General features: G+C 40.4%; 1 long non-coding RNA gene across 1 annotated transcript; it reads right to left on the bottom strand.

Moving 5' to 3' along the window:
• Positions 1–22,860: 22,860 nt before the first annotated feature.
• On the bottom strand, positions 22,861–25,468 carry LOC146551492 (uncharacterized). The gene is made up of 4 exons (XR_014890033.1): positions 25,189–25,468; positions 24,660–24,812; positions 24,209–24,298; positions 22,861–23,635 (listed from the first exon to the last, which is right to left on the bottom strand). It is a non-coding gene; the product is annotated as an uncharacterized LOC146551492 (long non-coding RNA).
• Between the last annotated feature and the right edge of the window lie 30,194 nt (positions 25,469–55,662).

Genomic DNA, 55,662 nt, shown 5'->3' with positions numbered 1-55,662 from the left:
TCAGTTGGCACTCAAAATACTTCAACTGCTCATCTGTGTGAAGAATAGCAAAGCTATTGGAATTTAGTCCAAGAGCTTGCTTCTAAAATCTTGAGTTCTTTTGAAAGAAATCAATTTCATTTTGTTCTTATGGAGCTTTTGGATCAGTTATTTTCTTTCAGCCTCACCACCGCAGTCCCATTTATGGTCTGTTCCTATTATAAATCATGCATTCTTTAACCCAATGTGTCCAAGTCTGAGCTGTGAAATGACCATCTCATCTCTCATGTTCCTTGCCAACAAAGAACTGAGGGAAGACAAAAACTATAAATACACATAAGGTAATTACGGAAATGGGAAACCTCGAGGTACACGGCTGAAACTAATTGGGAAAACAAGACAAGGGAAACAAAACTAAATACAATGCACATGAGACAAGAAACTATTGAAATAAAACAGGAAATAAGTAAACATAATGAGATCTCCCACAGAAATCGAGACTTAATGGAGACTGAGAAAACAGGAGATGGTCATGGGTCATGAAAAATGTTGAATACCCACGACCATGACATTCCCACCAGCTCTCTTCTTCCTCTTGGCTTAACCCAGTAGTGTTTTCCTTACTGCAGTTAAACCATGAAAGCCATTTTTTTCACAATCTATGCAAAAACTGATACTAAGATGTATTTGCTGCTTGAACTCTGGGTTCATATCAAATGTGATAACTAATAGTTTTTGAGACTGATAACTTTAATAAACTTCTCTGCACCAGAGGGAACCCTTTGTTTTGAGGTTTATTATTCATCAAAATCACATTCATCATAGCATTTCAAACTTTCTTGTAATGTTCTGGACTGACTGACCTCAGTGTCATTATCGAGTGGTTCTTGCCCTAACATGGATTACTGCTGCAGCCTAACAGGGCTATTTGCTGTTGATGAAAACCAGCTCAACGCAGGTTGTTCTAAAGAAGAATTTCCCATGGTTAACCTTTCACAAGGCTCACCTGTTATCTGGAAGCCTTTGCAGGTAAATACTTGAAGCTGGTTAACATATTGACAACATCATGCAAAGCTGTCATCAAGGCAAACAGTGTCTACTACAATGAATGTACAACATGTATCAATTTCTTTTTTCCTACTTCCACATGTGTAATAAATCCATGTGTGTTATTTCATACTTTTAGAGTTGTCAGTATAAAGGGGAAAAACTCTTGGGTGAGGAGGTGTGTGTCCACTTCTGTCCACTTCTATATCAATATCAAAAAGTGTAAATCATGTTTTATACAAGCACCTCAAAAGTTCTTGAGAAAATGTGTATAGCTGCTTACCAGCTGTTCCCATGTGTGTATGTTACGTTTTGAGTGTGTGTTTATTCTGAAGAACAGATTTCATCATACGCACACACACACACACACACACACACACACACACACACACACACACACACACACACACACAGGTCATGTGGATGTTCATCCAAATCTTCCTTCAGCTCAGATCACTGACAAAATAAACTCTGGAAGTGTTTATTTTTCCTGACCCACCAGCTGGGAGACTGTGTGCGTTCGTGTTCATCTATCTTTGTGAGGGCAATTTTCAGTTCTAAGATGGTTTGAGGATTCAGGCTTGGTTTTGGGGTCCAGGTTTAGGTTCTGGGGCCTCAGAATATATTATGTCAACAACTGTCCTCATAAAAATGGAACTATAAATGTGTGTGGGTATGAAAGTGCTCTAATCTCTTTGATGAACTTGGCCGACCTTTAAGAATCACTTTGTCTTCATCTCCATTAGTTTATTTTTCTTTACTGTAACTTTTCTTTCATTCTTTCCATCTCTTTGTTCTCTCATTTGTTGCCATCATTTTTTTTCATCTTCTGCTCTTATTCTTATCTTCAGCTTCTCTTCTCTTATGTCTGTTTTTAGAATATTACCAAGATATTACAAAGTATTTTGCATAAGGAGCTAAAATCCGAATGCTGAAATAAACATCATTTACATAAGTACGTTTACTAAACACGCCACTTAAAGCTCTCTGCTTTGACTTTTCTCCAACATATATTTGTAAAGTGTTTTTTTTTACTATAAATCATGCGTGTTTGTCATAATTTGCTTCCATATTGTAATTTCTTTGCTTATTATTGCCAAGCAAAAGAAAATTAAGAACCTAACTTTTATTCCAATTAAGGGATAGTGAGAGAGAGAAAATACATTCCCACAGAGCAAGACCCATTTAATGTACATTTAAAAGAGTGGTACAAGACACAATCCTTTATGACTACTAAACATGTAAACACCTTTAAACTTGACACATTTAAAAGCACATGCACAACAAATTTAAGAATAAGCAACAGGCTACTTTAAACCACAGTTATGAACCACTTCTCATTTTTATAATTCAAAGTTCATACAGATAAGCAGCAACAGTTATAAAAATGCAAAAACAGATCCAGCAGATAAAATTACTGTTTCCATGCTTTTCAAGCTCTAGCTGGATATTTTCTAAATCTTATATCAGCCAACTGGTATCACTACCCTTTGCAGCAGAAAGTTTTATCCTTATTAGTAGCATAGCAGTGAACTCAAAAACATCAAAATTTATACATTTTTGATGTTTTAGATATTCCTAAATGATGCTTTGAGTTCTTTCAGGATGCTGTGTTGTCATAAAGGTTATCTTTTACTGCTTGTGCCTCTTCCTCCAATTCCAATCAATACGGCTGACCATCAAACTGAAATTAACTGAACACATCCTGCAACTGATTGACTATTTTTTGATTATTTTTGTATTCCTAGGCTATTTAATAGTAGAATGGGAGGCAAAGCCTTCAGCTTTCAGGCCCTTTTCTGTGGAACCAGCTCTCAGTTTGGATTTAGGAGAGAGACACTATCTCTGCTTTCAAGATTAGGGTTAAAACTTTACTTTTTGATAAAACATAATTCAGTAGGAAAAAACACCAGATGAACAGAATCGACTTTTTTGTAGGATACCTGTAGGATGGTGTATGCATCAAGACATGCCTTGGTTATGCTGCAATAAGCGTAGGCTGTTGGGGGCTTTCCATGATGCACTGCGTGTTTCTTCTTCACTTACATTTTATTCACTCACCATGTGTTTATACAACACTCACAGTGTGTTTTTTGTCCACATTACTGATCCTCCCTGAGCCTGGTTGTCCCAGAGATTTCTTACTGATAAAAGGAAATGTTTTCTTCCCACTATGACCAAGTGCTGGCTCATAGAGGGTTGTCTGATTGTTGGGCTTTTCTCTGTATTATTTTAGGATATTTACCTCACTATATAAAGCCCCTTGAGGGAAGTAGTGTTGTGATTTGGTGCTACACAAATAAATGGTAATTAAATTGAATTGAATTTGACTTGTTGATTTTTTATGTATTAGGTCTGCCTTCCTGATGTCATCCTGTTTTTTGTCAAGTGATGTATGATGTAGATGAATGCCTGTGATTTGGAGCTATATAAATAAAACTGAGTTGAACTGAACTGAGACTAAAACTACTGTGGTTGCTGCTTATTTAGTCCAGTTTGTTCATGAAATAAAGATTTTCAACAAACATTTTTCATCAGTATGTAGCATATACTAGTTGACAAACACTAAACACGTGTGCACGTACACACACGCGGATACACACACACTCAAACTCACACCATTAACTACAACTCTGGGGTAAATGACGCCAAATCCAAAGTTCTCACTTCTCATGCAGGACAAGCTGGGATCACAGTGTGTGTGTGTGACTATGTATGCTCTTATCACCTCTGCCTCATACACACTGCACCTCAGGGCTGACACACACACACACAAACACACACATATATACACTGTGAGAGCACAGATGGCCTCACATTCATGTCTCCTGCCAAACAGATGGACCTGGCTGGATTCATTCAACGACGGATACGCACAAACACACACGAGCATGTACACACTGATTTATTTCTGTTGGCGCACACACAGGGAGAAAACTCCTTATTATCCATAGTGTGTGGAGGATTTCACAGACACACACATACACGCATTTGCGCTTACGTACAACACAGTGCTTCACACACACAGTGGCTGATGTCCAATGCTCGTTGCCCTCAGTCTGTCCTAAAACACACACACACACACATACTGATGGTGGCTGGTGTCCAATCACAGTGCCCTCAGTGTGTCTCTGTGAGTCGGAGATGTGAAGTCTAATTAACAGAACAGCATCAATATTGATGAGGGCCATTTTATTCCATCTATTCCCAGTCCTGCTATTAAATTCACTTAAGTTTCACTTCCTGTTCATAAACACCATGCAGCACATCAACAGGGTCAAAGGTCAACATTGTGGCGGCCACTGTACAAGTCTTCTATGATTTCAGACAGCTTTACTCAGGCAGAAATATGGGGGCAGAGTTCTGATGAACGGGCTGGGTTTAAATTATAATGTGGAGTGTGCTCGTGGTGTACTGTAAAGTGATTTAGGGACTTCCAGTTTGGTGGATGGAGGTGGATGTGAACATCTCACAAGTCAGAGCAAGGAATGGCTTGCTCAGCATCTCATCTAAGGTGACAGTGCATGGAGTCACAACCATAGTTCATACACTGATTGTGTTTCAATTGTTTTCAACAACGTTTTTGCAATTTCTTTATTTCCACTTTCTTGTGCATTTTTTTGCTGTACAAGGTGACAGAATTTACTTTTACGAAAGATGCTTTTTATTTTGTATATGTTCATTTGTGTTTTCTTTTTTCTTTTGAAACATACGTTATGAAAGTTATAGCACGGTAAAAAAAAACTGTTAAGGGCATGACAGATGTTTAATTTTATAACATAAACACTGTTATGACTATTTGTTAAATAGCTGAATATGAAAAAACTGAGCCTATTATATAATGCTACACTTTTCTTTCTAACTGACGAGGCACCTCTTTCTCTTTCTCTTGACAAACTATATTGCAATATTTAGAAACCCATATTCCTGACCAGTTTAAAATGTTCTATTCCAGTCTTTACACTTCAGATCTGGTTGATGAAAAAAAGTTGCTGAAATGCTTGATAGATTACCGATTCCACAAATATCTGTAAATGACAGAATAGAAATTGATAGAGAGATAACCATTAGTGAAATTGTTGAAGCAATTAAATCAATGCAAAGTAACAAGGCACTTGGACCTGATGGTTTCCCTATTGAATTATATAAAATATTTATAGGCAAACTAGCACCAATACTCAAAGTTGTATACCAGGAAATATTCTTTCAAGAGAAATTACCAGATACTATGAAACAAGCCATAATTTCTGTGCTGTACAAAAAGGGTAAGGATCCCTCACAATGCAGCTCCTACAGACCGGTGAGCCTCTTAAATTGTGATTACAAAATTCTCACAAAAATCTTAGCTAATAGAATCGATCTTATACTGCCAAAAATTATTAATCCTGATCAAAACCGGCTTTATACCAGGGCGACAGTCATTTTATAATATGCGCCGCCTATTTAATATTTTATATGTATCAGAACCAAAAGAAAAGTCAGAAATAATAATTTCTCTTCATGCAGAAAAGGCCTTCGACCGTATAGAATGGCCATGTCTTCATGCACTCCTAAATAAATTTGAATTTGGCCCATTGTTTCGAAAATGGATTAAAATACTGTATTCCTCTCCAGTTGCGGCAGTGAGGACAAATAATGTAGCCTCTGACATTTTTCAGCTTAGTAGAGGCTGCAGGCAAGGCTGTAGTTTATCTCCCTATCTTTTCAACTTAGTAATCAAACCTTTAGCTATCGCTCTTAGGGAGGACAGTCAGGTTGCCGGAATCTCTAGGGACAGGACAGTGCACAAAGTATCATTGTATGCAGATGATTTATTGCTGTATATATCTAATCCAACGGCATCAATCCCTAAATTGCTCAAGGTATTAGACCACTTTGGACGCATATCTGGATACAAATTGAACTATTCAAAAAGCCTACTGTTCCCTATTAATAACATAGAGCAAGATTTATCTAACTTCCCTTTTAAATTAGAAAAAGAAACATTTAAATATTTGGGAATAAATATAACCCGCACAATGAACAAGTTGCGGATTCATAATTTTGACACTTTGTTAGAACAAACATCACAAGATTTTAAAAAATGGGCAACACTTCCAATCTCATTAGCAGGCAGAATAAATATAGTTAAAATGGCAGTCTTACCAAAATTTTTCTATGTTTTCCAAATGGTTCCTGTTTTTATAACCAAATCAAGTTTCAAAGAGTTAGACAGATTAATAGCAACATTTATTTGGAAAAATCCAAATCCCAGAATAGAAAAAACATATTTGGAAAAGAGACTGGTGGGCTAGGGTTGCCAAATTTTATTTTTTACTACTGGGCGGCTAATATCACTAAATTATTGCACTGGAAATATGTTTATGAAAATAGCGAGGGTGAGGCTTGAGTAAAAATGGAACTGATGTCTAATCCACTTCCCCTCTTAACCTCATCCCTAGCTCTAAATCAAAAACAGAAAATAACAAATCCAGTTGTAAGAACATCTATTAAAATATGGCTTCAATTCAGAAGGCACTTCTGTTTGCAACAGGTTAATAATTTTTCCCCTGTTGCTTTTAACCCTTTTTTTTTGCCAAGCATTCCAAAATTTGGCACAATAATGGTTTGAGTTTTTTTTACAATTTATTTTCAGGAGAAACTTTTAACACCTTTGACGCTCTGATGAGAGATTACAATATACCAAATATGTTTAGATACCTGCAAATACGAAGTTTTGCAAAAACATTGTTTCCTTCTTTCCCCTACCTACCTCCTAAAAATCAAGTGGATACCATTTTGGAAATGGATCCTGTTTACATGAGGGTACAACTTAAATAAAACACCAGAGATACTGTGGTAGACAGTTCCTCCCCTGCTTTGTTAGATTTTTAGGTTTTTTTTTAAACCACCATCATATTTTGTATTCTGTTTATATCACACTTCAGTTCTCAGTGTTTATTAATGTTCCAAATATTAATTTAAAAAAGAGGTTGTTCTACTGTAGCATATTCACTTCATGTGCTGTAACTCACGTGTGCCATGCTGCTTTTTTATGCTGTAGAGTTAAGCACAGAAACTCATGATGACCTCAAGATGGAGCTGGAATCAGTAATTACAGCAAACAGAAAAAAGACGAGGGCTGTATCCCAATTCAGGGTCTGCAGCCTTAAAGGCCGCATTTTAAGGCCGATTACGTCACAGCGACGCGACGAAGGCTGTCCCAATTCAAAGGCTGCTCGAAATGCGGCCCTCAAATGCGTCCTTCATTTCCCTGAATTTTAAGGACGTAGCGGTGTAGACTTCGTGGCCCAACATATCCCAGAATGCATAGCGCGGTGGTGGGTGTGGATAATTTTGCCGAAAAAAAACGGCGGATGAGGGGCGGCCTAAGAGTAAACTTTAAGTAAGTACTGAATATTATGTCACTTATTTATGTGCAAATGTTTAATAACGAAGATCATTAAAACAAATTATGTGACATTAGCGACGTTTGTACTAACTTGGTTTAAAAGCCTTTACTTTAAAATATACGCTGTTCAATAGCTGAGCTTAATCTTACAGAGAATGATCCAAGCTTATGTAGAAACAAACAAACAAATGAACAAAAGATTCTCTCCTTCATTTCTTTCAAAGAAAGCTGTATGAAACGTTTCCAGCTGTTAGTATCATGGTTGCTAGGCAACCTGGGCAGCGCGACGGAGGCTAGACCGTCCCATTTCACAAGCCTCGCACTTCCGGCCTTAGCGGTCTTTGAGTACGCGGCCCTTGTGGACCGTTAAGGCTGCGTACTTTAAGGCTGCAGACCCTGAATTGGGATACAGCCACAGTTGACCACACACACTGCTGCACTTTATGTCTGTTAGAATTTAGCAAATATGTGAATCAGTGTTTGCACAATCAGTCTCTTACAAAAATACCTTTCGTTCTTTAACATTGCCTAACAGTATTTCCAGTACATAATTTACACAACAAAGTTTAAAGCTTAAAGGACACTACAGACCCCGCAGAGCTGAAACACTCGGCCTAGCTGCTGAAAAACCCTATCACAGAAAATAGCTTATTCAGTTTTATTCTAACTAAACACATGTGCATTTTTCAATCTGACAAAAAAAAAAAAAGAAAGAAACCCATAATCCGGTACAATTTTCTAAATGCTGCCAATTTTAACAAAAGCAGTAGCATTTTAAAAACAGCTTTAAAGATAAAATACATTTTATGAATGTTTGACCTTACTTGACCTTGAAAATGAGGTCAGAGGTCCAAAGTATAGTGATATTTACAATCTCCATATACCATTCCCTATATGTCTGTATGTTGCGAATACAAACAATAGCAAGAAGATACACAGTTTTAAAATGTGAAATGATATGACATTTTTATAAAATACTTTCTATGTATTGATAACAAACACCACACTTACAATCATAGTTTTAAGGCATTTTTTCAATTTTGAACCAAAAAGTCATCAAGTTGACCTTGAAGACCTTGGTGGTGTCACGATCCTGGGTCTTTTGACCCAGCGTTTTGAGTTTTAGTTTATTTTGATCTTTATTGTTTGTTTAAGTTCATTAGCTTATCTAAGTTAATTTGCTTGATAGTTTCCCGTTGTGTTTTCAACCCCTGTTAAGTCTCCCTTGCCCTTCATGTCTGTGTGTCTTATGTTGTCAAGTTCTCATGTCTGTGTCTCATTATGTTTCCTGTTTTATTTTGAAGAGTTCCTGTGTTCTGTGTTTAGTTTTACTCTCTCCTTCTGACATTGTTATGTTCATGTGTGTCAGCTGTTTCCCCATGTGTTTCCATTTCCCTCATTATCCTCCTGTGTGTATTTAGTCAGTGTGTTTTCAGTCATTCCTTGTCAGGTCGTCTGCATGTCCACATCACGTCTTCAGGTATCCATGTCAGTTCGCCATGTTTAAGGTTTTCTCTCTTTTTTTTCGTTTTAGTTCACCCAGTTTAGGTTGTTGTTTAGTTTCACCCATGCTCGTTCACAACTGCTCGTTTTCTGTTAATCCACGTCATGTTTCACTTTCTGTTTTGGTCTGCATTTGAGTCCTCTTTTGCAACACATACAGTCTGCCCCTGCCGGACTGTGACAGGTGGATGTCAACATGACCCCACTCTACACCCTTTCAAAGTTTTATCAGAATTAATTCAAAACGTTTCGAAGAGGAGTTGGCCGTCCGACTGGGCCTCCCTGCTGCTGCGGAGTCGGGGTGGTCTGCTTCTCCCCACCGCAGGGAAAAGGGTAACACCACCTAGGTCTGCGTGCAGTTTACCCCTCCAGGGGCAAGGGTACCTAGACCCGGGGTATAGAGTACACTTGGGGAGTGTGATTGTGTGTACAGTGTCTCTCTATGTCTGTCTCCACATTGGGTGAGTGTTGAGTAATTGCATATGAGGGTGGGAATGGATGTTTGTATCTGTGTGTGCCTGTTTGTCTGTGTCCATATGTCAGGTCGAGTATCAGACGCCTCCTCTCTAAGGACATCTCAGGCCCTCCAAGGTTTGGAGGCCTATCTCCCCCACCACTTCCCCTGCCGGTGGCAGACGCCCTAAGACATCAGTGCGTTGGTGGTTCTTTATGTCCGGGGATGGGTGCCTAGGTACACACCGGCTCACTCCTTGGTGGCTGCTTGTCGGGGCCTGGAGCCTGGGGCTCGCTCGGGCCACTTTGGGGGTGGGGTGCCCTCGGCCCGGGGCTCGGTCACTCTGGCACAGCTGGCTGCCGGCGGAGCTCACGGGCACGTCACTGCAACCTCCCCTGGCTTCTGCTCCGCGGCTGCTGAGTGACTCCTCATCTGGGGCTCTCCTCAGCTCTTTCTGGGACAGTGGCGCGGCTGCCCCTCTGTTGGTCTTCCTTGGTCTGGGGGCCTCTGGATGTCTGGAGCCTGGATCTCCTCCATACCTGCTTCATGCCCTGGAGGACGGGGCTGTGGCCCCCCCACACCCTCTAGCAGATCATTACATGAAGGAACCTTTTAAATACAACCGCGCTCATGCTCACAGGTGTACACATGGTGCTCACACACACAAACTGCACCCTTTTTGGCTCCTACCTCAAAGCACACTGTGCGCTGTCGATCTTACGTGCTGCACAATAATGTTTAATATTTAGTATTTACAGTTGTAGCGCCCCTGGCTGTGTACTCCACTATAGCCGGGTACGCCCTGAGTTCTAGTTATCTTAAACTTACTTAGTTGCCCTCAGTGCAAGTTCCCCTGATTTACACACGTATAACACACAGATACACTTTCACCTTACTTTGAACTATAGATAAGAAACAGTACTAGACACAAAATCTTATGTTTAAACCAAGCAGGTTTACTGAATGAATTGGTAAACACCCAATAAATCAATAAAGTAAAAAGTCTCTTGCAATGACAAAATATAACAATAATAACAGTTACACAGTTCTTTACTGTAATGGGCCCCACACACACACACACTCTCACACCACCCAGTTTCCCAAGTCCCCTCGGTGCAGGCCTGGATCGATGCTAGGGTGCGTAGGAACCAACGGTCCTAAAAGAAAACAAAATGGTGCTCCTACCTGGAAGCCTTAGTCTTTTGTCCACAATACCCTCACGGCACACCGAGAGGTCCGTCCCTTAGGTCGCCGAGCTGCACGCTTACTCCTTTTAAGCAGCAAACCTGATCAGCCCGCCTTGGCAGTCAGTAGCCTCCCACTCCGTGCAGGTCAGGTGACGTCCAGCGAAGTCCACCTTTATGGCTAACTCCGATTAGCCAAGTTAGCACGCCGCTAACTAGGGATATTTCGAGGCAACAGTGCAAACCAGTCCGGGCTGCACCACCTCACAGTCACGCTCTGTTACTCAGCCGTGGGCGTGGGATGATTTATCCTCACTGTCCATTGGAAAAAAGTCTCTGTAGACGCTAGCCGCATCTCGAGCACGCTTTTCTCTCTCCTCTCCTGGCTGCCTTCGCTCTCCCCGCTCTCTCCTTCCGCTCGCTCCCTTTCAAAGTAAAAGCACCTCAACACACTTTCTTATTACTACTACAACACAGTAAAATGAACAAGAGAACTATTCAGATATATCCAACTGGAAATAAAACTTAGCCCCATAAAATATACCTGGGCTACATCCTCCCCCTTCTAATCGTCTGGATGTCCTCATCAGACATCTCCCAAGGCGACTGAAAACAAATAAAACTCCACACATCTTGAATGTATAACAGACACTCTTAGAACTTCACTTTTTTTTTTTTTCATTTACGCATTCCCCAACTTTATCACAACCCCTCTGTGAACAATAGTAATAGGTTGGTCACTAGCCTTCCCTGGTTCATCGTAGGACAGTCTCAAAACTGGCTTTATTCTTCTCTTCCCAGTCGTCCCTGACCTAAGGCATTTGCTGACCTCTTTCCCAATACTCCGTCTTCCCCTAGACCTCTTTGAGAGACGTCTTTCCTTCTCCTCTTCTGACTCTGTATCGGTGTTCTTTACATCACCAATGTCATCTGCTTCCTCCTGAGACTCTTCGGCATTGCCCTCAGATAGAAACATAGCTTGAGCGTCATCCTCCGATGCCAATGGAGAATTGTCACTAAATGACTCCTCCCTCAACACTTTCTCCACACAGTCTCTGTACCAGGCATGTGGCCTCTCGTATTCTACATCTGACGATCCAGTCGACTCCCCAGTGTCTTGACTCACGTCTCTGCTTTCTACCCTCTCTTTTCCTTTTCCCATCCTGCGAGTCTGTGGTCTCGCTGGCACTTCATCTCTGACCATGCCTTCTGGCAGTCTCACTTCTGTCCCAATCGGTAACAAATGATCTCTGTGTAGGGTTCTCACACTACCTTGACCCGTTTGTGGCTTCACCCTATACACCGGTAGGTTGGGCAGTTTTCCCACAATCACATGTGTTACAGCGTTCCATTTGCTTTCCAACTTATGTTTCCCCTTCAACCCCAGATTCTTAAGGAGTACCCTGTCTCCCACTTCCAAGGCTTGGTAACTGACTCGTCGATCAAAAGCTCTTTTGTTTCTCTTGTGTACCTTATCAGCAGCTTCATTGGCTAACTGATAAGCTCTCTGCAACTCCTGTTTCAAATTCGTCACATACTGTGAATGAGTCTTCTCCTCCGCTCCATCAGGAGATGCTCCAAAACAAACATCCACGGGAAGCCTAGCCTCCCTCCCAAACATCAAAAAATAGGGAGAATACCCTGTGGCATCGCTCTTTGTGCTATTATAGGCATGAACTAGCGACCCTACATGTTGACTCCAAGTTCGCTTCTTCTCATCCTCTAGTGTCGCTAACATTGACAACAAGGTTCGATTGAATCTCTCGGGTTGCGGATCCCCCTGGGGGTGATAGGGAGTTGTCCGAGACTTCCGTATACCCAATGACCGCAAGAGCTCACGGATTAATCGGCTCTCGAAGTCTCGTCCTTGGTCAGAATGTATCCTGGCAGGCAATCCATAGTGCACAAAATATTTGTCCACCAACACTTTGGCAACCGTGGTGGCTTTTTGGTTTTTGGTGGGGAAAGCCTGTGCGTACCGGGTAAAATGGTCAGTTACCACTAAGACATTACCTATCCCCTTGGAGTCTGGCTCCATAGACAGAAAATCCATGCAAACCAAGTCCATGGGACCCTTGCTGCTCATCTGGTGCAAAAAGGCTGCTCTCTTGTAGGGTGTTTTATGGGTGACACATACCCCACAGTTTTTGACATACTGCTCCACGTCATTTGCCATTTTTGGCCAATAAAACCGATCTCTCAGAAGGTCAGTGGCTCTTTCTATTCCTAAATGTCCCATGTCATCATGAGTAGACCGCAATACCTGTTCTCTGTATTGAGAAGGTAACACAAGCTGGTACAGCTCATCCCCGGACTGCTTTCGGGTTGTCCTGTAAAGTAACCCATCTCTCATGACAAGTTTGCTGGCCTCCCGCCTCATTAACACAAACTCTGGGTCAGAATGGATACCTTTTGGCCAAGTACCAGTGTTCAGCGCATCGATCACTCTGCCTAGGGCATGGTCTGTTCTTTGAGCTTGTCGCAACTCTGGCCTTGACACCCGCCCTACTGCTGACAGACTTAACTGAGTAGCATACACAGCTGGAACACACTCGGGAGGTGCCCCCAACTGATCGATGTATCTCGCATTGGTCTCAGTTGCATCATCCAGGCATATTTTCTTACAAATAGACTTTACGCCACTTTGAGAGACCTGATCCCATTCTGTCTCTTTCAAGTCATCAACCATGTTTCTTGATAACAAATCAGCATCTATATTAGTCTTGCCAGACCGATACTGAAGATTAAAGTCATAACTAGCTAGAGCCGCGAGCCATCGGTGCCCTGTTGCATTTAGCTTTGCAGTGGTAAGGACATACGTCAGCGGATTGTTATCAGTGCGCACAGTAAACTTTGCGCCATACAAATAGTCATGGAATTTGTCCACGACGGCCCATTTCAAAGCCAGGAACTCTAACTGGTGCACTGGATACCGCTGTTCGGGGCAGCTCAATTTCCGGCTGGCAAAAGCCACGGGCCGCAGCCCCTGGGGGTGCTCTTGGTACAACACGGCCCCAAGACCTTTCAGACTGGCATCCACATGAAGGGTGTATGGCTTGTTTACATCGGCAAAGGCTAGCACAGGGGCAGTGGTCAGACACTGAATGATGTGGTGAAAAGCATCAACACACGACTGATCCCATCTACTCCCAAAGGGCTCTGATTCCTTCAAGTAGGTCTTTCCTTGTCCTGCCTGGCCTTTCTTACTGCGCTGCGTAGGGGCATAGCCTTTAGTGAGTTCAGTGAGTGGCCTTACAATGGAAGCATAGTTAGCTATGAAACGGCGATAGTAGCCGCAGAACCCCAGGAAAGATCGCAGGGATTTCAAATCTGTGGGCACCGGCCATTTAGTAACTGCTTCTACTTTACTCGGATCGGGGGCAACACCCTCTGCAGACACAATGTGTCCCACATACTTCACTTTCGGCTGACAGAACTGGCACTTATCCAATGAGAGTTTTAATCCCACTTCTTCCAGTCTTTCTAGCACCTTCAAAAGTCGCTCCTCATGTTCCTCCAGCGACCTGCCAAAGACTATTAAGTCATCGAGGTACACTAGTACCTGCAGGAGGTTCATGTCCCCTACTGCCTTCTCCATCAATCTCTGGAAAGTGGCGGGTGCCCCTGTGATACCTTGGGGCATTCTCTCAAACTGATAGAAACCCAACGGACAAATGAACGCGGTCTTTTCTTTGTCCTCCTCCGCCATGGGTATCTGGTAATAGCCACTGCGAAGGTCCAGGACAGAGAACCACTTACTCCCTGACAAACAATCAAGTGCATCGTCGATGCGGGGAGTGGTGTACTGATCAGGAATGGTTCGGCGGTTTAGTGTTCGATAGTCAATGCACATCCTGATGCTGCCATTTTTCTTTCTGGCAATGACAATGGGAGAGGCATAAGGACTGCGAGATTCCTTGATAATGCCAGCTTGCAATAGGTCTTGTATGTGTCTACGGACATCGTCAATGTCAGCTGGTGCAAGACGCCGTGACCGTTCGCGGAATGGTCTGGAGTCTGACATCCGAATGTGATGCTCTACCCCCTTTGCCAGACCAACATCCCACTCACTGAGGGAAAACACATTAGCCCTCTTGGACAACTTCTGTCGGAGCCGCTCTTTCCATTCATTTGGCAAAGGTGAGTCGCCAAAATTTATGAGAAGGGGATCTAGCTCTCTATGATCTTTCCCCTTTTTTGAACAGACTTCAACTGCTGCAGTTACAGTATCAACCGTACACAACTGACCCATAACGGTCCCTTCTGGGAGAACGATATCCCGGGAAGACTGATTCTGCACTGCCACAACAAAATGGTCTACCTCCAACGCAGAGCTAGGCAACACCATGGGCTGCAGCAGCACGCCAGCTGGCAACGGAATGGTTGGGGATGCTTCCACCATTAATATGCCTTTGCTGAGTGGTTCTTCTAGCTCCACCCGGCATATAGCATGACAGCTTTGACCGGCCGGGAGTGACAGGGAGCTGGGCCCAACCCACTTCACCCAGCCTACTCCACCCTCATCCTCTACAGGGATCTCCACAGGGGCTGGTGGGGTTAAAACTCCAACTGTTTGGCTTACAGTCTGCACGCTACTCACGCCTACGGTGTCCTGGCACAAGGTGGCCAATCTCTGGAAAAGGGAGGCATTGGTGCCTATGATCATGGGGGTCTGGTCCGGACCTCTGGAGTTGGGACAGACCAAAGCTAAGACCGAAATGGTCTCGTGACCTCCTTTGACTTGCTCAGGAAATTCCACATCCACAATGACATAGCCGAGATAAGGGTAACTAGAATCACTCAAACCCCAGATGGCCAGACCTGAAACTGGGTAAATTGGGACACCTGACAAGTGCTCCTTATACCAGCTCTCAAAAATGATGGTTACTCTTGACCCACTGTCTAACAAAGCATTGCATGGTTCACCATTCACTCTGACTTGCTTTACATTAGATGGACCTATCAAACCTTTAGGGATCCCTCTGTCCTCTAGCATGACTACTTCACTCTTCTTAACTGAACACACAGTATCACCTGCATCAGGGGGTTTGGGATATGATTCCCGTCGTTTGGGCTTTTTCCGTGACTGAATGAACCTCTGGATAACCTTGGCCTGGTTTGCGGCATTTCCACACTTACTAGCAAAATGCCCATTTTCTCCGCAGCGGTAACAAAAGTTGCTTTCTTTATCACTGGTGCTACCTGTCCGTGCAGAGTTCAGATCAGACCTGGACGGCTCCACTCTCAAAACTGGAGAGGACACAACAGACCTTTGCTCTCTGGCGTCCAGCTTCTGCTGCAACCTTTTAACCCGTTTTCTCAGTGCAACCACTTCGCCATCTGCTGAACCCTCTACACCGTCAGTCTTGCTTGTTGGAAGAGGCTCTGCAACTTCTCTTGGTGCGGGGCATGACTGGTTTACCACGGATGAGACCATAGACTTCAGTTCTCGAATCTCAGTTTTCAGATTCTGAATTTCAATCTGTCTGTTATCCTGTTCTGATTGTGCTTGGACTTTGTGTGCTACCAGATGCAATTTAGCCCGGGAGGCTTCATACTCCTCCTCACTTCTGATCTCACTTAAGAGCTCTACAAAACTGGGTGGGGTTTCTTTCCTGTCTCTCAGCTTGAGTTGCACTAACATCATGTCGGAGTACACGGCACCCCTAAGGAGCTGTTCTACTCGGGCCCTATCAACACGGTGGGCTTCAATTCCACCACAACTCACTACCCTGCTCAGCGACTGCTCTAATCGCCTCAGAAAGTCGGATAGTTTTTCCTGCGGTTGCTGTTGTAGTAACCGAAAAGCAAAGTACAAATCCTCACCCGTCTCAGCACTGCCAAAAGCTTTTGTAACAGCTTCTAGACATTGTTCTGGGCTAATATCAGGATCAGCTGTCCTCACAGCTTTCACCACCGCTAGTGCTGGACCTTTAAGACTCTCAATGATTCTGCGCCTCTTTTCTTTAGCAGAACTGTCACTCTCTTCCACCATTAGGTGTGCTTGTTCAAGCCACTGTTCGAATGTCTCTTCTCCAACCGGTGTTGGTATTGTGCCTGAGAACATTCTGAGTCTACGATAACTACTGCCTTCACTGGAGGGTCTCTCCATCTTTGCCAACAAATCGCCCACAGCACGGATTATCGACTCTGCAGAGTTACCATTCTCCTGTGCCTCTGCCCCGCGTTTCGATTTACTCTGGGAAAAATCCTCACGAGGCGAAGCTTCAGCTGTCACTATGATGGGCCACGGCTCACTAGCCCCCGTAGGGTACACTTCAGGTGGGATTCTTGTGGCATCTACTTTCTCTTTGGTTTCACACAGGACAGTTAGCCTATCAAGCGCTTTGTTGTATCTCCGGCCTCTGACCCGCACTCGACCCAAAGCTTTAACACTCTCCAGAGTGTGCTCTATTTGGTCTATCTCCACTCCTTCGGGAGTAAGCACCATCAGTGTGTGAGCCTCATCTAAGGTCTCTCCACGACTCCATTCCTGAAGCTCCTCGAACAACTCAGAGTGCATAGCTTGAACATCCATGACCAAACAATATCAAAGTTACTGCTTTTATCTCAAAATACACGTGCTTGGGAACTTCAGACTGAAACAACAAAAGATCCCAGCGGTGCCTCCATTTTATGTAGCGCCCCTGGCTGTGTACTCCACTATAGCCGGGTACGCCCTGAGTTCTAGTTATCTTAAACTTACTTAGTTGCCCTCAGTGCAAGTTCCCCTGATTTACACACGTATAACACACAGATACACTTTCACCTTACTTTGAACTATAGATAAGAAACAGTACTAGACACAAAATCTTATGTTTAAACCAAGCAGGTTTACTGAATGAATTGGTAAACACCCAATAAATCAATAAAGTAAAAAGTCTCTTGCAATGACAAAATATAACAATAATAACAGTTACACAGTTCTTTACTGTAATGGGCCCCACACACACACACACTCTCACACCACCCAGTTTCCCAAGTCCCCTCGGTGCAGGCCTGGATCGATGCTAGGGTGCGTAGGAACCAACGGTCCTAAAAGAAAACAAAATGGTGCTCCTACCTGGAAGCCTTAGTCTTTTGTCCACAATACCCTCACGGCACACCGAGAGGTCCGTCCCTTAGGTCGCCGAGCTGCACGCTTACTCCTTTTAAGCAGCAAACCTGATCAGCCCGCCTTGGCAGTCAGTAGCCTCCCACTCCGTGCAGGTCAGGTGACGTCCAGCGAAGTCCACCTTTATGGCTAACTCCGATTAGCCAAGTTAGCACGCCGCTAACTAGGGATATTTCGAGGCAACAGTGCAAACCAGTCCGGGCTGCACCACCTCACAGTCACGCTCTGTTACTCAGCCGTGGGCGTGGGATGATTTATCCTCACTGTCCATTGGAAAAAAGTCTCTGTAGACGCTAGCCGCATCTCGAGCACGCTTTTCTCTCTCCTCTCCTGGCTGCCTTCGCTCTCCCCGCTCTCTCCTTCCGCTCGCTCCCTTTCAAAGTAAAAGCACCTCAACACACTTTCTTATTACTACTACAACACAGTAAAATGAACAAGAGAACTATTCAGATATATCCAACTGGAAATAAAACTTAGCCCCATAAAATATACCTGGGCTACACAGTTATATTCACATATATCATCGTGATGTTGTTTATTGTATTGCTCTCGTTTTCTTCTGCTTGTTTTCTTTTTTTCTTTCTCAACAGGTGATCCAGGTGATTGATATATGTATTTTTTTTGTCTGCTTATTTAGTTGTTTTTTTGTTTTTTTGCCCTTTATCCCCGTCCCTCTTCTCCGCTGTTTTTTTTTTTTTTTTGTTTTTTTTTTTTTTTTTTCCCCCCTCTTCCTTTCTCCCTTTTCTTTTCCTCATTCAAGTCTGTCCCGTATCTAGCAAGTGAAAATAAAAAATAAATAAAATAAACAATAAAAGGTATATCAAATAGACCATTACGGCAAGGCTGGGATGGTCGATTTGGTAAAGTAAATCTGTTGGGCATCTTTCTTCGCCTTTAGACAACAATTCTGACGGCAAAAGAACCAAACGGGACAGGCAAAAAAAAAAAAGACTTTTCGAAGTATCATATTTAGAGACAGAATAATGACACACACAGACATACACGCTACCAAAAACATAACCTCCTCAGTGGAGGTAATAATTATCATTCTTATTATTGCTTGGCACTTGTTGTGCACTTGTTTGTCCATTAGGAAAAAGTATCAGTGATGAAATGCCTGCAACACATGCACTTTATATAATCAATCAAAGGAGTTTCTGACATCACCCGCTGTTTTTGAATAACAAATTTTGGAGCCTCAACATTGACATTTTGGCTGCTGACATTTTGCAATTAGTTTTTTTTTTTTTTGTTTGTTTGTTTTTTTGTGATGGGTTGTTGGAAATATATCACTGTGAATATTATAATGACTCTGAGAGGTCAAGCAGACTGCAACTGAAGAAAACACCAGCAAATAGAAAAGCGTTGCAAAAGCACACAAAACACAGCTGAAAATGCAGGGGGTTTTTTTGTTTTATGCTTGTTACGGCCTCTGGCCTCAGGTGGCCCCGCCTTGCTCTGGGGAAATCAAAGTGTTCCAGGACTCACGTGTGATTGCTTGGTCAGGGACCTATGCCCGCCCAACTTCATGCAGATCAGAGTGTGCCAGTCCACACACACCATTGGCTGCTGCAGGAGCCTTGAACACAACGGACCAATGACGCGCCTGCCTGCATTTACTGGGAAGCATAAAAGGCTGAGGAGTCGTCATTCATGGGGGACTTGTTGATGCGAACAGACTGTGAAGACCAGGGGTGTCCAAACTTTTTTTCACTGAGGACCACATACATAAAAATATAGGAGGGGCTGGGCCACTTACTAGAAATTAGGTATATAACCTTAACTTTAGTGTATTAAAGTTAGAAAAATCACTTAAAAGTGGTCAAATATGTTATATTGTTGAATATAATTAAAGACAAAATGCCTTCATCACAGCTTTCCATAAATGGATCTTTATTGATTTATTCAGAAAAAGCTTTGGTAGCTCATTCTCAGAACAGCAGCCTCAGATTTCTTCTTCGACAGAAGATTTACAGCACAGAGAAAAAACAATAAAGGGGAAAATGGGACGGGTACATTTCGAGTTTGTTATTTAAGTTATTAGGCTTAGCAAAGCATCTATTAACGTTCGTTTGAAACTGTTATCAACATTAACAGACTGAACTGGACTTAATAACAGGAGTGCATATAATTTTAGTAAATTATTCTGGTGAGTATCAGCTGCGCTGGGTATGTAAATCGGGTCATCCAGCTGCGGTGCTGATTACCACTCGGGCCAAAAATCCGGACAAATGTCACTTGATCAAGGAGCAGATCTGCATCAGATGAGATCAGCTGACTTTGCGTGTGCTGTGCACAGCGGTGTGTACTCTGTGTGTTAACAAGAAAAACGCATATAAGAAAGTGGTGCGCAAAAGCGCGGTAGTGAGAGAATTGATGCGCATTATTAATATTTGAAGCATGTGTACCTGCACATTAACACATGGGTACTGTGGAATATATTTTTTACTCACCTAAAACGCTCGTGTTCTCGTCCACTCCCCGCAAAAAAATTAGCAGCTGTGCGGTGTCTGTGGCATCCGTGCTCTCATCGCATGCGATGGAGTAAAAATCAAAAGCACAGCTTTATCAGACAGTTGCAGTTTAATGTTGGCTGACGAGTTTTCAATGCGTCGCACAACTGTTTTTCTGGACATGCTGACGTTGTTGAAGTCCTGCACCTTTTCCGGGCACATTATTTCGGTGACTTTTAACGAGGTGGTGTTTTATGAGGTCTCCATCTGAAAAAAGGCTTGCCATGTCTTGCGATGAGTTGGGCGACCTCACAGCTGGCTATTGTAGCCTTTTCCTGGACCTTTTGAGCATGAAAAAAATACTGTTGCTCACCCCGCAGGAGAGCTAGCCTTTGCTTTAATTTCTGCTCTCGCTCAGCACCAGTGTAGGATGCATAGGCCTGATGTTTGGTTTCATAATGACGTTGTACATTATATTCTTTCATAACTGCCGCAGTTTCAGTGCAGATCAAACAGATACACTTCTCCTTGAATTCTTGTGTCTGAAATTTTCTGCACTCACTTTCTACCTTTCGCTTCTTTGGTTCTGCCATGTTTAGTAACTTGGGGGTAAATTTCTTCTGTGATTGTCCTTTTTGGTGGAGCAACTGCCTTGATCAACAGCAGCTCCCCTGCTGTTAAAACTAAGAAGTGCAATACACTCAAGCAAAAGTTGAAGTGCGGGCCATATTCTATTCTATTTATAAAATTACTTGCGGGCCAATTAAAGATGGGCCGGAGTTTGGACACCCCTGGTGTAGACTGTCCCTCCTGCCTTTGCACTGCTGCCTTTGAGCCTTTGTTTTTGAGTAGCTGCCTGTGAGATGTTTAGATGATTAGTGTTCTACTGGTGTTATTAGTGTTATTTGAATATATGAGTTGTTCATTATGTTTGTTTAAATCACCCTATTGCCTAGTGAATTGTTTCACTAACGGTTTTCAGTTGTGTTAATAAACCTTATGTTTTTCTTTTTATCGAACCCTCCTGTCTCTGGGCTCATTTATGTTACATCCCCTGTCGCCTAGCAGAGCCGGGTCGTAACAACGCTTTTGCTCTTTTTGTTTTTCTACTGATAGTGTTTTCTTAAGTTGCAGTCCACTTGATCTCTCAGGGCCACCACAGAATATAATTAGAAGTCAAGTTGGAGTTCTAAGTCATTAACTAACTATCAAGATTGGTTCAGAATGTAATCAAGCATAAATAGCGTGCACAGACATACACATTGCCAAAAGCTGAGCTGTTGGGAAGACAGACTACCCATAGTAATTTCGATATCAGAGGTTTATTGATTTGGGAAAGGGCAAATCCTATTTCAGTTTTCTGAAAGTGGAGTAGCTAGCCTTTGACATGAAATTTTAAATTGAATTTGTTTATGACCAGAACATCAGCCTCCCAGTTAAACAATGTCCTGGGACTGTCCAGGACGTATATCAGGGACAATGGGAATGTCCTTCATATACTTCTCTGACATTGTATGGAATGCTGGAACAATATGTGAAAAAGGGGATCAACTTGACCCAAGGAGACCTTACTATCAAAAGAACAATACATCAAGCTTTGTTTTTTCAAGAGGAGAAAAGCACCTTAATTACAGGTTCTGAATTTGAGCAATTACAGGAATCTCAAATCAGCAAAAGCAACATAAAGGGAACGAGCCCAGGGTGCTCACTTCTCCGAAAAGGAAAATAAGGCTGGATGATGGGTAAAGACCCCATACTAAAGTCAGGTGATGAGCAGCAATAACATAGGGATGCTGATAAAGAGCCAGCTATCAGGTTCAGCATGTTCATGTTCAGCATTTATGGACCTGCTTGAAGATCGAGGAAGATTTGCACCGAACAAACTTATGGAGTCCATCAAGTACTTAATCAGAAGTACAAATGCTAACACATAACAACTCTAAACTATTTTCATCTGAATTTTTGGTGCATATACACTGAAAAAAATATGTTGTTGGATTTACTTAATTCAATGGTGGACATTTGTTGCACACAGATGTTTTGCTTTGGCAGCAACTTAAACAATTGAGTTAAATTAACACAATTTATTCATGTTCAATAAACCTGTGCAATTTGTGTTGATAAAATGTGACTTAAACATGTTTTGATGAAGTAATTTGAGCTCTTGAAATATTTTAATCCTTCACAATTTTCTCACTTTATCCCAACACCATTCAATAACTTTTACCCAATACTACTTGGTCACTTAAATACTACATGTTATCTTCAAATTACATTTTGCTATTATATTCTAGTATCAAATACACAATTTTCAAATGGAGGCCTTATAACAGATTATATTGTCCTCTTCCAAGATGGTTGCTGGCATCCACCAGTAACCTTTCAAAACAAAATGTCTAATTTCACTGCATTGACAGTAGGTAAAGAATTAAACTGACATTACTCCACTACTGAATCTACATAAATCAACAGTTAAATAATGTCAGTTCTTCCGTGTTCTCTGGAATCAATCACAGCAAAGAAATTAGACTCTTTCTTTTGAAAAATGTTGGGAAAGAACAAATCAAAACATTCTATTTAAGGCCTCTGACGTCAAGATTCAGTTAAACAACAATTATAACTAAACAATTTGAGGTAATGTTAGTTTCCATTAACATTAAATTAGGTTACTGAATTGGCAAACACCTTCCTATTAACACTACCCATTTTACCCCAATAACTAAAGAAATTAGCACTTGCAGGTCAAAACCTTTATTCAAGAGATGCAAAAATAACATTGATACAGTGACTGTCAAAAATTACAGCACTGATCATACTGTGACATCTTGGTTCAAAACAGCACACTTAGAAATATTCAAAGTTCCTTACTTCAACTGAATGAAACTGAAAATACCATTTCACACGACCCATATGGGATATTTAGACTGCATAACTGTTCATGCTACATCTCTTCACTAGTAAAAGAAAGAAAAAATACAAAGAGAAATTTAAAAATGCTGCCAAACAGAGAACTTGTACAGAGCAAAAGGAAAAACAAACAACAACAACAAAAAAACGGCTCGTCCTCATGGCAGTTGCAGTGTATATAAAAATGAACCCTGCGATCTGTTCCTGGAATTGAGCTTCAAAAATGCAGCAGAACAAGTGTGAGATTTAAATGTCTTCTCACCTAGAGCTGGTCACCTCACATGCATAACAGTGAGCTTTCGTTGCAGGAGCAGTTTTGTCTTAGTTGTGAACTTTTCTTGAGAGCTGAGTTGCTTCCAACTCCATTACCACCCTTTGAATCACCTCAAAAGTGTAGCAGAGTTGTGATGGGTAACTCATATTGAAGGAATAAAAAAGGTCCAAACAGCATGGCTACTGCAAAGGTCACGTTATCCAGATCTTGAAGAACTACTATACCCTCGATGATGATGCCAACATCAGAAAAGTCATTGCCTGGTGCATCCTCTGGAGACAGATGTTCATTGTGGTTTTCTCAATCTGTGCAGTGGCCTCAGTCAAGTCCTGGTTAAACACAAAACATTTTTTTAAGATTCCTTTTTAAACTCATCTCTTTTGAATCTACCAGTTCTAATGTTAGAGTAATTTAAACCAATGCAAGCAACATAGTAAATAGCTATAGCCAAAGAGTGGCCTGCCATGCTGCCATTCATGGTCTAACAGAGTTTCTAAGAGAGGGTGAAAAACACAATTTTACATTAGTTTTTGTTAGAAAGACACCGGCCCATCAGAAATCCAGGTTTTGTCACTCAGAAGATGTTAGAATTTAGACTTTCAGCCCCACAATTTGGTTAGCTGTTGGTCTTTTTTTTTTTTCAAACAAAAGCTAATGTAAATATTGGTGGGATTTTCCTTTGTTCACTAGAATGACAAATTTAACGTTTTTTCACACTGATGTGACCCCTAATACAGGGGTGGGGCCTCAAGGGCCGGTGGCCGAGTTCACTACCAGGCCTCATGTGAACTTCAAATTATTAAAGAGGACTACTGGTCCTAACCAGTCCAATGAGGATCAAGTGGATAACTGAATGCATTTTTAAATGTTGCAAAGCCACAATCTACTCATAAAACACTCACCATGAACTCCTGCACCAAGATGTTGCAATTGTCTTTCACACAGATGCGGAGCACTTTGATGAGGGACTCCCTTCGAGCATTAATGTCATCCTAAAGTATTATAACAAAGAAAACAGAGATTTGTGAACTTTTCAGTAGCACAGAAGAAAATGATCCCAGACAAAAACTTAAACCAGTCAACATGCAACACCAGCATCTACAAAGCAATATCAAAAGTTCCTGTTTGACATCAACTTTATGGATATATAGTTTCCAGAACATTTATTTTTTTAAAAAGATCAATTTTTCTCAGTGGGCCAGTAAATGCATGACGAAAATTATGGCATCCTTTCGGTGGAATCAGTACTCACAGGTAATAGTTGACTGTTTCAATGGATGCAGCATAAAAATCTTTTACTGACCTAATGCAATACATATACACTTTGTAGTTAAAGAATTTTAAAGTTCTTACTGTCATCATGGCAGCTACATCCTTTAGCTTTGTGCCCTGTTCCCCCGATCACTTTGCAAACACTTTCAGCAGACTGTCAGAGAGAAACTCAGCTCCGTCAGAAACCTTGACTGTAAAGGCATGGTTGGGATGCACTGGAATGCTGCATTTCATCTGAAATGACATAAAATTATTTTGAAATAACAGCAGGCACTGTGCTTGGTTAATAATCAGTAATGTTTTGTTGAATAAAAACTGTGTTTCCAGATCTTATGGGATTAAAAAAATCCAAAGATGTTTATTTCTGATTTGCAACCCAAGAACCCACAAGTTACAACCTCATTTTAGTTCAAGTGTGCATTAATGTGAGTCCAGTAATCACCTTTCTGACAATACATACAGGTATAAGTTAAACCTATGGCAGATTTTGGATTTCTCAGTTGTATTAATAGGGTGGTCTATTTGAGTATGCATGCACCTAATAATTATAAAAAACCTATTATAATTAAGTTACAGAAACCTTAAGCGAAAATAGAATATACTTTCTTACCATAACACCTTGAACCCACAATCCATCAGCTGACTCCTGGTGAAATGCAGAATAGATGTGGTCTCTCAATGTGCATCAACAAAAACAAAAACAAAAACAAAAGGACAGCAGGTGAGGGCAGGAGGGGTAGGGATGTAAGCTAGCATAATACCGCTGATGATATTAGCTAAAGCTGTTCAATGTCCAAAATCTCACTAACACCACGGTGCAGTAAATACACAATGTAACTGAAGAGTCAGTTGACAAATCTATTCACACAGAAAACCAAATTATGTTATGAGTGCCTCACAATTAGGTTTAATGTGATATTATGGCTCTTGTGCCAAAAACAAATTCAAATGAAAAAGCGCCAATTCTTTGACAACAGATAAAACAGCAAATAAGCTAACGGCTGTTTTTTAGCATGTTACATGGCGGCACTTTAGACGTTTAACTACATTTGGCTGAAATATGGTAAACATTAATTCAAAAAATCAAGACATACCAAAAAATGTAGAGTTGGCTTGACTTGACTGAGATGGATGCATTTTTTAAACCACGATCCAAAGCCCGCGAGATGAAATCACGCGTGGTTTCACGAGATTTAACGTTGCTATCTTATTGACTTACTTCACCTGAACATGATATGAACAATTTAATACACCCTTTCTGCATATCATGTAGTTTTTACACTATATAGTTACATTTATCTTTAAAACATGAGGCAATTGTGTTAAATACATGCAAGATGCTTACATAAATCCAAGAGATGGCCAGTCCCTTTTTTTCAGTGTACGATTAAAAAAAAAATACCAACCCAAGTAAAACAACATCATTATTTAATTATAAAGCAAATCCTGTAGAAGTGAAAACAAATGTGTGCGTGTGCATGCGTGCATGCGTGCATGCGTGCATGCGTGCGTGTATCTCTGTTACCAGCCACAACTAATTTGTTTAAAAGCAAAAAAGCAAATGTTGCTAATTCCTCATGGTTCTCCATTACCTCAGATATGTCTCCTGAGACAAGCAACAATGATGGACGGATGGCAAGTGTGTGTGTGTGTGTGTGTGTGTGTGTAGTGGTGATGGATTATGGGAAACCCTCTGGATGGTATCAAACCAAAGACTCAACAACAGCTCAACACCTCAACAGTCCAAACAGCACAAACCCTGAGCTATGATTTGCTGTGAGCATGTGTAGAGGCTTTCAGTTAGTTTGTCTTAGCTTTCATGCCCAGACAAGTGCCTCCTAACTACGTTCTGTTTTAGGCAACACCCCAAGTCAAAATCAATGGCTTTGTTTTCTTTGCTTTAGTTCTGAGTAGGACTTTGATACCAAAGCGATTAACCATGACCATATTTTTTTTTACCAGTAAATATATAATCAATCTAAGATGCAGCTGGTTCTGAAAACTGCTATTATTTTTCATTTACTTTTATTTATTTATTTTTTTACTTTCCAGTAATTGACTGTACTCTAATGCACACTATGATCTCCGGGCCCTCATGCAGCAAAAACAGGCATGAATCTGTCACTGCATGGAAATCTCTGCATGGGCTCAGTAACAGTTCCAGAAATCAGAAGATTTTCTTTAGTAAAAAAATCACATGACTTTAAGCCTGTTTTCATTTACATTTGACCTGTTGCTGCAGAAATAAAGGAAACTGTTACCAGTCTGGCAACACCGCTAACGGCATTATTTGTTTAATTATTCCATCATTCAACTGAAATATGGTGACCAAGGAATAAACATTCTGCTACTTTCTTTTAGATTAAATAAAGTAGTAGGTCAATGAAGAGCTGGCAAGATTGCCAGAAAGAACAGAAGACTTTAACTTAACTGTGCCTGACGGTTAAGTGTTTTTTTGTTTTCATGTCTCCTTGAATGGTTGTTGGTAAAGCCACAGTGTGAACAGGAGGGTCAAGTCATCCAATAAAATCTTTTTTTTAAACCGTGTGTGTGTGTGTGTGTGTGTGTGTGTGTTCATGTGTGCTAGGGGGTTCAGCTAATTGCACTGTGTTGATTGACGTGTTGGGACTGGAGGAAAGATGAGAGCAATCTGCAGTATTCGCTTTCAGACTAGATGTGTGTTTGCTGACCCTGGAACTTTAGCAGTGAGTGCGTGTGTTGGAACTCTGTGTCCTCTCATGAATTCATCATAAATCCTGCAAGAGGGAATGTTTCTTTTAGAATGCCACTGAACCTTCCAAGTTTACCTAGAATAAGACATCAGAGTTTAGTCTACAGCGCTGGCTGTGATTATACTCTGGAGGTAATTATTTGAATTGGGAAGAGTAGATTTGTTTGGACTAAACTAGAAATAGAACAAAAGAAAAAACAGATTGGCGATTTACTGAGATCAAATAGGGCCCATGTTTTTACATCGTGCTGAACGGGCCAAATGTCCTCAAGAAACAGACGAGATGAGTAGAATTCTGGAATTAAGATGGTTGCTGCTCTGAAAAAGGGCTAGATTAGAAAGAGATTCTGCAGCAACAAGGGGATCCAAATGCTTTGTTTAGACGCCTGTATGCTTATACCACAAGGCCTTTCATGCTGTGTCAGCCGGGATCGGCTACCAACTTCCCACAACCCTAAGTTAGACAAGCTGATAAGATCGTAAAATGGCATGGATACTTTCAAGGGTACCAGAACATTATCTATCAATCACACACGTATAAAACTCCAAATTATCATCAGTGCTGTTTACGTACAGCAAGTCATTACTGTGACTAAAAACATCAAAACAGTGATAAAAATGTAGCTACTACCAGCTAGCTTGATACCGGGGAAAAAATCAAGTATTTTTAGATTGGTTTCACGATTTGGCTTATAAATAACACATTGATTTTAGCAGTATCTTGATTATGATAATGTACAAAATGTTAAATACATAAACTGTCCCCCCAAAAAGATCCCATTTATGCATTTTATTTCTTGTATATCTTCATGATGCTGTTGTTGATGCTGTCTTCATAAGCTAGTTTCACAAGGTGAACCCTCAGCAGATATCTTTATGGAGGAAAATTTATAACACTCTCACTTTATAGACACTTATTTGAAGCTACATATTTATAATAATAAGAAAATGAAAAAAGCCTCCCACAAAAAGCTGGGAGCAACAAACTTGAAAATTTGAGCTCCAGTTTTTAAAACCCAAATTCTGTTCTTTGTCAGTTAGTCTCATAAGACCTGTCATAGTCTCTGCCTTCAAACGTATCTCACCTGAATCGTGTTGTCAACATCAAAAATAAAGCCTACTATTCAAACTTTGTATGACATGTGGGTACAGAGACAATTTAACAAGTCTCACTTTCAGCTTGTCAGATACAAGCAGTTGGGCAAGGAGCATCTTTTGTGTATACTTTGCTGCCCTGTTTAAAGGTGCAGGGTTAACACTGTGAAAGGGTCTATTTTAACCACGTAGGTGTAAACCTGGTCATTTTGGTGCAATAACCAAACCAAACAGCAAGTGAAAAAGTAAACAAATTAAGACACAAAGAAATTAAGAAAAGTGAGTATAACAAACACCCACAAAGGGACACATGAGATTGCAGTCTCATGCTTAACAGTCCAGTGATCACATGGCCTTGGCTGGGTAGCTGGCTAGCAAGGTAATTCACAGAGATTTTAAATAGGATGTTAATTCTGGCTCATTACAAGCAGGCTTTTAACAAAATATACTTACTGGAGAAATTGAAAAGCCAACTCCTTAAAGTGTGTATCAAACAATGAAAGACCTCATAGCTGCACTAATGATACATAATTTTATATATATGAGTATTCATTCCCCAGACTGTTGTAATAAACAGTGAATTTAGCATTACCACCTTAAACCATATTATTTCCATTCATTGTATATTAAAGATCTTTGTATTGTGTTAGATTTTTTCTTTATTAGTGTCGTTCTTTCTAGTATTTTCTTTTCAGCTTTATCTATTTTCTATCTGTAGCTATAACACAGTAATCTCTTGGTGGGAAAACCGTAATTCTTCTTTTCTTATCTTATGACTGTTGAAAATATTCCAGGCTGGTTCTCCGACACTGTATGAACAGTTTAACTAGAATATATTAGTTCACTTATTTCCAAAAATTTGTACCATTTGAAAAAGTTCAACAATTCTGCTTTTCTGGAATTAGCCAAATGAAGAGCATTCCTAACAAAATGAGCATGTTTAAGTGTTTTAGTTTGAGCTAGAAAGTATTTAAAAGAAACACTGCTCTCTCAGAATGATGATAATAGGTTCAGTGAATCTCTAATGGATGAGGGCCAAACCTCCTCTATATTTACACCACCGCTTCTCAGAGTAAATTTTACTTCGCTCTGCATGTGCCACGGAAACATCAACATGTCTGTTCAGACGCAAAAAGACAACAACAAAAAAAAGTTCTTCTGAGGCTTATGGCCAAGTCTGTTCTTCACCTTCCCTCTCTCGGATGGTGAGGTATCTTTAGCAACTGCACTCGTTTCTTCTTCAGAGGTACAGTAGGTTTCAATGAGATGGATCGGAGTCTGAGAAGCTGGCAGAGGTAATCAGTTAAACACCCACCAGGCTTTACCTCTGAAGAATAAAAATGATAAAAAGCCCTGCAGCCACCTGTAGATGGCTGAGGCCCCATGCTGTGTCCCTCACTGACACTGTGGTGATTTTGTATAGATTATCAGCACAAAAGGGAGGGGAGGAGAAGAAATAATGAAAGGAGTAAAGATATAACATGAAGACGAAGAGAGGAAAAGTAGAAAAATAGCAAGATCAGTCTAGTATGGAAGGAAAGGGAGAAAATTAACAATATATGTGTAAGAAGAAAGAGAGAAAGTACATGAGAAAAATTTCGGCTATGGTTTCTTCTTTACCGTCTTCAGTCGGTCCATTTCTTTCTGTTTCCTCTGTTTCTTTTTCCGTTTACATTGACTTGTTTCACTTGTTTCATTCTTTTTTCTATAAGACTCTAGATACATGTGTGCAATATAAAGCAAGTCAGCATTTATTTTGCTTTTTGCTCTTCCTTCCTTCTTTGTCTCCTTTGCAATCACTGTTTCTTTCTCTACCTTTCTTCTACTCCTCTCCTTTTCACTTCTTCTTACTCATCCACTATCATGTCCGTTCTCTTTTCTTTGCCATTTTCCACATTTCTTCTTTCTTCTTGACGTTTTTCAGCAGCAGCAGTGGTGCTCCAGAGGAGGATTAGTGTTGTTCTGACTGGTTAACATGTCAGAAGAGAAAACAGACATTAAGAGGATTATCGGCCTCGCTAAGGTTTAACACTGTGGGACATTCCTCCACAGCAACCCCGTCTGGTTTCACTTTTCGGACTTTCACATTTCTATTTATGGTTAAATAGTCTGCAGTTTGGCAGAGAAGAGGGAAGAGTTCAAATGCATGAAACCTAAAGTTGAAAAACTACAGTGTCTAAAACAAGAACTAATTTTTAAAAAATATTTATGAAATGTAATGTAAAAATTTAATTAATGAAATGTATTTTCATTGTGTTTCAGCTGCTCTGTAACAACGCTGTTTAACAGCAGACAAATGTGACGCCCACAAGTGTATGGTCACAATTGTAATTTTGTTGTGAATTGTTTTTGATGTAAAAGACCTGATTTTATGGTGGTATTGCACTTTTCATTTAGCGTTATGGACAATGTAATTGCGTGGCATTGCCACAAGGGGGAGATAGTGGTGAGTGCGATAGGCTGTTGCAACGCGTCTCGGCCTCAGACGAGGAAGAGCCTGCAGACCGAACGCAACTGATGTCTCCTGTCTCTGCTTTTCTGTTAAAAAAACAGGTCAGTAGTTCAAGTTTGCTCACCACAATGTACATATAAAGGCAAGAAACCTTTTTCTGTCTTAGTTTAAAGACCGCAAATGTTGTGAGAGAGTGTGTTTTCACTGATTGAGAGAAAGCTAACTATACCGCCATTTGTAATGGCAGCCGCCATTTCACTCGTAGTCTAAATAGGCAGCTGGTCTTATTACCTGTTTTATTTTGTGACAAATGGAGCTCTTAGACACTTCTTTTATCCTGGCATTATTGGAAGTTACAGTTGATTAGGACCTACCCAGTTCTTATGTGTCAAATGTAAATAGTCTGATGTATACTGTTTGTGGATGATTGTGAACTGTTTGTGAGCAAGGGAAGAATATTTTTGTTTATTGGTTACAAATGTAATATATTGTTTGAATCTGTTAAAGTATAAGAAAAGTATAAAGGTGACATAAGCGGGTTAATTGCAGTGTTAGTGGTGCTGCACAGAAATGTTTTGATGCTGAAATGCAGTAAAATTGGTTACAGATTTATTGTAAATAAGGACGTTCATATACAATGATTATTTTGTAAGTTTATTCTTGTGAGAGTGCAAGGTAACCAAAAGGGTTTGAGCTATGGACCTAATTGAATGTTTGTGTTGTTAAAAGCGAAATGTGTGTGTCTAAATGAAAAGAAAAGGACGTTGTTAAACTCTGTTAATAAATCAGACGAGGAAGAGCCTGCAGACCGAACGCAACTGATGTCTCCTGTCTCTGCTTTTCTGTTAAAAAAACAGTTTAAAAACAGACCCCATCGAAGGCCTGTAACATAAACAACAGAAACTAGATTTCTTCAGTTTTCAGTATTTAACAAAAAAAAAGTGTACTTTCTGCTCTATCGGAATCATATAAACACAATAAACAAACATTAAATATGCAAATAGAGGACAGAAAACTGATGGCATTGGATTATCTTGGTATATCTTTGTTATATATGTTTCCACAAACATAAAAAAAAATGGCAAAAACAGTTTTTAGATTCTGCAGTGATTTGAGTCTAGTAGAATTTATTTTTGCTTCCAACAAACCTTCAGGTCCTTAAGGACCTCCTTGTACTTCATGATTCCCAGATGAAGATAATGATGATGATGAGGGCTCTGCTATTTGGACTCATGTCAAACGAGTGTTTTTCTCTCAGTGTGAAAGGGGAGCTTGTCAAACACTGACAGCTCAGCCCCAGGGTTGCGTCCTCGCTCCGCTGTACCTCTGAAGGACCAGAGAGGACTGGCAGGACGAAGCTTTGTCTGCAGCCACAAAAGACGACAAGACACCCGGAGGGCTGTGGACTTAACCCCCGAAGACCCTCGCACACAGACACACTGAGGGGCTACAGGTGGAGCTACACTAAAGAGAAACAAATAATGAGCCTGCAGGAGGTTTTACAGCCACAGTCAGGACTCTCAGCTGATCAGTCAGCTGTGGGAAAGAGGGAAAAAAGACCGAAAGGGAGGGACAACAGATGGGAAGGAGAGAAGATAAAACTTAGACTGTCCCTGGGAAGGCAAAAATAGAAAGGAAAGGTAGGGGCACGTGTTGTGTACAGTCTAGGAAACCGTATGACCACAAGTGCCATAAAAACACCACAGAGTGAAACTTAATATGGCAGTTTCATCTTTAACATTTGCACAGAATAACACTTTTTTTTGTTTATAATAAAGAGAAATGTATTTTACCTTTTGTCTCACATAAAGTGACATGTAGTGGCGATAACTCGAGATGATGTTACCAAAAAGTAACATAAAATTATACTAAAGAGATATGTGTCAATGACATTTATAATAATAATAATGATAATGATAAGTGATAAGTGAGAATAAAAAAGACAAACCAAAAAAAGAGGTAACAAGGGACATGAATTGAACTATAAAGACATGTAATGTGACCAAAAACAGTTTTAAAGAGAAATAAAATGTGACAAAACAGTGTAAAACATAACAAATGATGACACAAAAAGTTATAAAAGCAAACATAAATTAAAGGGAAAAGGTAATGACCTAACGTATAAAAAATTAACAAGGTGTAAAGTCAAATGAAATGAATTGAGATTTTAAGCTATCAAATTCAGGTTCTTCAGGAACAGATAGTAACGCTACCCAGTGGTCTGGTTAGTGATGATGGCTGGTTGTAAACAAAAAGAGACATTAAGTGATAAAATACTCCAGAGAAAGAGGTAAAGTGAGTAAAAAGAGACCAAAAGTGATCAAAAATGCATAAAGTCACTACAAAAAAAGGTTAAGAGGTTATTGTACCATGACGATGTATTTCTTTTCACATTTGCTAACAAACATAACATGATATAATATACTCCTTGTCGAGTTCTGGGAGTGTAAGCTGACAGAGGGATGACAGATAGACCTTGCTACTTCATCCCTGACACAAAAGATGCAGGGCAGAAGCAAGGCAATAGGTACTGAATGATGGAAGGAAAGAGGGTGGACAGGGAGGAAACAATAGCTCACCTGCAAACACAAACAGCTATTTTTAGTTAAAAGACTCAAATGTATTTCTCCCAAAACAAAGCTGCTGTTTTTGCCCCTAACTCCACTGTTTGCACGTTTACTTCCTCCTATCAGCCAATCAGAGGCGTAGCTGGACTGCCAGCCGAGACAGACAAAGCTATTAATTAGCGGAGCTTGCAGTCAGCAGGTCAGTTGCTTGGCAGGACACATAAACACACAAACACATCTACCTGCTGAGTCTTTGGGCTGCATTTCCTGTGCATGTGTGTTGAGGCGATCAGGGGTTAAGAGACTAGCAAGGCAACTAACAGGTTGACAGAAGAATAGCTGGAATCTTCCTTTAATCGGAGTCAGCAGGTCAGCAGAGGTTAAACAGTGTTTTTCCAGACTACTTTAAGCTGCTTCAGCATCTTTTCTTTCTCTTACTTTTTAAGATTTAATCTCTGAATGTGCCTCAGCTTCACAAGATGGGGTTGAAATTGTTTTTGTATTGCTAACATCCTGTAAATCATTCGGCCTCAGCATGCAGTCTGGAGTGGAATCAGAGGAAAACCTACAGCAGTAAATTTGGATCCACTAAATCCATAATCATCCAAATGTTTTAATTCAGTACACTGCAAAACTAGCTTAAATCACATGTGGACTGTGTGTTTGTTGTGCTAAACACAAACTTTCAGTGAAGTCAGATTTATTTGTGCATGTTTCTTTATGGTTTTATTTGGGACAGGACAGTGAATGGCACTGTCACCTCACAGCAAGAAGGTTCCTGGTTCAAACCCCTGCTGGGTTAGAGAAACCTGCAGGGATTTCTTCCAGGTGCTCCGTCTCCCCTCAAAGGTCCAAAGGCATGCATGTCAGGTTGGCTGGTGATTCTAAATAGCCATTGATGTGAGGTAGATAAAACTCTTTGAGAGAAAAGAATAAAATGGGGGGCACATGGAAACCCTTCAGTTATAAAACATACTAGTAGGCAGAATTTTTTAATTAACTTTTGATTATGGGATATACTGTGTTTGTTCTTCGTTATAGCCATGGGAAAAGTGCACCATCAATATTTAGATTAGTTGCCAATAAATCTTTCTTTCAATTCTGTATTTATGCTGTTTTAGCCAACAAGACTGCAAAAATGTGGGAAACATGTCATGTAACATGGTACGACCAAGTTTTACGAAATACGTTTTTTCATATTTTTTTTTTTCAGTGTGACCCAAAACAAATTGACTCAGCAAGAAAAGTATTTACAGAGTTCAAGACAGAAGGCCATTATCCCACAGATTTCTTGACTTGCGACTCCCGCTCCAAAGGTATGCAGTCTTACCACTACCAGTCCAGTTGCAATATCTGTCCTAACTTGATGTGGGGATTTTAAAGGACTTTAGAACAGCCAGACAGCTGGCATACTACTGACATGTGTCATTTAAGTTTGAAAGAATGTTCTTAGGACTTGATGTTGCATTGCTAGTGTTAGCCATGTTGCTAACCACTTTTACTGGTTTTGCTGCTGCTAAATGGCTCTCACTGTTTAGCTGCAGACTTCCCCATTAGTGAGTTTTTAGCAATAAGCCTCTGCTTGGGCTTGTTCCTTCTTATCTATGTGTCTATATGTGTAAAAACCACAACCAGTGTAGTCTACTCTCATAATTTTGTATAAATGTTTGTCCCCAGAGTCAAAACGCAGTCAAAGAATCAGTCAGCATGACTGCTTTCACTGTTGTTCTTGTAATACGTATCGTCATATGTTATATATGATGATACTTATGTTTGTATTCACTTACCTGGACTCAATATCAGTTGTATTTGTTTCATTACTTTTTATATTGTTAAGTGTTTGAAAAGAGTCATTTTGGGCTCACTCGTACTTAAGCAGTTTTTTATCGTTGCCATCCATCCATTTTCTTCTGCTGAGCAGGTGCCAGTCCACGCTCCCAGCTATGGGCGATATAGAATTAACCTAATCCTATTGTAGAAGGAAGCCAGTGTACCTTCTTGCTGTGACGTAACAGTGGGATCCACTGTGCCACCATGCTACCTCCTGTTTTGCGTCATAAAGAAAAAAACTTGATCATAATGTATTTCAAAATGGAGGTATGAAATGCATGCTCATTGTCATGCTCAAGTTAGCCAATTATAAGTTAGAGGTTAGTGAGCATGTGGCCTTCATTGTGTCTAATTTTCTATTGTAATACCATTTAGAATCACTGACAGAAGGTTTAAGTAATAGGATAAAATTTTTAGCATCAAATATAATTACGGTGGTTCAGTCAAAATTATTCAGTCATTGATGTCTACATCGCTTTTAAGTGGCAGCTTGTATCAGTGGCTTTAGAGCAAGCATGTCTTTAAGGGACCAGTGCCACTCCATGCTGGACAGACAGACTCAAAAAATAACTATTTTATTTGCGGTAAAAACACAGAGTATTAGTGTCGTTTTGTGTTTAACTTAAGTAGTTCACTGATGCCGTTAGTGACCACAAATCTAAAAAGGCAATGTCAGACAGTACACTTTTGTTGACGGTGAAACAACTCAAAAGACATCAGCGTTTTCTTTCTTTTAAAAAAATAATCAAATAAAATTAAAGTGCAGTGTAGCTGCGTCTGAAGAAGACTGATGATGTTGAGGATTTGATTTCTGAAGTGTAAAATGCAGGAAAAAGATATGAACATACTGATTCTGACATGAAGCACAGCGCCATCTTGACTTCACCCTTCCCTCCCACCCTCACACACACACACACACGCAGCCTCCTTCACTGAACGGCAGCAATCGGCAAATCTGTCATTTTTCACCACAGGTAGCGATATAATACAGTCTGTGATTAATTTTAATGAGACACTTTATGGAGGAGAAACATATCAAATCTTAGAGTGGGGAGAAAAAAACTGATGCAATTACAGAAAGAGAGGAGAGCGTAGTGGTGGAGATACGGAGAAAGAGCAGTGGAGGAAAAGAAGGAGAGGGCACAGATGGAAAGAAAGAATGAAAAAGTAACAGAGGAGAAATGAAAGGAAAACAAGGTGGAATCGAGAAAGGCGAGGCAAAGTATGGAATGTGAGAACAAGAATTTATTTCACACACTTAATAATCAAAACTGTTAATCATTACTTGAAATCACTCAGCAGTGCTCAATAGGTCTCCGCGGCCAATTCAGAGCATCATTTTCATAATATTTAAAAGTTATGAAAAGTTATTTCTTCTTTTTTTTGTTTATTTGTTTTGAGTGTACTTGTTTACTCTGAATTTTTTATTTTATTAACTTCACAGTTTTGTCCTTTAAGCAGGCCAGCACAGAGCGTCACAGCCGGTCTGTGTGAAATTTCCAGGTTTTCACTGCTCCTGTAATATTTCTCTGTTTCCTCCCACAGTCTGAAGACGTACGTCAGGTTAACCTGTGATTCTATGTTGGATGAAGATGTAAGTTAAGGTGTGAATGTCTGGGTTGTTTTCCCAATAATAACAGTACAATGACAGGTAAATAGTTTGACTTGTATGCCAACAAACACTGGTTATCATTGTCATGTTCAGCAAGTTTAAAGGAACATTCAAGCAGACAAATCTCAAGCACTAAGTAATATTAGACAAGGAATATATTTGACAAAAACAGAAAAAGATTCTGGGTTAGATCAGCTGGATTTCATTGAACACCTCAGCAGGATTCGTGCAGGGTGGTCACATGCACACACACACACACATGCAGACACACAGAGTAAATTAATAGCACAGTGCACAGTAATTTGCAGTGAGACAAAGACGTGTTAAACTCGCTTTAATTGCTGACAGGATCATTGCAGCAGGAAGCCATTTTGCCACTCAGAGTAAGAATCACTAGAACATCGGCAAGAAGCTGCCCTTCATCACTTCCTGTCTTTGTGTGTTTGGGTGTTTGTGTAGTCTGATCTGATGTCACTGACTAATTTATTGTATTCATTCATTCATTCAGTTTATTCTTTGATGAATTTCATTCATTCAAATAAAAAAACAACAACTTTGGTTTGTTTTGCTTTCACCTCAGATTTTAGTTTATATTAAATCTCAGTTAATATGAGGAATTCACTTAAGTTAGTTTCTGAGAGCTGAGTTGAAGTTTACATCAATTTATGTTATCTAATCATTAGTTGAGTTAAGATAAACAGAGGTTAGTTTATAGCAGCCTTTAAGCTAAGATATTTACTTTGGTGTGGTTGAGATGGACCAAAGAACTTTTTTTGAGTTTATTTGATCAAAGTCTGTTGAAGGTTGAAGGTGGAATCAACAAGCAAAGATTTGAGTTGACTGACAGTGTGTTCAGCAGTGCTTGCAAGTCCTCTTGTTTTTCCTCTCACTGAGGTTAAAGCATCTTATTTAGGAACAGGAGCTTCAGTTCACAGGTCGCCTAGAGGTCAGAGCTTTGTTGGCCTTATGACTTTAGGGGATCCATCCAGCTCATTTCCTCTTTTGATGTTAAGTGTGGGGCAGCTGACCAACAGGAAGTAATGATGTCATCACTACATTTGTGGGTTAATCCTCCCGTTGACCTCTCAGATCAAAAACGGCAGTTTATTTCGTGTAGGCCAAAGAGCACCAAAGTACAACTCTCCAGTGTCTGACCCCTCTTCAGTAGTACTTGAGCTCGAGGTCGAGTAGCTGACAGACTCAAGAGTCCGTCAGAGTGTCTCAGCTTCATAATGTGTTCATGCCTCATCGCTGTTTAAATGCACCTGTCAGAACAGACTTTCAAAAGATGTCTTCCAAGAACTGTTGACAGAAATTTGGAACAGTACATACTGTAGGTTGATGCACTGAACATTTTTAAACAGTGGTTGAAATGTGTTTTCTTTTCTAATTGTTTCCTTATGAAAAAAAATGAATTGGCTTTAAGTCTGATACAAATCAGCCAGCCTCACCCCAAACTGTTACTGTGAGTCACAGTTGTGAGTGTTGACTCAAAAAAGCATTGTATCACAGATTACTCATTACTTTTTAAAGTACTGTAGCTTTATTACACTTCTTGTTTTGTGTAACCCCATAAATGACCTGAAGCACATTGTCACACAGTTAGCAATATAAACCTGAGGCTGCAGTTCCACACACACACTGATTTTCTGAAGTACTCAAAACCAACATGTTCTCATCCCAAAAAGTAACATACCGACGCTATGTGACAAATGGTCGGTATGTTATGCTTTCTGAAACATGAGAACCATTTGGAATGAATCTACACATGTACATTTATTTTACTTTGTTGTCATGAATTGCTTTGGAAAACACTATCTGATACAGTTAAGGTTGTGGTTAGGGTTAAGATTAAGGTTAGGGAATACACGGCTGGAACACACGGCTGGAACGTGTGTTACCGGCAGCATCTTTCTATTGGATTCCATCCACAATCTGGCGCTTAGCATAGGAACGCGGAAGGTTACCTTTACGTGTTCCTATGGGACGCCTCGGGATGTGACAAATCATTGGTATGTTATGTGTTGGGAATGAGAACGGTCTCTCAAAACATAAATAAATTAAAACTAAAACCTGGCAGCAGCTCAAGATTGTTGATGGAGTCTGGTTGGATGGGTATAAACTTTTTTTTAAAGCTGCATCTGACTGGCTGGTTTTCAGTGTTGAACTCAGGGATTAAGTTTGGTTCACTCTGACTTGACTTTGGTTTGAGTTAAACATTTGATTGCGTTGTTCAGTTCGGTTGCATTTGCTATAAACCTAGCAGCATCTTGTTCCATTGGCATGTGATGAAGTAGTCCAGATGATGTCATATTACTGTTACGAACATGCAATATTGAGTTGATGAGTCAGTCAGAAGAGTTCACTGAACTCTGTGGTCATTTCTGAGGCTACCGTTTGGATTTCATCGTATTACAGAGTGTTTCTGTTACTTCATCTAACCCTCAATGTACAACTCCGTGTCTCCATCCTCTCTCAGACGCCTCTGATTGGATCAGCCGGATCGAGTGTCACAGCCAAGGAACCAATTAGCCACTGACACTGACCTTCCCCTCCTCCTTCCCATCAGACCCAAACGGCATCTTTGCCCCAGCATACAGCACAGCTGTCAGTGTATTTGCCATCCAACATCGCCGCTAACTGCGCAACCTGCTAACACTCCCACACACACACAGACACACACACAGACACACACACACACACACACACACACACACAGACATCCCACCTCCTTACCCCAACCCCTCGCCCCCACCACCACTCCCATCATTAAAAATGAATGTGGAGGGGCTTTTAAAGTGGATGGATGAGGGGTAGGCGGGAAGATGGGGAAGAGGCTGCTGTTTTCCAGGGAAAATATTGTTATTGATCCCATCCCATTGTTTTAGAGGTAAACCGATCTGGCCTTCGAATTTTCTCAAAGTGTCTCGTTGTAACGTCCATCATTGCAGAATCTGATATCCCGTTAACAATTCTGGTTTTAATGCAGTGGGATACTGGGTGGGGATGGAGCCTGAGGATGGAGGGAAGGGTGGGGTGGGTGTACATGTGTCCCAGGGGACTGGCTTGATCATCAGGCTGTTGTCGCAATGATGAGGACGATGGATTCGAGTTATGAAAATGAAGTGGGCGTAATTGATTGGGTCGGTAAAGTTTTTATTCCTGGTTATTGATTTGCAGGCAGTGAACAATATTGATACCAGCAGAGGAACAACTCGATATGAAGTGAAACATAAACACAGTGGTACTGAAGGGAGGGAGGAAAAGGGGGAGAAAGAAAGATGAAAACAGCGCAGAAGAAAGTGTTCTGATGGATGGGGTAAAGGAGGGAGGAAGAATAAGGGGAGAGCTAGATCTCTATGAAAATAGGAAATGCCACAGAGAAAGGTGACAAAATTGCAAAAGTGCAAAATTATGGCAAGAGGATTGTACACCTAGTGTTTAAATCACACTAACTTTATGCAGAATACAGAGAATACGAGAAGAGGGACAACTTCATCTATACATCATTAAGAACACTTTTTAGTAGTTAATCAGTTAGTCAATCACGTGGCATGTTTTGCTGGAAAGAATAACTTATGAGAGTTTTCGTTTTATTATTATTATTATTATTATTATAACTTTATTATAAATACTGTTCCATAGTTTGCATCTATAGTTTTTATGTGTTGGAGCGGGCCCAAGTTATCAAACTGTACATTAAACATAATTAACATGAATATTTATCTGTCTCTCTGTGTTAGTCCAAAGAATCGTGACCTGTCCAGGGTATACCCTGCTTTGGGATGTAGCAGAAAGCAGGGTATACCGTATAACTTGATAAATGAATAGATGGATTATTATCTGATATGTTGAACATATTGCTCCATTCAAAACAGCAGTCATCTCATTGTGCTTTATACTGTAAAGCAAAAAACCTTCAATATTAGTAAAAATAATTACTACTGAGTACCAGGGGATTTGTCAGATGTGTTCCATCAGCAAAAAGTCTGCATTTCTTTTCCCCGTTTTTGGTCTCTGAACCAGGATCGGGCCTTTGCAACCTCTTTCTGATGTCCGTCTGGATTGAAGGAGTAGGAAACAGCTTGTGCCTCAACCTTTGACCTTTCACCTCTTTACAGTTTGTTTCTTGTAAGGCTGAGCCGAGCTGTAATTGAAGTTTGTTTTACCACTGACCTCACTGTGAGTCACAGAGAGACAGCCAGACAATGAAGCCAAATGTGGAAGCAAAACAAACATTTTAATGATTTGAAAGGCATGAAAGTAACTTTCTGATAAAGACAGAAAGGAGGAGGAGGAAGAGGAGGAAGAGGTGGAGATAGAAAGGAAAAGCTAGGATGTAAAGCGAGATGTAACGTGAGAGACTGAGGTGTGAGTTAATGTGTCCATCTCTTGAGTGTGTGTGCAGTCTATTTATCCATCACAGTGAGTGTGTGTAAGGCGATTACAGATCTGGAAGCTTTGGTTACATTCCCCTCTCTCATCCTGCCATCCTGCCGACCAAACGGCGGTGGGTTTGATGGTTTTAGTGCCTCTCCGCTCGATGCAAATCTCATCACCAGTTTTTAGACACGAACGCTGGGAAGCGACAAACAGAAACCGGAGAGAGGCCGCATTAATGCCGGCCGCGGCTCCTTCAAGAAAAGAACAAGGAAACCAGAGGCTGAAAATATGGCGTCGGGTTTCAGCCGTTTGGAAAATATCCTCAATTTGATCAAAAATTTATAATGTGACTTTTAGAGCAGCTTGGGTTTCCTGAAGGCTGCTGCTGCGCATTATACAGCTCCTTTAATGTGGTTAACACACTTTAACACACCGCGCTGCCCTGCACTCTGTGTCAGTGCAATATGACTCTACACGTGTGTATACGGGTGCGTGTATTAGCCAGCCATAAACTTTTTTTAAATTTCTCCATTAAAAACATCGAGGATTACTCTGAATTGTGTGTAAATGGAATTTTAAGTGGGATATTTTATAAAGTTTTGTCATTTCAAATCAATAAATGCAGAATTTTGCTTTTGTTTAGTATCATTTAAACGTTTTAGAATTAAAGTCAGGATTTTCTGACAGATGACAACAGCATTCACTTCATTTACTGCATTCAGTTAATTCCTTTATTTATTTATGGGGGGGGGGGGGGGGTTAACTCTTGGAATGACTACATATAACAACACATACATTTTTACCTTCAAAGTGGTCACTGTGGAGGTGGAACCACAAAACCAGCCAGTCAGAGCTTTGCTTTTTCAAGATTTCCTCTGATCTTGATTTACGTCTACGTAGCTTCATATAGTCAATTAATTACCAGGAATTCTAAAAGATAATGAATAAGACACAAAATTAAAACAACAAGAAAACAAGGACAACACAAACATAAACTATAGCCAAGAAAACTGCTTGGTCTGAAAATGAACTTGACACATACAAAATATAAACATGAAGATAATAATAATACTGGGAAGAAACACAAAGTGAATATAGAAGTGAAATAAATAGTAAATTGCCCCTGAACTGCAGAAAAAAATATTTAAGGTCACAAATTACTAACATAATCAAAAAAATCTATCAAAATCACAACATTTGCAAAGTTACCTCACATAAACAATAAAATGAAAACATGAAACCACAAAGGGCATGAAATAACTACACACAGTCACTGCATCACTACAAAGTGACTGCAAAAAATAAAAGTTACTGCAAAGTTACATTAAAAATAAATAGCATGATAACGAGAAAGACGACAGAAAAAACAATCATTCAGAAATCAAACAAAACGAAGGAAATGATCATTGAAGCATGTTTTGGCGATGTGCAATAGAGGAGAGAAGAGGATCAATAAGAATCAAATCCAAACTGGATCCTACACACAAACCACACTGTTCTGCAACAACTCTCACATTTAACCTGCTCTGGACAAACTCAACAGCTGCAGCTTGTCACCACGACAACCTGACATCAGTAGTGTGATGATAATCAATCAATTAATCAATGCACATATTTACCCAAGAGCCCACACTCTCTTTCACCCCCCCTCCCACTCTCTCTCCTTGTGTTTACAGTCCAGTTAGTGATGGCTGCTTCAGGACCTTCCTGTCGTCACTATCATCAGTCAGCAGATATTACCCTCATCTGACCACACACACATACACACACAGGGTGAGAGTGTGTGCCTGCGCAGGTCATAGTGTGTGTGTGTGAAATATTTCCCCTGCAGCCTGATGCGGGCTGACGACAGATCTTTCACCGCCGGCTGAATTTCGTGTTTTAGAGATGTGGTGTGTTAATAGGAGATTTGCGTTTACTGCAGAGCCCAAGTGTCTTCCATGAAAACACACAGACACACAGATGTCTCATCTAACTGCTGCTGTGTTTGCTAGCAGGCACGTTTTTAAATAAGTATTGGAGTTGTGCGCTGTCATCAGGAGATACGGTATTCTCAAGCACTGACTCTTGGAGATAAACAAGCAATTACAGGCTAAAGTCACGTCAGTGTTTTTTGTATTTGCTATGCAAAGTGTGATGAGCACTAGAGAATGACTACAAAATAGTAAAGAGAGGATGACAAAGTGATACAAACTTGTGATGGTGCAAAGTCACAAAACCTCTTTCAAATATTTTTGATTATTTTTATTTATTTTATTAGTATTTTCAGTTTTTTTAACAGACAAAAAAAATCAGCTTTTACTAGCCATTGAATGCAGCAAATCATAACATAGCACTTTCTCTTCTTCCTTATAAATAAATATATACATATATATTGCTATACACACACACAAACACATGCACACACGTGGGTGAAGCAGTAATGTGGTTGCAGCCTGGTTAGGATCGATTTCCTGTCTGCTGCCTTTAATAAATGTCTTCCCAAGTCATTAAAGGAAGAGAACGCATCAGCTGCATCGATCCCACGCAGTTCATCACACACAATGTTCACTATTTAGTCCAGACTGAGGGTTGAGAGTCTATTACAGCAAGTGGATCACATATTGGAGAGAAAGCATCCGTCATCAATGCTGCTTCAGTGGTTTAATATTTGTTTGTTGCCTGTCGGATGTTGGTCTTCATCCAAACCTCATTGCCTCCCTGATGAGACTCCATTTAGTGCAGGATTTACGAGTGCTACACAGAGCAAAGCTAAGCTATTAATAAGAATCCTTTATTTGGGACGTCCCTGACTGTCTTTTTAAAAGTTTACTGATTTGAATTTGCAGTATTAAATTTCTCCAAGAAATTTACTCTGCTTGCTGCACTGCACTGTTGGAAATGTTCAACATGTTCATGGGACAAATTCATAAAGAAAAGTAAATTTCTTGAGTAGTCTCAATTACTGACACCATCATTAATAGGAATTAGATACATACGGGACACAGTATGATTTTAACCACACAGGATATAACCATCAAAACAAAACTGAAGTTGGCTGAACAAGAGTCAAAAGAGGAGGATAATAAAGAAATTCAGGTATAACATTATGACCACTGGTGAAGTGAATAACACCAATTATCTCTCCAGCTCCTCTTGGTGGGTGGGATATATTCGGGTGCAAGTGGACACTTAAGTCCTCTAAGCTGGTGATAGAAGCAGGAAAAATGGGCATGCATAAGGATTTGAGTGATTTTTACATGAGCCAGACTGTGATGGCTAGATGATCAGGTCAGAGAATCTCCAAAACTGTAGTATCTATCCAAAGTGGTCCAAGAAAGAAACAGTGGTGAACCAGCGACAGGATCATGGTGACAAAGTCTCACTGATTCACACGGGGAGTGAAGACTGACCTGTGCGGTCTGATCCAGATGACGACCTAAGATGCTCTTCTGGAGCTCAGAAGTTAATGCTGGCTTTGAGAATACACAGAGCATCGCAGTTTGTTGTGAGGCAGCGCTGACTAGTCAGGGTTCCCCATACTGTCCCCTGTCTGCTGTCAAAAGCACCAATAATAAGCATGTGAGCATCTAAAGAGGACTACAGAGCAATAGAACAAGGTATCCTGGTCTGAATTGCGTTTCCCTTTAAATAACGTAGCAGGCCGGGTGCGCACACGTCGCTTATCACTTTAAAATCTGGCACCAGGATACACAATTGGAAGAAGGCAAACCGGAGGGGCAGTGTAAGGCTTTAGGAATGTTCCACTGGGAAAACTTGGTCCTGTCATCCATGTGGATGTTAATTTGGCAAGTATTTTTGCAGGCCTGATGACTCATGGCCTTTTCTAAAAATGTGATTGAGGACACATAAAAATCTAAGAGTAAAATGCAGCTCTGTTGGAAATAAGACATGGGTTTAATGCTGCAGAAAATCATTACTTCAGCGATTTAGTGCACAGAGCAGTAAAATAAACATTTTAATCTGAGCAATTATTGAATATTGCAGTTTATTACTTACATGACAGCTGCATATTACAGCTCTGAAACTTGAAACTGGACACACTTAAACATTAAATACTATTGTCACAGAGCCCAATAAAGGAGATGTGGAAATAGTAGTTAGTGGGCAGATCAAAGTAAATGTAATTTTACTGAATGAATAGGAATTCTTTGTGTGCTCTCTGTTTCAGTAGCTACAATTCCAGCAGTGTAAAAAAAGACTTAAAAGCAGAAGTATAAAGATGTGCATACGTCTGGATCACCAGCTGAATGCATGCAAATTCCAATACAGCAACATGTTTGCAGTGTTGTAATACAGCACGGCTTTATTTGTGATCCTAGTAAGGTAAGGTACAGCTTTACAAGTGGCACATATAAAATGTATTGCCCCAGTAGAGAATTTACATTGCACCTGAATCATTCTGTAAAAAACAGAATTATACTTCCAGCTAATTTTATATCAAACCTCTGAACATAACCTGACCCCAAATAATTTATGTGTTCAGCGTAGGTTACCATGGTGATTTATTTAGGAAAGAACCTAGAGCAACTTTCATGACACTGAAAACTCTTAACTCTGACTTTAACCTCAACATAGGTTGTTAACACATTTATCTCACTTTAAAATACACCCCTCATGACAATGAGTCGCTTTTGTTTGTTGGCCACTTCTATGAAAGTTGCGTACCCCACTTCTGATACACCACCACCACCACACCATCATCATTGTTATACATATACAATGATGAAATATACAACATATACAATGATGACAGTGTGTGTGTGTGGAGGGGGGGGGGGGGGGGGTGCAGGAGAGAGAGAGAAAGAAAGATATTAATATCAATGTATTTATTTGTATTAGTGGAGCACTCAATATTAGCCCAAAAAGGGGGGTTCGCAAAAAGAAAGGAGGCTGGGGGGGTGGCAGCATCTGGCTGAAGCTGATGGCAGAGGTCAAAGATTACAGAGGGTGCTTCTTAACTTACACAGGCCTCACACACACACACACACACAGAGTACACACACGATATAGAAAGTGTACTATCAATTTACATGAGGAAGATTTTTAAGGATCACTGAACGACTTACTCTCACACTTACACTTCACACACACACACATTTAATCACCAGCACACACACGAACACACAATGAAGACTGAAGCTGTCAACATGCCCTCTGAAAGTGCAATCACACACACATACACACACATTCCTTCTGCTGCTGCTAGATTGAGTTGAAACCTTTGATCTCCCAGATGGCACAGTTCAACTTAACATAATCTTTTTATTTTTTCACCAACCTTTATTTGTCTGTGGGAGGTTGACAGGTTGGCACACTCCAGTTTCACCTCATTTGTCCACTGATTTATGAATTGATTTCCTCTCAGAGATATTGTTTCTACACCAAAGACCCTCTGTAATTGACTCTGGTTAATATTTGGGCTGCGTCATGTTGTTGTAGTTCATCATTGACTCAAATATTTAAACCAGAATTTTAGTTTTCTATGTCTGGGGCCCGTGTGAAAGTCTTTATTTTCCTTTTTAACTTTAGTTAATGGTAATGAAAAAGAAAGTAATTGCAGCCCAAATAGGATCCATGACAGGAAGTCTATTAATTGCTGCACAAATTCCTGTGTTCTCTAAAAAAACGGAGAAAAAACTAAAAAAGCTTAGAAAATTAGGGGAAAAATTTTTAATTTTGTAAATCCAGTACCTAAGGTGAAATATAAAACATTGGCAGCATTGTGTAATTATTTCTTTAGCAAAAAATAAGACAAAATGTAAGGAGTGTGTGGAAAAAAAACAAAGTCTCATTAAGGGGGCAAGTAGCAGTAAGGTGTTGATAATCAGCCTTGATTAATTGCACTTGATTAAGTGTGACCACGTTTATAATAATGCACATTTTGGCATGTTGTTGGACATTCAGGTTTGTGTTAACATAATGCCAAGGAGGAAAGACAGCAATGATCTTAGGGAAGCAGTTGTTACTGCCCATCAGTGTGGGAACAATCTGAAAAGGTTAATAACCCATTTTCCAAATGTTTTGTCCTTCATACTTTTGTAAGATTATTCAAAACTGGAAAACATTTATAGACAGCTGCCAAACTTCATTTTCCCAGGAGTGGACCTGCCAGTAAATTCACCCCTTGGTCAGACCTCAGTGCAATTTTGCAAAAACAAGAAGCCACATCTCAGGCTTTCCGGCCTCAGTTATCACGTTAAATGTTAAATTTGATGACAACAGGATTAGAAAAACACTGAACAAGTGTGGCTTGTTTGAAATGGTTGCCAGGGGAAAGCTTCTTCTCTCTAAAACATATCTTGGGGTTGCAAAGTTGCATCTGAACCAACCACTAGACTTGTGGTACAACAAACATCAGCGATGATTAAGTCAATGAACTGAAGCGGCGTTGTAATGAAAAGTGGAATGGAATCGTTGAAAAGATGATTTTACATTATTGCTGCTAAAGATGGCTCTAGCAGTTATTGAAGCATGGTGTGGAGGGTTTTTTGGTTTTTTGTTTGTTTGTTTGTCTTTTTACATTAGACTTCTCCATTTTGGCTTATTTTTTGTACAAAAAAAAGTCCTAATAGCCAAGAACTTAGAATTAAAAGTGGCTGTCCTGTCTTTTTACTGTGGCTGTACAAGGGTTTCAGGGACTGGAGTAATGCTGAAAAAAACCGTTACAAAGACTCATCTGCTCTCAGCAGGACACATTTTGTTGCTTGCTCCTTGCTTTTGTTTGTTGCTCACTTGTTGTTACCTTTTGCTTTGTAACTTTTTACTCTTGTTTTGTCTTTTGGGTCCTGTTCATAGTTGTTTTTTATTGTTCTTCAGTGTCTCTTTAGTGGCATTTCGAGTCTCATTGTGGATGTTTTTGTATGTCTTTGTTGTCATTTTATATATTTATTTGCTTGTTTTGTCTTTGGTTTTTGTTGAGTATTTGTTTATGTCTGATTACAGTTTCATTATGATCTTTTACGTCTCCTATACTAAACCAAACATCAAATCAGGATGTATGAAATAATGAGAAACATGTCCGTGGGACTCAGAGCTGCTTAAGAAAACTTTACGAACATTTATCTGCCTTCAAAGTGAACATGAGGTCTTTTTCTCATTCTATTTGTTTGTTTGCCTGCTTGCTTGCTTTTGCGGTGAGTTGATCATCACACACACAAACACTCAGTCATCTCTGCCCTGCATCACTGTTGTTCCTGTAATTGTCGCCTAGCAACAGGTTGGTGCCCTCTGTTATTATGTTTACTGGAAATGTTTGTGGTAAACAAGGAGGAGAAGAGGGAGGGGAAGAAAAGAGAGTGAAGTAGCGATGGAGAGAACTTAGGAGGTGATGAAGGTGCAAGGAAATGGGGAGAATGGTTAAAAGGTGAGCGTGCAGCAAAGTGACCTGCAGCTAAAATCTATCATTATCCAAAACAAAATGCTCTGTGGCCAGCCGGCCACGCCCCTTTCTGGCTCTCAGGACTCATTCTCCCATAATTCCTCTGACCCCCAGCTGAGGCTAAGTAGCATTTGCCAACCAGTTTGTAATAATTACCGCTTTGAAATGCCAGCACGCCACAGGGCGAGCTGGGCGCCATACTAGGGCAGCGTGCTAGCTTATGCTAATGGCTAAACAACATGATAAGTCCTTTGGGGTGAAGCTCAGGGTCCAGTTCGTAATTACTGGTTAGCTGTTAACTGTTAGCTTCTGGCGTTGGCTTATTGTATGACTGGAGAGGTGGTTACATTTAGCCATTAACTTCCAAAGGGTCATGTGGAAAGGCCTTTTGGAGTCCTTAATTAGCTACTAGCCATTTGTATTTTATGTGTAAAGGGCTACAGGCAGTTGCTTTGTGAAATTTTAGCACAAAGGAAGCATGCGCGAAGTATGAGACAATGGGCCCTGAACACATATTTTTTTTCTCTGTGCTTGCTTTCCATTTTTCAAAAAGCTTTACACACATTCCTGTGGTCATTTTGTTTATTTGTTGTTATGTTGTGCGTCTTTGTAGTGTTTCTGTCTGTGGTCAACTATTGTTACTAAATACAGAAAAGCGATACAAATGCTTTGTGGTCCTACCTTTAGTATAGACACTGAACTGAACTGAACTACTAAGAATGTGTTTTTTAAATTTATATCAGTGTGATTCCTTTTCTTATACTTGTACAAAACCTGGACACCTTCAGGTGAAGTAGATTTGCTTAATGGTCTAGTATTGATATAGTGCCTTTCCACTCTGAGCAGTATTTACTACAAGCCTTATTCACACACATTTATGCAAACTCTTTTTTCCTGTACCTAAGAGCTTTGTCCAACACATGGAAACATTATAGAGTGAATGTGTTGATCAGTAATATTGACAAGCAAACGGGAGTAACCAGGGTATCAATCTACCTGCCGTCTGATTGGTAGGCAACCTACTCTACCTCCTGCCTCTGATTTTGACTGACTCATACACACTGTCATATCAAATCCACAGAAATCCATGAGTATCAGTTGTACAGGTGTGTGTGTCTTCCTCAAACTGTGGTCTCCGTGGCAACAACAGACAGGGAGGATGAGCAGCAACTTGCCAGTGCCTACAAGCACCACCATGCATTCTGGGTAGACATTAGTGTCACAGGCTGCCTCCCATCAGACAGGAGTGAGAAGGACTCAGTCTGATCAGCAACAGTACGGACAAATCCATGAACACATATAAATATATACAAAATCTGTTTCTCTGTAAATAGATTACAGAGAAGTCAAAAAATAAAAAAAACTCCTCTTTCCTCGACTCCTATGGAAACGTTGCAGTATGTCAGTCACAAAACCTAAATATAGCCACATGAGTCAGTTTCACGCTACAGAAACACAAGCCACCCCATCAGAAATAGACCAGGTGCTACTTCTTCTAAACACCTTCTGCGGAGATGACGAGCTGGAAATCAACGCCACCACATCCATGTTAGACTTCCTGGACAACATTCGCATTTTCTTCCCAGCTGTCCCGAGATCAAGGATGATTCCATAAATAAATCTTTTTTACCTTTGAGGCAGAATGAGGTGAAACCTTTGAGGTTCTAGATGCCATAAACAGACCTTTATTTGCCTTTATTTGGGAAGTTGACAGGTTGACACAAGCCACTTTTACCCCCTTTGTCCACTGATTTATGAATTCATTTCCTCTCCAGCATATTGTTTCTTCACCAAAGGAATAGTTGTTTTAATCCTGCTTGTTCACTTTGTTTTTAATTTTTTGTGGCTCTTTCTGTGCCATTGCTCAGATAAAGCTGGAATATCAGGTTTAGACAAATGTCTCTTTTCCACTAGCAGCTATTCAGCTCAACTCCTCTCAGTTTTTAGGGTTTTCCATTAGCTGGTGGTACCTGCCACCAGGTACCTTTTTAGAAAATGTGGCATCAGTAGAATGCATGCCACCGATTGGCCAAGAAATGACATCATGGATGAGTCATGAGAGCGACTCATTCACAACAATTAAACCTGCCAGCTGTTTCTGCCCAGTTGATCTCTTCAGCAGCCCGTCATTGGTCACGCCAAGGTCACACTCGTCTGATTCTTTCGGTTATGTGTTGTGTTACTGACTGGGTCGGACATTGCCCAGCATCACAACACACAATATCTTGACACAAATCCTCCATCTGCCGCTCAGACCTGCCCAGGTGATATCTGCTACACTATTAACGTCAGGCCATATAAAAAAAAACACACACACACTCACATATGTGTGTTTGTGTGTGAGTCACTGTGTGTGTGTCCTCCTCCATATTTATTTGATGCGACTCCATATTTGTCTGTATCCAGGCGTGTGTGTGTGTGTGTGTGGTTTTATGTCCCCCAACATTTGTGTGTGAATGTGAGTCATTGGAGTGGGAGTGTATGTTTTTATGTCTGCGTGTGTATGTGTGCGTGTGTATGTGTGTGTCTGTGTGAAGTGTGAATTGAACAGAGCTGTGACCAGATGGGCTCTGTAGATCAGGTTACCTGTTTATAGAGCAGCATCTGTCCACCCTGTCAATCAAACAGAAAGAGGGAGAGAAAAAGAAAGGGGAGGGGAGGAGTGGGGGAGGCAAAGAAAGAGAGAGATGAGTAAGATACAATTGAATGAGTCAGACAAGAAGGTCAAAAGATGCATTTGAAGTTTCCTCATCCTATATGTAAAGTAGGTAGAGTAATCTTTCTTATCCCTCTACCTTCCTTTCCTCTCCCTTTCCCCTTTGTGCTCATCTTTTTTGTTACCCCTTTCCTCCTTGTCTTGCTTCCTATCATATCCTATGTGTGGTATTTCTTCCTTCCTTTTCTTTTTTCATCCACCTTATTTCTTCTCCTTCCCATTTCTTTTTTTTGCCTCTTGTTCCAGTCGTCCCCCTTTTAATCCTTTTAATTCTTCTTTTACTCCACAGCCTCATCCTCTTTGTTCTTTTACTGGCCTCCTGCTACAACTCTTCCATGACATCTATTCTTTTCTTCACCTGTCTTTCTCACATTTCTGTTCTCTTCTTCCACATTTCTTTTCCATCTTCCAATCCACCTCCTCCTCTTCTTCATTCCAATCCTATTCTTTCCTTCCATTGAACCACCTCTTCCCCGCCTTCTTCCACCATCTTTTTCCCTCTTATGTCTTTTCATTGTCTTCCAACTCTGCTTCCTTCTTAGTATTCCACCTCTCCCACCTGCTTTTCTTCTTTTCCTCTTTCTTATTTCCTGCTGACCATTGTTGCCCACCTCCCTGTGTTCCTCCTCATCCACAGTCCTTCCTCTCTTCCTGTCTGTTGTTCTTTGTTTTCAGAAAGTAACATTACATTCAGAAAAATATCACTTCTGCAGAAATCAATGCAAATATTTTCATCTTCTCTCTTTCTCTGTGCATCTCTCTTTCCATTTCTGCTTCTCTCTCTTTATTTTCTAGTTTTCCTCGTGTTTCTCCAAATAAACGTGAATTCCCACTAAGAAATCAATGCAAATGCCGCCATTGATTTCTGCTCTCTGCTCTCTTTTTTTCTTCATCGAGCAAATGTCCTTTTCCCCTTCCAAAATCAATACAAATATTTTGCTCTTTGTCTTCTCTTTTGCTTTTCTCCCTTCTCCTGCTACTTCACTTGCCCGCCCTCTCTTGTTTTCTTTTATCGCTTTCCTTAAACTGTGTATTTTTCTCTGAGATCAATGCAAATATCTTTTCCATTTTCTATCCTTTTTCTGTTTCTTGCTACCTTCCTCTCCCACCTCTCTCACCCCGTCCTTCCCTCTCTCTCTCTCTCCTTCCCTCTGTCTCTCACCCTCTCTCGCCCAGCAGCCATCATTATGCAGCTGATTGCCGCGTTTAGCCTGGTAATTGAAATAATGAGAGAAGATTACCTCGCCGCTTTTAGTCACCTAGTTTAATCCACCAATCAGCTGTCAGCAGCAGGTCGGAATACAGAGACGTGTTTGTCTGTGTATGTGTGTCGGTGTCTGTGTGTACATTGTGTATACAATGCATACATGTGTAGATATGGATGTTTGTTGCCTATAGAAGCCTGCTTGTGTGTAATTTAAATTGGCTGTCGACGGCAGGGAATCAGAAAAATCAATGATGCGGCTTTCCCTCAACATGACCGACACAGACAACAAAGCAGCTCAGAGCGAGCGGGCTCTGCTGTTTTCCATCTGATGTCGATGTTTCTGTTGTTGTGGCTTGATTTTCTTTTCTCATGTTTGTCTGATGTGTTTCTTGCTTGCCTTATATTTGGTTCATCTTCAACCACGGGAACGCTTGAAGTGAAAACAAAATCAGAACTCAAGGTGCTGTTACTGGTTTTGTCAATTTTTAAATACTTTTGCTGGTCCAACTAACCACACCATTTACACATGCCTGGGAATTCATTTCTCTCAAACTATTTGTCAGAAGAGAATAAATGGACGAATGGATAGTTGCTCATAGGGCTGCACGATTAATCGTTAAAAAATTGCGATCTCAATTCATACTTATGTGCGATCTCATTTCCAAATGACAACGATTAAAAAAAAAAAAAAAAGACTACGACGATTGTACCGCATTTTGATCCAGGATGTAATCTGCATGAAAACAAGCGCTCACTCTTCCTGCTCAACAAATGACAAGGGCGGAGCCTTATACCACGTGATACAGAAGCTGTGCCGTGTGATGCTAACATTAGCAGGGAAAAAACAACAGAGAGCAAGTCAGGGATGACGAGAAAGTGACAGGAGAAAATCCGTCCCGGTCAACCACCCAAACATCAATAACGGGAACCTTTTACAGCGCTTCCCTATACCCGTCGAACTCCCGCAGGCACAAAGAAATTACGGAGGCTATTACTTATCACCTGACCAAAGATATGGCTCCCATCAACACTGTGCAAAACGAGAGATTTAGGAAAAGGATCAACACCCTAGACAAACGCTACACAGTGCCGTCCCGCAACTATTTTTCTATTGTTGCACTACCTGCTCTATACACGCAGTGTCGAGCAACGGTGGAGACGGAATTTCAAGCAGTACAACATTTTGCGGCAACGACAAAATGTGAGACATTTATTGTTTTTATGTTTATTTATTGTTTTTATGTTGAGTCTCAACTGTTACGAAGTTGATGTGCAGTTAATAAAAGCAATAAATATTTATACTGGAAAAGAAAATCGTGAGAGAATCGTGATCTCAATTCTAAGCCAAAAAATCGTGATTCTCATTTTATGCAAAATCGTGCAGCCCTAGTTGCTCATGAACCAAAAGGACACCTTTATCATGGAAATGATGCTTTGGTAATTGTTAGAAACTTATATTAATAATAATATTAAGAATATTAATGACCAGTCACAGGTAGCCACCATGATGTCAACCATCAGTCTTGGTGTGCAGCCTTAAATGAAACATTTTCCCATCTGTGACATTTTACCAGTGATTCTTACTAAGAAATTTTATGTTTTGGGGTTTCTTGTCATGGGTATGTCACCCTTTTTAACTGAGTAGTCAAAATCAGTCAAATCCACAGTAATCTGTCATCCAAAGTCAAGGAAAGACAAAACAAATATCTGAGAATCTACTCTTGTTGGGTTCAGTTAGGATCGTAAGGAAACTGGCAGTGGTAACTCAACTTAAAGAAGAAAACTCGGAATGAGACACTGACAACAACTTAAAGGAAAAATGTGATTTGAGTGTATTAAACATTTAAATGGTCCAAAAACATAGACATGAACAAAACATTTAAATCATTTCAAACATGTAATCTTCAACAATGTCCAATATATCACTTCAAGTGTCCATAAATGTATCAGGTATGCTGTCCATTTCAGTTCAGTGCACTTAGTATTCAGTGTTTGGTAAGTGTTCAAAGTTATTTGGATTGTCTTTAGTCACAGTTTTGCTTTTAGATGCATCAGTTTTTGTGTTAAGTGGAATCAGGTCTGACCCAAAAAGAAAAAAAGTAGCACCATAAAGTGTCCTGAGATCCTATTGAAAAAACATTGCAAATCGTTGTATCCTACCACCCTCCAAGGAAGCAGGTGGCTTTCAGATTGAGAGCTTCCTTTGTAGGCATCTCCAGTGGCATCCAGTCCTTAGATGGCACCGCTTGGACCTTGCAGCAGACTTCTACCACATAAAAAAAAAAAAACAGCCTGCACACAACGTGCAGAGCAATCACTTCACTTGTAAAATAAAACACGTGTTTCTCTACTGTTATCCCTTTTCGTCATCACACATCGATACAGTTCTTATTGGCCAATAACAATCTATCAACGACAAACATACATTTCACTGCAAATCATGAAGCATGAAAAGTGTCTCATGTGGTGTGTTAGCTAAAAACCTCACATGTAAGCGCATTAGCCCAGAGAGCACATGTGGGTACGCTAGCATACTTTCCACAGGCTAACATAGCTAAGGAAACTAAGGAATAGACTATGTGCACTTTAGCATATGCTACTTCGAGTGGGGAAACTCCTGAAGGGTGCTTTGTTTCCAGTGTGATATTCGCGTCTTGTTTACGGTCGGGTTTTCCAAAAAAAGCCAACCAAATGGACGAATCAAGCGGCGATTTACATTTCTCAAGATGTCTTGGGCATTTACCGAATATATCTGTAGATGATTTTCATCAACTTGTCGATATATTTTTCCCTCGCGCCTAAGAACAAAGGAAGAAAGGATTGAAATTTCTCAGTATTTGTATATAGAGTTCCCTCGTTTATCGCGGGTGTTATGTTCTAAAAATAACCAGCAATAGATGAAATCTGCGAAGTAGCCAGCTTTATTTTTTACAATTATTTTAGATGTTTTAAGGCTATAAAACCCCTCACTGCATACTTTACACACTTTTCTCAGACAGGCATGAACAGTTTCACACTTTTCTCTCTTGTTTAAACACTCTCAAAGTCCATTATAGAATGAAACCAAAGATGAAAACCTGTTTTCAATCCCAAACATTTATTTGAGAAAT

Source organism: Mchenga conophoros, linkage group LG19 (assembly GCF_057382185.1).
Source record: "Mchenga conophoros isolate Kocher_MC1m ecotype Shallow Benthic linkage group LG19, M_conophoros_male_GT1.1, whole genome shotgun sequence".
Taxonomy (NCBI): domain Eukaryota; kingdom Metazoa; phylum Chordata; class Actinopteri; order Cichliformes; family Cichlidae; genus Mchenga; species Mchenga conophoros.
This window is presented reverse-complemented; position numbering and strand designations above follow the sequence as displayed.